The sequence below is a fragment of the Mustela nigripes genome, chromosome 2 (assembly GCF_022355385.1).
Source record: "Mustela nigripes isolate SB6536 chromosome 2, MUSNIG.SB6536, whole genome shotgun sequence".
Lineage (NCBI taxonomy): Eukaryota > Metazoa > Chordata > Mammalia > Carnivora > Mustelidae > Mustela > Mustela nigripes.
Genome location: NC_081558.1, coordinates 109867589 through 109933520, shown reverse-complemented (window position 1 = coordinate 109933520; position 65932 = coordinate 109867589). Strand labels below are relative to the sequence as shown.

Genomic DNA, 65932 nt, shown 5'->3' with positions numbered 1-65932 from the left:
GAGTGGGAGCCCTCTAAGCAGAGACCAATATAATTCATCTTTCTGTGCAACAGCCCTGTTTCCTTTCAAGAAAAAAATGTGCTTATGATCCAACCCAATGAACAGACTATCTCAGTTTTTTGTGATGGCACTGAGTTGTACCAGAAGCCACAAATTAGGAGCTCATAATGTAAGAATGTGTGCAGCTGTGGCCACATCACATACTGGCCATTTCATTATACATCGCTGCTGTCTTTTTAATCTAGATAGTATTTTTTAATAAAGGAAATTTTATTCATTTATAAAATAAATTACTATGCACCTGTATTGTGCAAACAAAATTAGCAAAAAGGAGAAGGATAAAATATCTAGTCTCCTCTCTAATTTGGAATATGGGTTGATAAATATTAATCAATACTTTTGAAAAATGTTCATTACTCAAATAATACAAGGGATGGCATTGTAGAGTCTGGAATTTGAAGGTAATAAAGAGTTGGGGGGGTGGGTAGTATCACTTGAAGGCTTTTGGAAACTGTACGTAACCCTTATCCCCACAGGTTTCAGTGCATGGTCTTGAGGGGGGATATATCCCCTCTACCCACTCTAGGCCCAGAGAAGAACCCCTGTCATTGGCAGCCATTGTTACTGATGGGAATGTGTTGTTCTATAGAGGTGTTTGAGGGCCCAAGAAGAAAAAAGGAAGTGAAATAAAAGTGAGTTAGTGTAATTATGTAGGATAATGGAACATAATAAAGAAAAAAAAAAAGTGACTTACTGGTTCCGGATAAGAAACAAATCCAGAGGAAATGCAAATTATGTCCCGTCTTCCCCCAGCTCTCCACAATTCAAAGATCCATGGAAGGTGCTCCAGGACAAATGCAGGGTTCCCAGGGAATCTTTTTCAAGGATGGTTAAGAAGGCCTCTCCATCCCCAGGATGCGGCACTTGGAGGCAGCCCGGCCCAGGCTCTACTCTTCAAGAGGAGGTGGACTCTGAATCCTGGGAGCGGTCACACGGTTGGAACAGCTCTCAGGACATACAGTGAAACTGCTTCTGGAAGTATTTCATGTCATGCTTTTATCAGTTGGCACCAATCAGAATAACTGCAGGCAGCCTAGATCCTTTTCCTGCTGGTATTCAAGGATCCAAATTCTATGGGCCATGCTGTAGATACCCCGAAGTCTGTATTCAAGGCAACCATATCTACTGTCACTTTTTTCAGAACCTTATTATCCTAGGCAAAATTTTCATGAAGAATTGTCACACTATGTAAGGGAAGTACATAAACAAAAAAGAGTGCTCCCTGCTAGGGGAAAAAAAAAAAAAAAAAAAGAGGATGGGAGTCAACTAAGTGAGTTAGTGGTTAGGAAGGAAGAATACAGAATTCTCTGCTGAAAAGAGACAGTAGAAGTCGAAGGGTCTGGAGAGACTTTCAGTAGATAAAGCCTATGCTGAATTCTGTCCAAGAGGTTGAAGGCCTCCATCAGAGTTCCTTAGCTATTCTCAGGGAACCTGCTGGTTTCTGGTGAGCTGAGGCGCAACACACACACACACACACACACACACACACACACGTAAATAACTAGAGCTCCTCTCTGGGATAATTCCAGGCATCATGACAGAGTGATGAGGAAGCCTGGGGAAGCTTATGTCAGCTGTTAAAGCTTCCCTTCTAAAATGACATTCGTCACTTTTCCTCACATTCCATTGACCAAAGCAAGTGACACAGTCAAGCCTGCAATGGCACAGGGAAATATATCTTGCCAAAGGTGAGGTGGTAGGGGTTGCTTTATGGAGTGGCCCTGAATATTATGAACAACAATAAAATCCATCACAGGACCCTCCTGAATAATGGGCACCCTCCTAAAACAAGGGAGCTGAACTGGTTCTATGGTGCAGGGTAGTTACAGATATGACATATAATTTTTAAAGACCAAGAAAGCGATTGTCACCATGTCAAGATAGTAATTGTCTCTGTGCAGATGGGGAAAGGTGACTCTAATAGGGGATTATTATATATTGGGGATGGGAGGGTTTCTAGGGGGCTGGCAAAGATTTTTCTGACCTTGGTGTGTGCTATGCAGGTTTTCTGTGCATTATTATCCCTCAAATTGTATGTTTATGTTTTATTACTCCCCTGTATATGTGACCCATGTCACAATATAAAGAAAATGGACACTACCTCTGCCTTTCCCCTTTCCTCAGATTGTCCCAAAGTATCAGCGTCTAACAATGGCCCTTCTGAACATTTTCATGAAGATGGTCATAGATCATAAAATTGAAAGAGGCCTAGAGAAACCATCATGTCCTTACCCTGAGAGAGGTTTTAGGTAGATGAGCAAAGGAAGGTCAAAGAAAGAAATTATGAGACAGAGTATCTTGTAATAGTAAGCTCTTGGTAAATGTCCCAGGATCTCGAATGCACTTCTCAAGCCCCTGCCGCAATATCAGTACATTCCCTCCAGAAGACTGTCTTATTCATCTTGTGTGTTTTCTCCAGTGAGTATCAAAACCTGAAACTCATAGTAGGTGCTAAGTAAAATCACAGTTTAAAAAAAAAAAGATTTTATTTATTTATTTGACAGAGAGAGAGATCACAAATAGGCAGAGAGGCGGGCCAGGCAGGGGGTAGGGGAAGCAGGCTCCTGCTGAGCAGAGAGCCCAGCATGGAGCTCAGTCCCAGGACCCAGATATCATGACCTGAGCCAAAGGCAGAGGCTTAACCCACTGAGCCACCCAGGTGCCCCTAAAATCTTGTTTAATGAGTGAGTAGAGGCAAGACTTTGCTGTCTGTATCCTTTACATTGGAGGCTGAATGTGAATTCTAAAAACATAAGAACCATATAATAAGTCTCCACAGACCCAATAACACATAGGCATTGTAATTTCATTCAGTCCATAGCAGCAAAGATTTGTTTAATATTCACGACATGCTAACATGAACGTTAGTGCAGAGAGGGACACATTAACACATGATCTGTCCATGAAGGTTCCCCTCAAATTCTGGGACTGATGGGGAATTCCAGCACTTCTAGCTTCTTGGAATTCGGTTTACAGTCATAAGTCTAGTGTAGGATATCATGTTTTCTGTCACTATAATCTCGACATAATGCCAGTTATAAAAAAGAGGGGAGAAACCCTAAATCTACCCAAACTTACCCTCAAAGAGGGTATCTAATTTTTAAATAGACGTCTTACTTCCCTCAGACATATCAGACATATTGGGCACCCTTTTAAGAAATATCAGAAACCATAATCTGTATGCTGGGGCTGGAGATCAGTCATGTGCTGGGGGTGACGTTATTCATAAACCACTTAAGGAGATGAGCTTGAAAAGATATATTTCATTAAGTTGTAAGTTCATACTGATATTTTCCAATGGGGTTTTAACATTGTTGCAAAAGCATTTTTATCCCAACTATAATTTCAGCTTTTTCTTCTTATAAAATGATGCTATAAGTTACTTAAATTAATATAAATAATTGTTTTGTCTGTCAGCTAAGAGTTCATTAGCACTGGATACTACCATTAGCACTGACTGTAAAAGCACTAAATGATTAATAATTAGATTAGATCATTAATTTTTTGTATGCCCCACTGATTATATACGCTCAAATCACTTTATTTCAAGTGAGGAGTAATGCATTATTTACACGTTGGTGATTTAATCACTTCTATGACACATTGCGTGCTCTGGTTTTATTTATTCATTCAACATTCAATAACTATTGAGTACGTACATGCTAGGTCTCCATCCTTTTCTAGGTGCTGGGGATAACACGGTGCAAAAAAGACAGAAATCCCTTCCTTCATGGTGCTACATTCTATGGAGAGAGATAAACAATAAAATAATACTGTGGTAGTTGCTAATAGGACAGAATTTTTTAAAAAGTCAACAGGAGAGGGAGATGGAGAGTGTATGGATGGAGGGATGAGAGAGGATTACAGTTTAGACAGTGTGGGAGGGAAAGGTCTCAAAGGACTGCCATATTTGAGAAAAGCACGAAAGAGATAAGCAAGGGCGTCCTACCAGTGGGCAAACGCACTCCAGGTGGGGCAGACAGCAAGTGCCAAGTCCCTGTGCTTATTTCCTGAAGCCACTGAACAAATTTACCACAGATTTCACGGCTTAAAATAACAGAAATGTATTGTCTCACAGTTTGAGAGGCCAGAAGTCTAAAATCAGTATCACTGGGCCAGAGCCTAAGTGCAGAGCCACATTCCTTCCGGAAGCCCGAGAGAAGACTTACTCCTTAGCTTGTGGCCTTATCACTCTGGTCTTCGAGGTCAGCATCCTGGAATCTCTCTCTGGTCTGTCTTCACATTGCGTTCTCTTTGTGTCATAAAATTTCTCTCTGCCTCCCTCTTATATATGTAATTGTATTTAACCATTCCCTACCAATCATCCAGAAAAATCTCCCTGTCTCAAGATTCTTACTGTAATCACATCTGTAAAGACCATTTTGCTATGTAAAGTAACATCCACAGGTTTCAAGGATAGGATGTGACTGTCTTCGGGGGCCATGTCTCAGCCTCTCACAGTGACTCAGTGGGAGCGCCCCTGTGTGTCCAGGGGACACACGGCCGCCAGCGCGGCCCAGTGGCTTGCTCATAAGCCAGTGTAGGAGTTGGAGAGACGGACCATAGAACATCAGGCAAGAGCCGGCTGGCACACGGCCTGCTCGGTCTTCACAGGAGCTGGCAAGAAGACTTGGAGAAGCAGAGTAACAGGACAGAACTTAGATTTGAGTAGAATCACCCATACCCACTCTAGGAGTGGACTGCAGGGGACAAGCAAAGATGCAGGGGAAGAAATTAGGATACTCTTTCAATATAAGAGAAGACAGATTGACAGCCATGGGGACAGAGTGGTGGGGTTGGACTCTGGTGAGAGGGCCAGATTCTGTACATATTGTAACAGGGTGTACCAAAGATTGAATTTGGAGTATGTGAGAGAGACGAAAGGGTCAAGGACGACCTGGGCACCTGAAGGGCTATCACGGAGGGAGGAAGAAGGAGGAACAGCTTTGTGGGGAGATCAGGGGCACAGTTTGGAAGATGCTAAAATCTGAGAAAACCAAGCTGTTATGTCAAGTTGATATTCACATGTAGTTTGTTTAATTTATTGTACTATAAAGGCTTCAGAATTTTAACTTGTAATCCTTACCTGGCAAATGCTTCCGGTTACTGATTTTTTCGTTGGTCACAGCATTCCGTTACTGAGGGGAAGGAAAGATGCTCAGAAAATGTAGTGTTTCCCCTGGTGATGTACGAGGGCCTTGCCCATTCCTTGTCTGTAATGGCAAACACACACTGACACGTTCAAGGTTTATCTATGGGAGTCCTCGCTGCCTAAACCCTACCTGGTTCTCACGGTCTAGAATGGACATAGACCTTCTAGCATTGCTGTTGAGAATCTTGCAAGTGTAGCACCCAGAGCTCTTGGCTTCAAATGTGGGGCAAACTACCAACATTATAGGCCGAAGAAAAGGTAAGACAAAGACATGTGCTCTCGAAAGATGCCTTTTGGAATGTATCCGACTCGACCCCACATTTATGAAATCCTTTCTCATCTTGCCTTCATTTTAAAGATTTTACATTTATCTTTCCGCTTTTATGGCACTACCAAGGGTTTCCTCTGAGTGCACAATGTATTTGGATAAACACGTGCACCACACATATTTAAAAGAGGTTTCCAGAAGAAATACTGCATGAATAAAGGCTTGAAGAACCAGCCATTGCAGTTAAACAGAGGAGGGGAGTAAATGTATTATAAGCAGCAGGAATGGTCAGCAAAGAATTCAAGAATAAAGTAATCTAGAATCATTCTGGACACTCTGAATCATCTAGTACATGGCCATCACAGAGAGGAGTGATACAGGTTGAGGCCTGAGAGGTGTGTGGGGCTGGGATTGTGAAGGACTTTTCAAAAACATTTTATTATTTTTATTTTTTCTAGATATAATTGCTCTCCATTACTGTCGAAGTGTAGGTGTACAGCATGACACTTTGACTTGCGCATAGTGTGAAATGATTACCTCTGTAAGTTGAGTCAGCATCCATCATCTCATACAGATACGATAAAAAGAGAAAGCAAAAAAAGAAAAGGAAATTTATTTTCCTTGTAATGAGAACCCTTAGGATTTACTCTCTTCACAACTTTCCTATGCATTATCCAGTAGGGTTAGCTGTAGTCACATGCTGTCCCTTCTACCCCTAGTGCTTATTTCTTTTCTGCCTGCAAGTTTGCACCTTTTGACCATTTTTCTCCTAGTCTCCTTCCCCCTCCCCCTGCCTCTGGTAATCACACATCTGATCCCTTTTTCTGTAAGTCTGTTTTTCTGTCTCTGTTGGGAACTTTTTTATTTTTTTTTTAAGATCCACATATAAGTGAGATTATATAATATTTGTTTTTGTCTGGCTTATTTCACTTAGCATAATGCCCTCAACATCCCTCCATGTTGTTGTAAATGGCAGGATTGCCTTACTTTTTTTTAATGGCTCAATAATATATTTACACGCCATAACTTCCTTAGCCATTCATTTATTTGATGGACCCTTGGGTTTTTTCCATGTCTTAGCTATTGTAAATAATGTCACTATAAACACAGGAACGCAGGTATCTTTTCCAGTTAGTGTCTATGAAAGATCCTTAAACACCGGGTGAAGAGTTAAGATTTTGTCTTAGAGGAGATACAGAATGACAGAATTGTTTTAAGACTGAAGTATGTGATCATATTTGCCTATTGGTAATCGGGTATTCCAAGCCCTCGAGCTCTCTCTCCCTTTTCCCCATAAATTGGCTGGTGTTTCCAGTACTGTTCTCTGGACACTCTGGCTCTGGGTTCTGATCTACTTAGCTTCTTGCAAACCCCGACCCCCCTGCAGGAGGGTGGCAAGAAGCTTCACTCCATCAGACCATAGAGTGTTCTGTTATGCCCAGCCAACTGAGACCTACTGGATTAAGAGCTAAGTAAATGGAGAAATAAACAATCTATATTGCTTATACAAGAAAGCATTGAATACTCCAAATTTGAGTATTGCATGTCTTTAATGACCTCATTTTGTCAATGAAACTTCTACGACCATTTTCCTAGATGAAATTCCTATGAACAAGGAATGAGTAACTGTTATTTCTAAGGCAGCATTTGTCAAAGGGACACAGACCCTCTCAGGAAATAGCCATCAAATTGCCTTAAGTCTTCCACTTAGTTTTAAAAAGATGATACAGAGGCACAGGAAAATCTTTTTTTTTTTTTTCAAAGATTTTTTTTTTTTTAAATTTATTTATTTGACAGGGAGATAGAGACGGCACAGGTACACAGAGCAGCAGGCAGAGGGAGAGGGAGAAGCAGACTCCCTGCTGAGCATGGACCCTGACAGGACTCAATCCTAGGACTCTGGGATCATGACCTGAGCTGAAGGCAGACACTTAATGACTGAGCCACGCAGGTGCCCCAGCACAGGAAAATCTTAATGCGGATTCATGCTGGTAGGCAGGGGAAAGAGGGAGTTTAAAAAGAACATAACAAATAATATACTCAAGAGTACATTCTATGATACAGTAGAAACTGCCGGTGCCAGATGTATAATAGTTACTTAATCTGTCTCACTCCTTTCAAAGGCAATTAAGCAAAATCCAAGAGGGTTAAGAAACTCTAAGATTCAGTCCAGAATGGTTTCAGTGTCCAACGGGACCTACTGATGGAAACTGGTCAGAGTACGACACCAAGCTCACAGGTAGCTGCTATTTCCACATGGGAGCCCAGGTCATTCTTCCAAGAGACTGTATGATGCAAGAAGTAGCAGAAACTGCAACGCACTTCTGGAGGCCGCAGGAACTGGGCGAGGAAACGGCAGATTATTTCCTCATCTTAAAAATTCATTGGGAAGAAAATCCTAATAAAATTTTATTATAGTTAAAATGAATAGTGATAGAACACTGACTTTGCTTCATGTGTATTTCTGAATATTTTACGTATACTCATGCATTTTGACACACAAGAACCCTATGAGGTCGGGAAACGAAGCACAGAAAGGCTAAGTCATTTACTGGTGGTTGCATTGTTACTAAGTGACAGTTCTAGGATTTGAACCCAAACAACATACCTCACTGACTGGATGCATTTATCCACTGAGCTTTTCCCTGGATCCAGTTTTAAAAGTAACAAACTCATTGTAAAATTTCAAGCAATACAAAAATATAGTAACAAAGAAGCAAAAATTCCACATGCTCTTTACCCCACCTCTCCCTGCCCTTGATTTTTGTGTCAAGTTATTATGGATAAAAAATTTAGAATTTAACTTGATTGCAGAATACATTTGATTAAGAATGGATCCTAATGTTTCAGTGTCTATAATTTGTAAGACATAGCATCGGTGTCTTTCAAGGGTGGTACATGCTGATTTATGAGACAAAGAGCCTTTCGGCAAGTCTGTGTTAGTACTGGGCGCCCAGCTGAGGCCAGCAGCACACCTCCCCAGCTGCCTCCCATCAGAGTTCACCTATGTGACTGCAAGGCAGCAATCCTTCTGGGGCACCTGAGTGGTTCAGTCGTTAAGCGTCTGCCTTCAGCTCAGGTTATGATCCCAGAGTCCTGGATTTGAGCCCTGGGTCCTGGGATCTGAGCCTTGGGTCCTGGGAGCCAGCCCCGGTCCTGAGATGGAGTCCCAAATCAGCCTGCTTTTCCCTCTCGCACTCCCCCCGCTTGTGTTCCCTCTCTCGCTATCTCTCTCTGTGTCAAATAAATAAACTTAAAAAAAAAAAAAAAAAGAAGAAGAAGAAGAAGAAGCAAAAAGCGATCCTTCATCAAAAGAAGGAGGAAAGGGGTGCCTGGTTTTCTCAGTGGGTTAAGCCTCTGCCTTCAGCTCAGGTCATGATCTCAGGGTCCTGGGATCGAGTCCCGAAGCAGGCTCTCTGCTCAGCGGGGAGCCTGCTTCCCCCCTCTCTCTCTGCCTGCCTCTGCCTACTTGTGATCTCTCTCTGTGTCAAATAAATAAGTAAAATCTTTAAAAAAAAAAAAAAAAAGGAGGAAACTGTTAAAAGTTGAAAAAGCAAGGAATTTGTGGTGTGAGGTCATGTTTTGGTAACCCATGATCCTCTCTAAATGTGACTCCAGTAAAAACCAGAAGGCCTTCGCAAATATTTCTGAGTTTCTGACTCAGGATTTAGGAAAATCGAGGCAGTACCCACCATCGGGACTATTTTTAAAAGGTGTCCATTACCAAACAGTCACTGACTCCACGAATGCAGTGTCAGGTGAGGCTCTGAGGCTATTGGGATGACCGGAAAACATGGCCTGCCTCCTGGACTCGGTCCAGGCCTCTCCTTTGTTTACAGTCTTGAAGCAATCACACCTTCACCTCATGGCCTCCTGTCCATGAATGCTTGCTCCCTTGCTGAGAAAACTTCTGTCTTCTTCTTCTCTGACCCACAAGTTGTTTAGAGGTAGAAGTTTAAAAATTTACAGACAAAAGAAATTTTTTAAGCCCCCATTTTATCATTGGTTTTTCCCTTAATTGCATTGTCTTGAGAGAATGTGGTCTATATGGTCGCAATCGTTTGACACTTTCTGAGGCTTCTGTTGAATTACACTTTTCTGTGTTTAGTTTTTAAAAATTTAGATTGAATCCATTTAGAAAGGGAGCATACTCTTATAAATAAAGGCTAATAGAGCAAGATATGGAATTTAATCTCAGCTCTGCCAGTTATAGTCTGAATAAAATTAGGTGACTATCTCAGACTCCACATCTGAAAGTAGGGGTATTGATAGAAATCATGGCAGTGGGTTTTTGAGGGGATCAATGAACTCATAATTGTATTGGGCTTGAAACAATTCCCAGCCCATAGTGAATGTTCAATACATGTTATTTACTATTATTATGTCATTATTTTGCTATTATTATATTCCATGTATATAACATTCTTTTTTTTATTAAAGAGTTCTTATTTGTTTTAGAGAGAGAGAGAGAAAGAGTGCATGAGCCAGGGGAAGGACAGAGGGAGAGAGCGAAAGGAAGTAGACTCCCCATTTAGTGGGGAGCCCTATGCAGAGCTCAATCTTAGGAACCCAAGATCATGACCAGAGCTGAAACCAAAAGTAGAATGCTTACCAGCTGAGTCAGCCAGGCACCCCCCTATGTATGTATAATGTTTTGTTGTTGTTGTTGTTTGCCAAGGTGTGTTCTCCAGCATTTCTCTTTATTTGTTTATTTATTTATACTAGTTTCAGAGGTAAATGTAGCGATTCATCAGTTGCATTTAAGACCCGGTGCTCATTACATCACATGCCCTCCCTTAACACCCATGACTCAGTAACCCCATCCCCCCACCCACCTCTCCTCCAGCAACCCTCAGTCTGCTTCGTGGAGTTCAGGGTCTCTTCTGGTTTGCCTCGCTCTCAATTTTCATCTTATTTTATTTTGCCTTCCCTTCCCCATGCTCATCTGTTTTGTTTCTTAAATTCCACATATGAGTGAAATCATATGGTATTTGTCTTTCTTGGACTGACTTAGAACATTCTTAAATGACAAAATTATACAGATGAAGAACAGTGGTTGCCAGGGGGTAGGGCTGAAGGGAGAGGTAGGGCTGAAGGGACTGTGAAGGAGTAACATGCATCTGTGATCTACACATGAGATAAAATCACACACACACACACACACACACACACACACATGTGCGCACGCGCGCACACACATGCACAGGAGGACATGCAAAAATGGTGAAATCTGAATAAGATCAGTAGATTGTAGCAACTATGTTGACTTCCTGGCTTTGATGCTGTGCTGCGGTTACCTAAGATATTACCATGGAGGGAAACAGGGACTTCTCTGTACTATTTTTGTAACTTCCTGTGAATCTATAATTTTTTAAACATAAATTTTAAAAGACTTCCTGGAACATTGTGAATGTTAAAGAAATGTTATTTAGCATTATTATTTTTGTCGTAACAGTTTTTCAAGTTTTTGTGCATTTAACATACATTAATTTTGAAATAAAATAGTTTTATTTTTAACATAAAGATTTGCAAGTTACAAATGTTAAATATATAGGAACTCGGAGTCCCTTGTGAGCTGTTAGGTAGGCTGGAGTTTGTGATAACTAGTGTTTCATCCTAAGCACCTTCTGAACTGTGAAAACGTTGGGAGGCATGCTGGAAGCCCCAGATCCTGGGTCTGTGAATGTTGATCCAGTGGATGCAGAAAACACTGGAAACAACAGATGAGAAAAGGCGGTTCTCCAGAAATTATTGCCCTCTGTGGTCTCCATGAGTGATTTCTACTCCCAGGACACCCCTATCAAGAGCAATCTCTGTCTCCCTGTTAGTTAGGCTGGAAATGTCAGGGTCATGGTTTCTAGAAGGGACCTTAGAGATTCTCCTGTGCAGTCTTCTCATGTATAGTCAGAAACTGAGGACCCAGGGGAAGCAGCTCTCTGACCAAGCCAAGTGACCTTCAGTCAAGGTCAGAGCTGCTGGCCCAGGCCAGCAGGGCTTGGATGATGTCCCTCCCCGTCAAGTACCCAGGGTCACTGAATATGATCGAGAGAGGAAAGGTCCAGGGGGCAATCCCAGGTCCTCAGCATGGAAGGGGAGAAGCAATATGCTCAGGGTGCAGCCAGTCCACACCTGGTACCAGGCATCCAGAGCTCAGGGCAACACTGTGATGCAGATATGGAGCTGCGTGACATGCCCTGGGGGCTTCCTCTCTAACATTCAGATTTGGGGATTTTGACCCAAAGAGAATTCTAGCTCTGAAATTCTTTTTTTTTTTTTTTTAAGATTTTTATTTATTTATTTGAGAGAGTGAGTGTGCTTGCACTAGTGGGGGAGAAGCAGAGGGAGAGGGAGCATGGAGCTGGACATGAGGCTCCATCTCCAGACCTCCAGATCATGACCGCGGCTGATGGCAGACGTTTAGCTGAGCCACCCAGGTGCCCTTCCAGTTCTGAAATTCTGAACTCTCTCCTTAAACTGTGCTGTGTAGTTGGAAAAGCCATGCACTGGGGTGCATGAAGAAAGGGGCCCCTTTTTGTAAATTCAACAGCCGACACACAGAGGTAGCCCCTGTGCTAGCTGAGGGCCTCTCTGCAAGTTGGAGGGTAAGAGCTGCATCCACAACTTTGTCACTTACTAACCCCCCGTGTGTTCTTAGGCTGTCTGCTCTGAATCTTTTCTTCCTTCATGGTCAAGGTTGTGGTGAGGATTAAGAGAGCTCTTGGCAATGACAGCCCCCCGAGATTCCTAACGTTCAGTTCTATTTATTGCTACTGTCATCTCATAAGCCCCTTCTCCCTCTCCAGTGTTCTATTAGGGATCACTTGCTTTTGCCTGAGAATGGAGACCTGAACTCTTTTTTTTCCCCAGGACAGCTGCAAACCTGAAACAAAGCAATGACTTTCAGAGTGGAAATTCACACACCCAAGTAGATCTCTGAAGGAGAGATTTGGGGGCTACAGGACCACAAATCACATCTTAGAGGCCACCAGCCGATCCCATGGGATGGTTTCGCTGAGCTGAAGAAGGGACTAACAGAAAGTGAGCAGGCACAAAGGCCCAGGAAGGCAACTAGAAGACATAGCACTAACACCATAGACACCTTCCCACTTCCCTGGAACCAGTAAGCAGGGCATGAGCCTTCCCTGCGGTATACCCTGCCACCTTGTGGCTGTTTGCTACACTGCCTCAAACGTGTATGTCCCGAAAGAGCAATCAGACCAACTGGAACCCTAATCACCCCTCACTCTCTAGCTCCATCCCTATGACGGTTCCGGCTGAGGAAATTCCTGGATGGCTGCTCCTGAAGGGGTTCCCGGGATGGAGTGATGAGAGAGTAGGAGAAAAAGGACATGCTAAATAGAGGGCATGGTGTATACACAGACTCAGCCTGGATTGTCAGGGAGGTGATGCATTTCTCCACATGACTGGAAGACAGGGGACCCAGGTGAGACACAGTTGTACTATCAGGAAATGATGTGTGTGAAACCCCAAGTCAGGGTGGGCTGGGAAAAAGATGGACAGAAGCCACCCCTGGAATGCAGCTCAGTTCGGGGATACAGGAACTGTCTGGCTCTATACAAAATGGCCCCAGACTTGTGTGACCATGTCCTTCTTTCTTGAGGGTCATAGCAGACCCCTCCTCCTGACATCTTCCCATGACCCAAACGAGTTTCTAAATGGGATGGGACCTCAGAGCATCTCGAGCTTGAAAGGGGACCTTAGGGTCACTTAGCCCAATCCTTTCCCCACATCATTGCTGTCAACTGGTTCTCTATCTTCTGGGAACTCACCTCAGCAGTGAGTTCAGGAGCCCACTCAAAGCCCCTTTCATTCTTACACATCCGTTCAGAAATCCTTTCTTTCACCCAGTGGAGTTCTGCATTTTTATAATTCCCAGCGATGGGTCCAAGTTGTGTTCCTCTAGGGTCATACCAAGGAAGTGATAAGAAATATGAAGCTATTTGAAGAAGGCAATCATTTAGAGGCTGCACTAAGGTTTCTGGTAATAGAAAATCATGGCAGCATAAGGCAGGGGTTTTAGTGGAAAGAACACTGGCTTAGGTATTTGGGGAGCTGGGTCCTCCCCCTCATAATGTCTTTGCTTAATGTCGCTTGGCTTTCTTCTATGCATGATGAAAGGACTGGATTAGATTAGAGATTCCCAACCCTGGCTGTACATGAGTGTAACAGGGGGAGCAGTCAGCAGAACACTTAAATGCTCCTTATGGCGAGAGCTGCTGGATTAGACTCTTAGTCTCCAGTTCTTGTTAAGGGGCTTTTATCAAACCTGTAATAGTCTGGGATACACATTCTTGGCAATTCCTATTCCATAGGGACCTATGTGAAACCAGATTTTTCTTCCTTATGCTTAACCAAAGTGTGGTTACTGAGCACAATTATTGTGTCCCCTAATGTTTTTCTGATGTGAGACCCGCCAATGATATGACAAGCATGGTTGGGTGGAAGAGAAGTGGAGAAGCATTCCCTGACCTCAGCCAAGTGACCTGGTCTTTTTGCATCTCATCCTCCTCACCTGTAAGAGGTCACCCGAGCCCCACTCCATGGGCTGTGGTGGAGGTAACTGAAATTATGGGGGCAAAGCCCAATGCCTGGCCTTGAGAACATCCTCCAAATCTCGGTTCCCTATGCCTTTGGCAGCAGGGAGAACGTGAAGAGGGAAGGTGAGGATGGTGTCACTTCTGAGAGCGTCTCACTATCCCCTCTCCTACCAACAGTCCCCCATCATGGGTTGAATTGTGTCCCCTCAAAATTCATATGTTGAAATTCTAACCCCAAGAACCTCAGAATGTGACCTGATCTGGAAATAGGGTGGTTGCTGATGTAATTAGTTAAGATGAGGTTCTTAGAGTGGGCTCTACACCAGTTTGATCGATGTCCACATAAAAATGGGAAGATGAGACACAGGGACATACACGCAGGGAGCATGTGAGGGTGAAGGCAGAGACCAAGGTGATGCTTCTACCGGCAAAGGAGTGCCAAGGATTGCCAGAAAACTGCTGGGAGCTGGGGAAAAGACTGGAATAAGCTCTCAGAAGAAACCAATCCTGACAACACCTTGATCTGAAACTTCCATCCTCCCGATCTGTGAAACAATAGCATTCTGTTGTCTGGGCCACACAGTTTATGTGACAGCAGCTGTAAGAAACTGAGCCAACTTCAGAGGCGGCTCTAGGGTGGCAAAAAGGAGGACAGCTCTTTCTAGACAGGAGGCACGGCAGTCCCACAGGAAGGAGGGGGGCGTGTGAAAGCCCTGAGAATGTTCCTGTTGGATTCCAGCTTAGCAAGCTGTCTGCCTCGTTCAAGGAACAACTTGACATTCTGAGCCTCACCCTGCTCAGGACTGTCACTCATTAGCCATAATGTTGTATTCCTGGGTTTCTTTGTGATGTTACCTCCACAATTTGACCACACACTCCTTGAATGCTGGGATGATGCTATAAAGCAAAGTGAGAGTCACGGGCCCTCGTTGATAAAAATTCTTGGTGTGGGGCACCTGCATGGCTCAATCAGTTAAGTGTCTACCTTCAGCTTAGGTCATGGTCCCGGGGTCCTGAGATTGAGCCCAGAGTGGGGATCCTGCTTCTCCCTCTCCCTCTGCTACTCCCCCTGCTTGTGTTCCCTCTTTCTAATAAAATCTTAAAAAAAAAAAAATTCTTGGTGTGACCTTAGGGACGTCCCTTCTCCCTTCTGTACCTAGTGTCTTCATCCGAGAGATAGGTGCATACTCTTTAAGACCCCATCTAGTAGTCATATTCTGTGATTCTGACCCTTAGCATCCTTATTATTTAACCAACCTGTTTGCTTGGGATGCAAAAGGAAGGGGGACTCGGGAAAGGCATCTTGAGATGTGCTGACAAGCCATTTAACCCTTTTGGGGTTAAAAGTGTCAGACTCATTTAATGAGAGGGCTGGACCCCAAGGGCTCAGGGGTCAGTATGTACTGCAGTGGCTCCCAGCCCCACTGGGTCCCCTTCCTAGGCTCTAGGGCTTCCCACTTCAACACCCACCTCTCTATAAATCCTCTACCTTAGTGATTGCCGATGCTTCCTCCTTATACTGCGCGTGCCTGACCTCATGCCCGTGGCGGGCTAGGCTCCAGAATTCCTGTTAGAAGCTGCCTGTGGCTGCTTCGGGGTCTTGGAAAAACAATGCTACCTTTCCATGGGGCTATAGTATTTTGAGTAGCTCACTTGTTTACCTCTGAGGGATCACAGCATGCCTCAGCCTCCACTAAGAAGAAACCTGGACCTGATATAAGAGTCTCTAAGGATCCTCCTAATGGCAGATAGTCCAGAGGCTGGAGCAGCTGGGTAAATCATGCTCTTCCGGTTGCAGGAAACAGGGACTCACACAGACCAGTTCAAGTGATGGCGGTGGTCTAGCAGTGAAGGCAGGGACCCGATTGTAAAGTGCTTATAAGAGGGTTGGAATCTTTTAGAAATCGAAGACTGGACACTCAAGGACGAGCTTCATAGAACTAGGTACTAGAAGGTCACTCTACTTCCAAGCTTCCCCTGGGGACCTCACTCCAGGGCTCTGCGGCTAATGTGACCCCACTGCTCTCCAGGGATTCACTTCTGTCAGCATCTCTCTGCTTCTCTTCCCCGTTAGTGTTCTCCGAAGCATGCTTCTGGTAGAACATGAGGCAGCAAAAGTGAAGACGCGTGAGTGGACGTTTTTATTGTGAAAGCACTTAGTACTTTGTTTATTTTTACATTTATATTCCCCAAATTTATATTTGGGGAAAATGCACACCTAAGAAGTATGTCAATTTAAAGGAAATCAGTACATAAATAGTCAGGGTGGGATGCTATAGCAAAATCATGAAGGTGGGTCACACATGACCAAAGTCTGAGAAACCCTGGAGTGGCTATCCTTGGATCCAGTGTCTACCCTCAGACAAATCAGCATTCAGGGAAGTAGGGTTGCCTCATGTGCGATATGGCTGCTCAAGTTCTGGCTCTTCTCCAGAGGCTGAGGACAGAGCAGTATCTTTGGGAAAATTCTGTGGGCAGGGGCAGCTTGAGGTGTTACTATGGACCTCTAGGTTGAGTTGTAGTTCTGGGGGCCACTGTCCGGGAGTGTCTGACATGGGTGTGTGATTTCCAGCCTTCTGTGACTTTACTCTGAGGGGAGGTTGTGAGAATTGAATGTGATCATTGATACAAAGGTGCTTTGAAAATCAAAGTAAGGAGTCAGTAGGCAACCTCCCTCTGCTCTCCCGCCTCAGTCTCTTCATGGGGCAGTAACAGATTTGAGCTGACAGAGGGAGCTTCCAGCTTCTTCGTAGTTCTGCTTGGTTTGGTTCTATGTGCCCTGCCTCTCCCAGTTTAGCCCCCAACCACCAACGTGGTGTCCAGAAACTTTTCCTCTAAAATGCCAACAATATAGAGGAGAAGATCACAAGCCCCCTGTTCTCTAAGTTACGTATTTGTAAAACATGGCATTCATGCTCTGCTTTTTAAATAAAAATTCCATATTCCCTTGGCCTCGCTTATCTCTTTAGAGATGTTTGCTTTTTTACTTAGATTGTCAATTGGCTCCAGTTTCTCTTTGATCTTCCATTTTGTTTGAACGCCCTAGGCCCACCGTCTCTCTATTAAACAGTAATGACACATAAACGAATTCATTTGGAGGCCCTCTGGGAGTGGAGGGGCCCTGGGGCAGCCTCCCTCAGGCCTGTGAATTGTCATTTCTGAAGCCTTCTGTTTTGTAAGTTCTTTTGCCAAGTTTCTATGGGAGCGAGGAGATCAGTTTCTCCCTTTTCAAAGAGCAGGGTGAGCTGAGGCCTCGAGCTGGCAAGTCCTCTAAAGTCATTTTTCAAAGGAAACCTGAACCAAAAGGCCATGTGGCTGGCAAAGGGTGGTGTGACTTTGTGAGGCTCTCTCTGGGGCTTTGGGTGCTCAGCCCCCACAGACCTCTTAGCACGTGCCCGGAGCCTGTTGCAAAGGCTCTGCCAGGGGCCACCTCTGTCCAACCACTGGCCAGAGGGCCCAGGGAGGGGCTCTGCTCCACAGCCCCACCCCACGGCCACCCAGGAACCAAGAGAGGGCGAGTGCAGAATTTCTCCTCTGGGCCGGGGGCCAGGACCATGCTTGTCCTCATTGCTTTTAGGTCTCATCAATCAAACTTGCTCCTTGGGGCTTTTTGAGGTGAAACAAAGCTGGATGCCAAAGCAAACTAGGGTTAACTAATGTCTGAATCATGGACTCATAAATTATCTAGTTAATCTAATCCTCTCATGCACAGGTTGGGAAAGGGACACAAAGGGGAAATGGTTGTCCCAAGTCACGGAGGAGGAAAGGACTGCTTTCCACCAGAGTTCTCTGGACCAAGGGCACTTCTCCAGGGACGGAGGTTTGCGTGGCTGGACATGAGTCTATATGTACCTGTCAGTCATCAATCACACAGCAGGTACCGGAGACACTCCAAAGGCACCAAGGCTGAGAAATGTATGACAGGGCCAGACCTGTTCATATTGTCCCCTGAACCCTAGCAGAGAGAAAAGAACTTTTATGAAGCCGGGAGGCAAGAGGCGCTTTCACAGAACGGGCAAATTCTCCAAGACAAAAAGATGCCTATACCTTTCATGTCAGAAGGGCTAAAAGGGAAATCACAAAAGCTTAGCCTAGAGCTTTGAGCAAAAGACAGAAGCGAGAACCAGCCAGAAAGAGAGGTGAGAGGTGGTCCATCCGATATCCCCCGCCGGAGCTCCTCCTGACCAGAGTCTGAAGCCTACAGCCTGTCCTGGTCTGGGAGCCAACAGTGGGTCCCTGCCCAGCTTCCAGGAACCAGCCCCAGTCTCAGCCTGCCCGAGACCCCAGCAGCCAGCAGCCACTCTTCTCCACCAGCCCGTCCCGCTAGGTTCAGAGCAGAGGAAAACAGACCTATTCAAGTCCTGATCCCCACAAAAGGAAATACCTCTGGAACGAGCCCACTTGACTTTTCAACATTTTATTCTTGTATTTGTACAGCTATATTTTACAACGCGGTAATGCAGTTTAGACACAGCCAAACCCTGTCTCCGGAATAGTTCTAACACAAGCATGACGCAGAATGTGATGAGACAAACATTCCCAAGGAGAGCTTAGTGAGCGACAATTTCAAGTCCCTGTGTCTGCCTACACTTCAGAAGGGATGGCGCGCTCGTCCATCACTGAAAACTTCCATGAAAAAAGGCACCGTAGGACACGTTGTACAGGTATATACAAACCGAAAACTAGAACAAAACTACACATTTTTCCTTCGGCAGCTTTTTTTGTTCTTTTTGTGTTTTTTTTTTTTTTAATACACACTTTGTAAATTGTAAACCTTCACTTGCAAAAAAATACAAATACACTGAGGCATTTTAGACAAAATATTTTCTTACTTATACAGATGCAATACTTAAAATATTCTCTTAAGTGCTCTTTCTCAATAAAGATTCTCAGATCCGTGTCTGCCTGCAGATACAAAATCGAGCCTTTAACGCAGTTTTATATTTTTAATATATCTTTTTTAGGTTTATATATATTTATTTTATATATATATATATTTATATATTTACAGCTCTGCCATATATTCCTTCACCTTTGGTTAAAAAAATTAAAGCCCTCTCTGATAACATACCGAAGTCTCTTCTTTTAAAAGAAAGCACATTTACATACAAAAGAAACATCTGTCCCCGCAAAACATATACATTCCTCATTTTGCAGACCAAGTCAAGTCAAAACTTTTGCCTACTCCCCCACTTTGATATATAAAATGGTTTTGCTTTTTGCTGACATGGTTTGCCTTACACATAGGAGAAGAAGCAATATTATTTTCTTAATGTTTTATGGCAGTAGGGGAAGGGAAGCTGCCTTGGCCCCCCAACCCCACGCCCCTCCCCCCACCCCCACCCCAGCTATGATTTGCACTAGTGGATGAAAGAGGCACTACGTCATGGGATGAAAGTCGTAAAGTGTTACAGTATCCTTTGGGTAGATTCTGAGAAGGGACTCGAATGGAAAGCATCAACACTCCATGCTTCAGCAGGCTTTGGGGAGCTCCGGGGGCAGGTCGGTGGCAGACACGCGGTACTGCACCTTGGTGTTGGTGATGGCGCCATGCTTTTGGCGCAAGTGAAGACGCAGCTGGCTTTTGTGACGGAAATGCAGGTTGCACTTCTCACACTGAAGGAAAACCAGAGGCAAACTGTTAGCTGTCACCAGCCCCAGGGATGTGTCATTGCCCGAAGACCCAGAGAAGGAGATTCTCCCTCAGAGAGATCTGGGCAGCTCATCCCTCTGGGAGGCCAGGTTGAGAATTCTGGCTTCAGCTAAGCGATAAGGAAGCGTTGTGCAAATGCCCCTTCCCTCTTTTCCAAAGTGGGGAACTGTTGCTCCTGCTTTTCCCTAGCCAAGTGCCTCATTTCGCTCCATGGGCCCTGGCTTCCCCTTCAGTAAAGGACTGAGTCGACACGCTCTGAAGGTCACTCTTCACTGGACACGGGTGCATCTAAACTTCCAGCAAATACTCATTGTAGTCTTACCGTGTGCCAGGACTATCCTGACACTTGAGCGAATTTTTTATCTGAACACAACTCCATGGAGAAGGTACTATTATCAGGCTCATTTATAGCTGAGGAAATAAGGGTATCACGAGAATTTTTTTAAAATTTAAAAAATTAAAAATCAAAAAAATTTAAGAATTTTTTAAAAAATTTTTTATAAAAAGAGGAGAACTAATTTGCCCAAGAACAAACGGCAAGAGAGAAAACATTCACTCAGGGACTGTTAAATAAGTGGATAAAAATACCTCCATTTGCAGGTTCCCATCTGTGACACAGGTTAACCATTCATTGGTTCATTCTTGTGTCCATCACTACCTACAGTGAGGCCATACACCCACCCAAGTCAATGTCATCGATCATAGTGGTTTCCACGCTGGTAAACCACAGGACTCTCTTTTCAAGTTCAACAGAAACTCAAAAGGTAAAAGAGGCGGTGGGGTTGACTGAAAGAGCACAGTCTGGACACTGTTCATTCACCTAAGGCATCTTCATCCTTCTATAGAGAAAGAAAACTGCGGTCCCCTGAGAGAGGGTCATAGCTTGCCTATGGCCCTAAAAAGGGTCCTTTTCAGAGTTAGAATAAGAAGCAGATACCCCAGCTGCCCACCAGTATCTCTCCCCTCTGTAGCAGAGATCGGCAAACTGTTTTTAACTGGGAAAGAGCTGGACAGTGAATATATCACAATGACCACTTTGCCCCTGTGGTAGGAAAGTCCTCAGGGATAATATGTAAGCAAATGAGCATGGCTGTGTCCCAATAAAACTTTGCTTAAGGTTTTAATTTTATGTAATTTGCACATGTTACAAAATGTTATTTCTCCATCTTATAGCCACTTAAAAATATTAAAACCATTCTTAGCTTATGAAATGTTCAAAAATTAGTCTGCAAGCCACATCTGGCTGAAACCCTCCTCCTGAACACTCGGATTCCAATGGCCCACTCATGGCACCCTGTCGTGTAGCTGGTCACCTGCTCCTTCTTATAATGGCCTTTTCCCTGTCTTTTTTTTTCCTTATATTACCACACTTTTCTGCGTCTGCTCCCACTCTCATGGCTGCCCCTTCCCAAACACCTAGGTCCTCTTAAGGAGACATCTCGCCCGGCACAGTGGCATACTGTGAGAACACTTAGTGTGGAATGAATGGATGACTCCAGAATCGATGTATCTATAGTCCAGATCTCTTTCCTAGGGCCCAGATCACCTGGCCCAATACCCCCACTTTAGAGATGAGCAAACTGAGACATAGCCAATGTCCAGCAGCGTGTCTGACAACCAGTCCTAAAACAGGTCTTACGACCATTAGTTCAGTGGTCATCCCCCACTGTGTGCTTGAGATTGGAGCAAACAGTTCTGCTGCCCGCCTCTCCCCCACCAGCCCTCCCCCAACCCTGCCCCGCCGGGCCAGGTGACAGCCACAAGAGGCTCACATACATGGTAAGGTTTCTCTCCTGTATGGATTCGCAGGTGGCTCTTCAGAGTCTGAAGGTGCCGGAAACGGGTGCCACAGATTTCACAGGGATAGGGCTTCTCTCCAGTGTGGATAAGCACGTGGGCACGGAGGTGGGCCACCTGAATGGAAGAGCGAAGCATGAGAGGCTCTGTTGGGGTGGGTTGTGGGCCCCCTTCCCTCACCGCCCCCTGGAGTTCCTCATCAGCACATGGAGGCCGAGGGGTCTCTTCCCTGTGGCCCTGCTCACTTGTACAAATCTGGCTCCACACGTTTCGCATTTGTAGGGCTTCTCTCCAGAGTGAATTCGAGTATGGGTTTTCAGGTTGGCTGGCCGGTTGAACTGGGCTCCACAAATGTTACAACGATAGGGTTTCTCACCTATTCCCGAAAGAAAGGGAACAAAGGAAGCCATATTTGTTGGAGGTCTCCACAGTCCCGGGTCCCTGGATCTCAAAGCCACCTGCCCTTCCGGGGCCATCTCAGCTTTCTCTCCTTCGGAAGATGTCTGATAGAGGATGCAGGGGCCTGCCAGTTCCCCGCCCTCGCCAAACACACCCATACCACCAGAGACTGCAGGTGGCCAGGGTCAAGGAGCAGGCTGGGGCAGAGGGGACACAACACTGGGGGTGGGACAGGGAAGCAGGGAGGGAGGTTCCAGGAGGCCTTTGAAACAGCTATGTCATTAGGATGATCTAACTGCAGACTTGGATAAGTCACTCTCCTTCTCTGGACCTCAGTTTCCCTTTTTGGAATCTGAGGGGTGAATTTAGATGACATAGTAAGGCTCTTCTAGCTCTTCCTTGGATTAGACTGATTCAGTAATCAAGCCATTCACCAGGAAGATACAATCAGGATGCTCTAGTTTCTCTTTTAGAACAACACATGCTTTTCCACTTTGTGGCAACAACAGCTGGATTCCATTTGCAAGAAGGTTGGGCCTGAGTCACAGTAGATGCTCAGGCTGGAGAAGCCAATAGAAAGCCTGAGCCTGCCTTCGTGGAAAGTTTCTGGGATAATGGACACATTTAAAATACCAAGAGAGAGTCAACTTTGGCCAACAATCGGGTCATTAGAAGCTACCCGGTAAAGAAAGGAATGTGAGTTGATAAGGAGCGAGCCCTGAGAGGAAATCAAGAGGCTTTTAATTTTCTTCTGAGGTTACAAAAATCCAATCTGCTTCACCTTCCTGGTTCTTGCTGCTTCACATGTGTGCTGGGATTAACCCTTCTGCCCCAGCAATGGTAGAGAAGCAGGACAGAGCGTCTCCAAGAAAAGACAAAGAATAGAGGGAGTGGTTGGGTTGCGAAGCTAAACACAACAAGGTTAGGCCCACATCCAGACCGAACAGGGCTTGCTCCCGGCCTCAGCCCCCACCGGGGATCAAGGCTCCATGCTGATTTCTCTAGGGTCCTCCCCCCATCCCACCTGCAGGAACCCTGGCCAGCTGTGGCGGGGCGCGGTAGGGCCATACCCGTATGGACGGTCTTGTGGCTGGCGAGGTTGCCCTTGTAGCGGAACGAGGCCTGGCAGCGGTCACACTTGTAGGGTTTGTCACTGTGGGTCTGCAGTGTGTGTCTCTTGAGTGAGGCCTCCTCAGAGAAGCGGCAGTCACACTCATTGCAAAAGAAGGCCCCGTTCTCTGTTGGAGGTGTGGGGGGATGCCACCGTTAGAATGCGGAAGGGAGGTAGGGCTCCAAGGCCACTCCCCTCTGCAGCTGCCTTCAGCACCACATGGAACCCCCAAGCTCCACCCACCCGATATTCAGGGTCTGTAGGCATTTTATCTTTCTGAGCATTTAGAGTCTCCATCATGGAGGAGAAAAGAGACAGAGTTGAATACTGAGGTGCAGAGGGGAAACTCAGACCAACAGCTACCCAGGCGGCCTATGCCAGCTTCAGGGAAGCTCAGCAGGGCTCCTCCTTCTTGAGAGAGCCCTGAGAACGGACTTTTCTTCTCGGTTCACTGTTTTATTTACATCAATACACAGGAGCCCTCAAGCAAGATCCTGAGCCTTGCTAAGCCTATCTCCATCTCCGTCTTCAAATCAGGATAGTCAACCCCCAGTTTGCACACCCAGAGGAGCATATTGTAGGACACAAAGCGTTCTAGGAATGTGAGCTAGAAAATCCAACAGTAGGTGGAGGCCATTAAAGGAGGAAGTAAACAGATTCACCCTGTGCCTCTCTGCATTCCACGTCCCCCAAACACTTCTATGAGACTGGGAGAGCCAACAAGAACGGAAGTAGAAATGGCCCAGAGGGAAGAGACTAGAGGCAGAGAAAAGGCAAATAGCCAGGGGGACAGACGGGGACAGTCCCTGCTCTCCAACTACATGTCTACAACCCTGTGCCAAATCTCACAGTATAAGTAACTGATTTTTCCCTTCTATGAGAACGTTTTGAAAATGACAAGTCATGGTGGCTCACCCCTGATTAGGAAAGACTGGGCTATCCTACTGCAGCCAGAGGGAAAAGATGGCCTTTTTTATCTAATAAAAACTGGGGATGCCAGTCACAAAGTGTCCAAAACTTCAATTTAATCATTCAGTCCAGCTGACCTAATTCAGCTACCATTAGCTGAGCACCTACTCCATGTTAGAAACTCTCTCGGACCTAAGGGAGATGCGGGAACAAGTAAGGCTGGCTGCTGGTCCTTACAGAAGGCAGGGGGAGCCAACACGGGTCAGTCCGAGCAGCTAGGTCCTGAGCAACTAAGAAAGCTCTGGGAGTTAGAGCCAGTTCCACAGACCACCTTGGCTGGAATGCCACGGAAAAGGCTGTTTGGTCTTTCTCTGTTACCCCAGATTAACTCCAATACCTCTTTCCTTGTTCAGGTCAACCTGGTTCAAGAGGTCAAGCGTGGGGTGACAGGCTGGTGATTCTATGTGCCAGTGACCTTCTGGTCGGGGACTTCTCCCAATCAGGGACAACAGCGTAAGTGAAATAGAAATGCAAACCCCTGGGAGCAGAGGCAGGGGCCTTGCTTATCTCTGGGAAGGGACTCACCACAGCTGGAATCCGAATACTCAGATTGGGTCTCTCCTATCTCCTCGGGAAACGTGGGGCCGGCGGTATGGAGGCACATCTCTGCATGCTGGGGGGACTGAGAGCCGCAGGACGTGCACTTGGGAGGGTGCAAGTAGAGCGGGGAGTGGCTCTCACTGCTGCTGCGGGGGGAGCCTGTCAGGGACCTGTGGGCAGGAGGAAAGAGAGCGTCAGCAGCTGGAGAGGGTAAAGCACTCCGCCTGGTCCGAAGGCTGCCCCCACCTTCCTGGGCTCAGGGGAACCCAGAGGCCAGAGCTGGGCTTGCTCCCTCTGGATCTGAGGCCACAGAGTTATCCTTAAGCCCACTTCCAAACAGTATATGCCCTGAGATCACTGGTGGGGTCGAACCAGACCAAAACCCCAACCCAGGTCAATGTCTTCCCCTCGGTACTGCAGTCTGTTGGTCCACTCAGTCCAAAGTGAGTACGAGCTCACCCTGCCACCCTAAGACCAAAGAAGCTGCCCTTGGGGTTCCTGGAACGTTCTTCTACCACAGCTGGGAGTTCTCTCTCTTGCTACGACAAAGTACACCAAAGCTTACTATGCTTCCTTACTGAGGTCAATTCCATCAATGGGTGCTTACTCCACACCCCTACTGTACCCAGTATTCAGACAAGAACAGAACATGGCCCCTGCATCCGTCAGAAGAAGTGGCCCCCGTGGAAGCCCCTGACTCCAGGCCCAGACTGCCTTTGAAAGCACCTGTTGACAATGTTATTGAGCCGGCTGGCCTGAGGGATGGTGGAGTCCTCCCCACCAGCGCTGAGCTTGGTTGGGGACTGGAGGTCAAGGCTCTCGGGCTCCATCGGTGGCTGGCAGGCTGGTGGGGCCGTGTAGGCTCGAGGGGAGAGGCGGCCCAGCTCGGCCTGCTCAGGCCCCTCCGGTTTGGCATTCTGGTTGAGGCTGTTGAGCACGATGAACTTGTATTTCTTCCAGTTGCAGGCTTTGGGGTCGGTGGGGCTCTTGGCTGGAGGCGAACCAGAGGTCTGGAGGATGCAGGCATTCTTGCTACTGCAGGACTCCGTGGGCGAGTTGGGCTGGCAGTCGGACTTCTGGGGGCTCTGTGGACTGACCAGACCCTTGCGGTTCAGGGGCGCGCTAGGGGGCTCGAAATGCAGGGCGATCTCATCCTCTGAGGAGGGCCTCTCTTCCTCCTTGCCAGCCTTGTCACAGGGGAAGTATGGGGCACTCCGGGCCGAGGGGGCAGCAGGCTTGGGGCCTTCGGCCACACCGTAGTGCATGTCACTGCGTGTCTCCTCTGGGGCCGCCTCCTTGGGGGAGTAGATGCTGCTGTGGCACACACCGGGAGAGATCTCCATGGCTGGACGGCTGTAGTCACCGGGGATAGGCCTGACGCTATCGCAGGGGTGGGCCCGCTCCTTAGGGAAGGGATTGGCCACCGGCATCCGGGCATCCCGCAGCTCTTCGTCAGAGAAGAGGAAGCTACTGACAGGGAGGTGACTGTAGACGGGATAAGAGGCCGGCGGGGTGGACAGGCCGCTGTACAGGCTGGGGGCGAAGGCTCTGCTTTCACACCCGGGGGCGTTCCTCAGCGGCAGGTTACTCTCCACCACCTCCCGACCCCGATAAGCCATGATATCCTGGGGCATCAGCATCCGGCTGTTCAGAAACTCTTCACGGGGAGGCTTGAGGGCAGGCACCATCTCTGCTTCACTGCAGGAGAAAACAGAGAGGAGACACGGGCCTCCGAGTGAGAACTGGTGGACAGAGGACCTTCCGAGAGACTCGGGCGTACGTAGCCACATTTGTGCTTGGTCAGCCAGACATGAGGGCTGTGGCTTGGGAAGAGGGAAATTCTTGCAGTCACAAGGCTTTTATGCTAGAAATCTAACAAGCTGGGACACAGCGCGGGAGACTGGGCCCAGACAAGAGCAGCGAGTCAGCCACACAACATGTGCCCGCTTAGACCTATGATCCCATGTTTAAGCCACATTCTGTGTATATGTGCGTGAATCTGTCATTCTTCAGATATTAGACAATGTAAAGCTTTCAGAGCCCTTATTTCATCCATGCAAAATCCTGCAAGGGAAGAAAGGCATTACTGTCTTCACTTTACACCCATGGAAATGGAGGCTCAGGGAAGGAAGAAGTTACACAATGCATGTTCAGAGGGTCACCGACGAACCGGTGCCCAGTGGGAGAAAGGACTCACCCTGCAAGCTGCCTAGAGGCTTGGAGGCAGCTTTCTTTGGAGGACAGGCAGCAGCCAGACCTGCTTTCCAATCCCAGCTGCGCCACTTAGTGGCAACAGGACCTGGAGCAAGTTACTTAACTGCTCTAAGCACCAGGCCTGACCCAGAGAAAGTACTCGAAAATGACTGCGATGATGACCTCGCTACCATTATCACCCATAGGAGACAACAAGCTCTCGCTACACAGACTTGAAGGGACATTATGCGGGCGAAAAGTAGGTCAGCTCAACATGATCACAGTTAACAGAGCTAGAACCAATGAGTGAAGGTTAAGGGAGCCAGATTTCAACTCGCCATAAAGAGGAGCTTTCTAACAGTCTGAGGTAGACAGCAAGGCTCTGGGAACACTGGGTTCCTGGCTCCTGGAGGTGATCAAACAGAGGCTGGAAACACTTCTGTTTCAGAAGGGAGGGAATCATCTTAGAGCAGCTGAATCAAACACGCTAAAAAAGTCAAGTCCCGACTTTCTGCTCCACTTAGCAAAGCGTTTTGGTTTTTGGGCTCTCAGGTCCCCCTCCCCACCCTCTGCCTGCCTTAAACGATGGGCATGTCTGACCAGCCCTCAAAGAGGGGATCAGACCCAGTGAACTCAATTTAAGTCCATAAATGTCCTCTCTCGGAGGAGCAGGGCAACACGAAAGATGAGGAAAGCAGCGCACAGTCTGGAAGGGGAACTAAGGCGCATATGTAAATCATTAGAATAGAAGTCGAAAGAACTGAAACACACATGCAAATAGTTAAAATGGGAGGAAGCTCTAACGGACAGGCAGGCGGCTCAGGGATACAGAGGAAGAGCTGAGGGAGGAAGACTGGCAATCGTAAAAACATCCACAGAGGAGCCCGCTTCCAAGCTTGGCCTGGCAGGATGGGTGGGAGGAAAGGGCCCATCCAAGGAATGGAAGAAAGCAAGAGGGGATTGAATGCATAGGGCATATCTGGATAGCAGTGCAAGAATTAAGAAGGCAGAAGTGTGCAAAAGCTAGGGGAACTGTAGCCTGTGGCATATTGTAGAGGATACGTATGCATTACCAAGGATTTCAGGTGCCTTCCACTTCCAAGGGCTCTGCCCTCAGCAGCACCTCACCTGGCTTTGATGAACTTCCGGCAAGTGTCCACAACATGCTCCATCTGCAGATACATGGCCGTGGCCATGACGGCCATGATGTTGCCCTCCCGCAGGTTGAGGCGGGAAGTGTACATGAAGTCCAAGAGAATACAGAACCCCTCAGGGTTGATCTCGGGATCCAGGTTGATCACACTCAGGTTACATTTGAGCTGGTCCGTGAAGATGCTATAAAACAGGCCACTGTAACACAAACACACGTGTCACAAGAACGGAGGAGACTGGCGGTCAATTACAGTCAGTGTCAAGGCTTGTCTCCTCTCCCCTGGGCCTCGCTCCAGAATTTCCACGGCCATTAATAATAACTGCCATTTACAGACGGCTTACTAAACGCCAAAGAGTCATTAAGCACTTTACATACATTATCCTGTGTTCCTCACAACCTTGCAAGGTAGACATTACCATTCTTCCCCTCTACACATGGGGGAACCCAGATCAGAAGGCAAATGATGTACTAAAAGTCACAGAAGCTATTTTCCTTATCATCTTAACTGCATGGATTACCAGAGTGAAATGTGCACTCATTTGCAGTAACCATTTTTAGTCTATAACTTTGAGATAAGCATTTCTCTTCCTATTCCAACACACAATCCTTATTTTTAAAATGCTATTGTCTGTTTTTAGAAACAACTTGGGTATCGACGACAAATAAATAAAATGGTGCCTATGTCTACAGTCTACTGATTTTCTGCAAGTCTGGAGACCTTCTCAAGGTCAATATTCCTGGGAGACAAAAGTTAATCCTCAGGCTGTACCTCCAGGGACCTTGTTGTCTGGTAGAGGAAAGAGGGCTCAATTACAAGTCAGGATTCAGGCTGGCCTCTCAATTCTGCTTGTTCTGAATGGGTTGCCAGAAGTGAGCCTGGCTTTAACCAGTAAGGAGCTGTGCAACCTTAGGTGAGATACTTAACCTCTCTGAACCCTGGTTTCTTTCCCTGCAAAGCAGGAACAACAGCGTCCATCCGACAGGGTCGTGCATGCCTGGCCCAGAGGAAGCACTAGGTTAGCATCTTCTATTACTTTTACATCTCCATAAACCTCTGTTCTTGCCACTGTTAAAACACAGGTGTTTGCTGTAGATGTTGGGTAAGCTCTCTCCTGGCAAAACTGATCCCCGACTTTACATCAGCTCACCTATCTGTACCTTCGTTTTATTGTCTGTAAAAGGGAAGTAATTATGCCTCTGTAACACGGAAGGCTACTGCAGAGATCCAGGGAGATGAGGTAATATGAACCAGCTCCAAAAACTCGAAATACTCGACCAATAGGAAGAATCGGCTGGCTCTTTCTCCCTAACTCTCTCTCACACACACATAGCCTGAAACACCCGTGGAAAGAGAGCCACGGGATAAAATACATGTGGTTCAGAATCAAAGGACAAAAGACTTCAAATTCCTTTGCTTCAAATACTGTAAAACCCCCTTTCACATCTCCTTTCTTCACTGGTTGACTGAAGTTATTCTCTGTGTTTGTCCCAAACACATCCTTTCTTGAGACAGTATACCATTTCTGCTCCCTCTCTTCCCACAGAACAAAACTCTTCTCTACCATGTGTTCATTCACTCGCTTCCTGGGAGCCTACTCCTCCAGGCCACACGCTGGCAGTCTGGAGACAAACGCGACGTAATCCCAAACACAGCAAAAGGCCCACACGACCTGCCTGGCCGCCTGCCCACACCACCGCTGCCCTCTTATACGTCCATCTTTCCTCTCCCCCCCCTTACCTGCAGGCCATGAGGACTGTCTTATGGGCTCTGAACTGCTCACGGCTCACCACGATGACAACATCAGTCAAGATGTCACGGCTACGGAGGCGATTAAGGTTGAGGAGAACGTCACTGGCATGGCGGGTGAACTGGATACAGCTGTCAGCCGGGGAGGCCATTTTGTCTTCACCTGGAAAGAAAGGGGTCAAAATCTCATGAGTTCTCCAGAACCCGATTCCTGCTTACCGGGGACGGGTGGGGGGGGGGGGGGGGGAGGTGAAGACAGACAGCGCAGCCTGCTAACACATGGGCTGCACACCGAGGTGCTTGTGCTTGGTCTTGGACCAATTTGTGGGCCCATCCCTGTGCATTACTGTTCACATCTGTAAGATGGGAAAAAAAAAATCTTTCTCTAACAAGTTGGACTAGAAAGCCCTTTTGGGGACAGCAGTAGTGAATGAATATCTGTAGAGTGCTTTTCCCACATACCAAATACTCTGCCAAGCACGGAGAAGCAGTGAGTGTGTGACAGGGAGAGAAACCACGATTTAAAGGTTAGCCCGCCAGCTTTATCTTTTGCTAGCTGCGTGACTTGGGGCAGACTGTTCACTGTTTCTGGGCTTTGGTTTCCCTAAATGGGAGAAGTACTACCTATGTGGTTGTAAAATTTAGAGATCTGTGCCTGGTCCCTAGTAGGTTCTCAAAAATCGCAGTTATTCTCGTCAGGATCTCATTTCATTATCCCAGTCACCATCTGTTCTTCCTCCTTTAGGCTCTCGCATTGTCTGAATGTACTCCAAGCTCCTAGCACACTGCTGGTGCATAGTAGGTGACTACATTGGCTCTGAACTCCAAAATGAGTGAGGGAAGGAATGATCGTACAACAGTTAAGATAGTCTTACACAGGGGTAAATGGGTGAGGGAAAGGGAATCGGCTATCCTTTATCTCCACTAACGAAAAGTGACCAACTTCACGGCAACACATGTATCAGCAAAGTCAAAAGAAACAGTTTGTCCACAAAAGTTTAAAGCATATAATTAGATTTACTTACCCAACGCCTTGATTCACAGTCCAAAATTTTGCTTAAAATCTGCAAGGAAGGGAAAAAAGCAAACAGAAATTGATTCCATGAATGTTAGATTGTCCACTATGGTCTTATTTTAGGACACACGTACTTAGTTTTACTTTGATAGCTGCAGCCTGCCAGCTGGAGCGGTTTTACCACAAGCTAGCAAACATTTTTCCAGCTCTACTCTTACGGAAACAACAGGCACCCGAAGCTATGCGATAACCATATTTTTGCCCTGAGCACTGGGAACACAACTGCATACACTAATCATATGTACATATACACATAGAGTTCCTTTGTCAAAGTAGAAGATGTATGCCGTCCAAAGGCCACTTGTGTTCATGGGACAGAAAAATATAAGAAAAGTGGTTCTTTCAGTAGTAATGAGAATGATCCTTTGGGGGCCCAAGAACTCTGAAAAATTTCCAAAACCTGCTAAAATATTATCTTTAGAGTTTAAAAATGATTTCTCAAGGTCTATTGGAGTCAATACACTTATCCCTATTTCACTGGTGATGAAACGGAAGCTCAGCGATTTAAGTGGCTTGGGTAGGACAAAAAGTCAGTAATTCCTGACTGTCTGATCTTTTAAGACTAAATACAGGATCTGCAGAATACACCCAGAGATGGCGTGACTATGCTTTCCTTGAGTCTTTGTCTTAAAGTTTCCTCTTCTTTCCCTCTGGGGTTGAAGACCAGATATAGGGCTACACACTTCCAAGCTTGTGCTCCCCCTACTGGTAAAAGAGTTAGCTGCGTGCTTTAGCTAAGAACTGGCCCAGTAGCACTCATGACATATGTACTTGTTCCAAATTGGTTTCTCTAAAGCATAATGATTTTAAAGCACAGGTGTAAGACTCTCACTTATGATCACATGTGGGTTACAAAACAAAACAGTATCTGAATCCTCTTCCACTCCCCCCATCCTTTTTTTTTTCCCCCTAAGCATAGCCCTTAAGAGCTATTTTCCGGGTAAAGGGGCCTGAGGCCAGGGAGGTCACGTTGGGCCACATAGATGGTTAGTGGCCTGGCCCAAGGTGTTCTGGCTCAAATTCCTGTCCCTTCTCCAAATCAGCCTACGTGCTGTAGAACATGCAAGACAGCACCCTAATGTGGGTGAATCTCATTTTTAAGTTCCTTCCCCCACACAAACACTTTGCCCCCATTCCAGGCTGCTGAATCTTACCAAAGGAGCTCTCTAAAATGAGAGGTTTCCTTGAGTCTGTAACCAAACATTCTGACATTTCTCTGTGGTCCCAAGTGCCAGTCACTCAATCCCATCGGCTTCAAGGTTAGTGTGTGCATGTGAGTGAGTGAGGATGAGGGAAGGGAATGGGGGAAGGGAGAGGACAGGAAGAGATGAAAGAACCTATTTCCTCCTCTCCCATCCTAACTCAAGATGGGCAAAGAGAGATACATTAGATCGGTCCTAACCAAAGTTCAGTGATTGTTGCCGTTGAAAAAGAAGGCTAAAGACACACTTGAGTTTCATTTATAAACCATCTCCTCCTCCCCCATGAAAGACGTCCCTGAACACTTCTGAAACACCTAAAGCTGTCCTTTAGCCAGCTTCAACCACCAGCTTGCTTGTGAATTCCCAGTCACAGACTTTGGAATCACTGGAAGCCCAGATTTGCAATTTCACCTTGGCAAGTGGCAAAATGACTCACTCCATATGTAGATTGAAACAAACAAACAAACAAAACATTCGCCATTCCCAGGGGTCTACTTGTCAGCCTGGCCCTGGGGATGGGCCATCTCCATCCTCTGCCTCTGCCCAGCTTGGTCAAAAACAAGTGCACACACACTGAGGCCCACATCCCTATTAAATCCACTCTTTCTTCCACCAGCTCTAGCTTAGGATGCCTCACAGCTAGTGAACCTGTGTTATGGTGGATGTGGGAAGCTGTGTCTCCCTCCGGATGCTCCAAGTGTGGAAGCACCTAGCAGCCGCTTTTCTTCTTACCGGCCACCTGGCCCTTTCCCATCTGTTACTGTATGGGATCCTTGTAACAGCCCTGATTAACTGAAAAGGTCACTGAGGCTCCACCCGACAAGCCTCGTCCAATACTGGAAGCTAATCTTCTGCAAAGTCCTGGACAAACTCTGTGGCCTAGCTCCAGCCATCCCACTGATGCTACACGCAATACTCGTAACACAAAACAACTGCCAAGAGAGCAGGGCTGTCGAAGAGAAAACTGAACTGCAAGGACCCGGACTGAACTCTCTGGACCCCAGTCCTGCCCCCAGCCGCAGTGACCACCAAGCCAGACCTCAACTTTGTCTTTCCACCCACACACTTTCTCTCTTCTGCCTTTTCAAACTCTCTGGACTTGCAATTTGGCACCTTGAGGAGAAGGCAGATTTTTTTTTTTTTTAAAGAAGTTGGAGAATAAAGAAAGAGGGACCCTTTCCTTTAAAAAAAAAAAAATTAAAAAGAAAGGAAAAAGGGCAGAGAGAGAAGACAGCAGAAGGGGAAGACGGAGAGACAAGAGAGGAGGTGAGAGAAGGACAAGAGGCGAGGTTAAGAGCGAGAGCGAGAGGGAGCCACTACCAAAGGCTTCATCCATTCTTTCCCCAGTCCCCGGCTTCTCCACTCTGCGGCCACTAAGCAGCCCTTTCCTGGCGCGCGCACACAGGGACACAAACCCGAATCCTGCGCTCCGCCGCAAGCCCGGGCTACATTGCCCACCCCGACCTTACCGTACCTGCCCGCCAGGGACCGCCCACCCCCGGGCGTTCTGCGGGCACCGCTGCCCATCTGCCGCGAAGACCCCCGCGGGCGCGTCGGAGGCCCCGTGGTGAGATCGTGTCAGCCCTTAATTTGGTTACATTCAAATAAAACGTTTCGTGCACTTTGGTAGCTAACATTGTGTGTGCTTTTTTTTTTTTTTTTCCTTTTTTTTTTCCTGTTACGCCGTCAAGGCAGGGGGTAGTGAGGGGAATGGCACAGCCCTCTCATTCCCGGAATGTAGTCGATCTCAGCTCAACGGATTTCACAGAACACTGCCTATCGCCGGCTCCAACGAGAAGTAACTTTCCAGGAAGCTGCCGGCCCCCGACGGCCGCCAGGATCGCCGCCTGCGCCGCCAGGGCCGCCGGGGATTCACCCGGGGAGGGGGGGCCGCCCCGGGAGGCTCGCGGGGAATAGGCGCACTTTCCTCTAAATCCCTCGCCCGCGCCCTCCAGGACTCTGAGTTCACCCGGTCCAGCCCTTCCTCATAAGTTTTATAAATGGGGAAAGTCGCACAAGTTAGTAGCAGAGTCAGTCTAGAACCCAGGAATTCGAGTCCAATCGGAGATTTTATAACTTCAAATTGCCCAATTCTGGCCTTTGTTTGCCCGGTGCGTCATTTATTTATTTTTGCTTTTTGCTTGCCTCCGCCCCCTTTAAGAGGATGGTTACGCCAGGCATCAAGGTCAAAGAGGTGGGAGTCCATAGGACTGAGGGTCTCCATCCTGCGCGCGCCAGACGACTTGTAGGAAAACCAAACAGAAAGCCCCTTCCGCCTACGTTGGCAAATAGGGGAACCCTGCTAGGCTCGGTTTCCGCCCAAGTCTTTAGAATAGGAGCTGCAAGGCCGAACCTTGCCAGATTTCGGGATTTCGGAATCGGATTTCTCCGAAACCGTAGAGACGCGGTTAGGATTCCGCAGAGACCGGGGCACTGACCCCAGCGCGCGCAAGAGAGCCCTCCAAGGTTGGCTTGCGTTCTCTTGGGCCTTCCTCAGAATTATAAACCCTGGGCGAGTTCTCCTGATTGATCCTAGTAGTGGGCTCCGAGAGGGCTTTTTCGGGGCTGGGGTTTCGAAAGACGCAGTACGTAAGGCCGCAGTCCAGTCCTAAAACTGGCGGGTGGCGTCACACTGCGCCGCGCTTCACATCAGCAGCGGAGGCGGGGTCAGGGCGGTTGGTAAAGACTGGGCCTCCTCCGCCTCATAAAGCCCTACCTTGAAACTTTCTTATCCCTTCGCCCGGTGGAATTAAGGGGAAAGCGAAGGTTGAAATTTAATATGGAATGGAGTGAGTATCTAGGAAGGGAAGTGAAAATTAAGTACATGCGCTTATTGGAAATTAGGATTCCCGTGGTTCCGGGAGCTCAAACCTAATCATGTCCTACCGCTGCTAAACACTAGAGAGAGCCCTCCATCAAGGCTTGAAACCGACAACCCCCATGTAGCTCCGCCTCTCCTTCCCATTGACCTACTTTAGACACTGTCTCCAGATTTGGAGAATGCCTCTCGCACCACCACCACCACCCCGCCCCTTCTCTAATCCCGCCGGCCCCTGGATTATTGGTAATCTAATAACTCCAATAACTCGCCGAGAAATCCGAAGGAGAATCTTGAAGCGCAAAGCACTGTTCAGGGGCAGGATCTAGGAATTTTGATAAGGCTGGAGCTGCCCTAGTGAAACCAGCATCAGGGCTCCTGCAGGAGCGCTCCCGTTCTGCGCAGCGGCTCAGCTAACTAGCCGCTCCAGTTTAGCCGCGGTGGTCCAGCAGTAGGGGGTGGGGTTAAACCGCGCCTCTGTTTTTGCTTTAAGAGTGAAACACTCTTCGCTCTCTTGACCGGGAGAGGGGCGGGAGGGCCGAGGAGACGACAATAAATGAAAGCGAATTTGATAACACGGTAGGCTCGGCAGTCGCTTTGGGTGACCGAGGTGTTCGGGGACATTATGTCCTGACTTTATTTCTATCACGTTTCCTGCCAACAGAGCTCTTTCAAGCCTGCAAGCTTCTAGGAAATGCAATAAAATAGAGGGATGTGTTTTATCATCAAGATCTGAAGAGGAGCTGCTGAAGGGACGCTCCCCATGCGCCCAGCTCGCGACAGCCTTCCAGAAAGAGCCGGCAGACAATGCCAGCAAACCGCGTCCCCGAGCAAAGATATCTCGGCTATCCAGGCTGGACTGGGCTCAGCCTTTGCAAAAAGGCTGCCGGGGGAGGGGAGCGGCATGATGTCCCCAAGCAAACAATGCCTTTAAAAATCCGATCTGGACAAAAGTCAGCCAAGGTCTTTATTCACGTTAATGAAGATGGAAGGCACTAACTGTCCTTGGAAAGCGATGAGTCAAACTTGACCGCTCTTCAAACACATCCCCAGATTCGTTTCCAACCCGAACAGAGGCGCGTTTCTCCAACGCGGCCTCCGATTGCTCCCGCTGTGGGAGAGGCTGAACTCGATTCCCTCAGAGCAGGGCGGTGGAGACGGCATCTCCCGCGAGTGGGCGCGCCGGCGGCCGTCGCTAGGGGTCGCCGGTACTCCTACGCGCCTTTGCCACCTTAAGTTTTGAACTCCGAGAAAATAAAACTTTGCTTGATAAGCAGCTATTGTGGCCCAAATTCTATTAGGACTACACCCTGCCTGTCCACATGAACGCCCCATCCCCGACACACACACACACACACACACACACACACACACACACGATCTCTGCCCAAGCCACTAAGCAGTCTGGAAGAAAGGGGAAGATGGTGATTCAGAATCCAAATGCGAGCCTCGGGTGCAGCAAGGTGTATCTCTGCAAGTGTAGGGACTGGGACTTAGTCACCCACTAACACAGGCACACTCCTCAAGATCTGGGACCCCCCCCCCCCCACCCCTGAGCACTGCGGTAGGCTTCCCTTATCTGTCACTGAAAATCTTATGCTGTACTTTCTAAAACTCCTCCAAGACATCTGGGGTACTGTTTCCAGCTATGATGACCTGAGACATTAAAGTCATGGGTCTCTCTTACTGCTGCTCCTTTCTCTTAGATACTTCAAAGGAGCAGAGATAAACTTGCCTTTGACTTTAAGTCACTGACTTGGAATTCAGAAGGTAAAACTCTGGTCCCGGTTAGGGTTCTAACTCACCAGCAACAGGCGCCCCGCCCCTCATGAGGCCGCTTGTTTTCTCAACTGTCCGAGAGTTTTATGTCCTAGAGCCTCCATGCGTCTCTCCACTACCCACTTCACCCAGGGAGACGCCACAGCGACAGAAAGCGTGTTCAAAACGGGTTATCTTATTATCTTACTCTCTTAGTGGAGGCAGATTCCACTCGCTGAGCGACGGTAGGCCGGGCAAACATATGAAGACTTCCGAATTGTCATCTACCTTTCCAAAATGTTGGAGGTCAGATGTCATCTTCATTGGATGTTGCCCTCTTCTGTCAGTCCTAGCACCTGGTAGGGATACTTGGAGACCTGAAGGTGACAGAGTCGGTCCGCCGCCCTAGGCGGGGGGGACTCCGCTACGATTTACCACTAGGTGGCAGACTCGGTCCGTTCGAAAATCACCGCGCAGCCACAGCCTTCCACAACCGACTGCCCCCCACCCCCACTTTTTTTTTTTTTTCTTTAATCTGTTAGCGGGAGGAGGTTGCTTCTATAAGCAACGCTGCAAAGCATTTAATTTAGTGGATGTAATTCCGTTCTTCCCGATGCTCACTCCTCTAGCAACCAACCACAACGCGGTCTCTGGAGCTGCGTTCACGTATTATACGTTGGTTTTTCCAGTCCCAAAGGCTGAATGTATTAGAAGGGAAGGAAAGGGTGCGCTTGTCTTCAAAAAGCAGAACGGAACTCGAAGGTATTAGGCGAGCTTCTTGCCAAACACTGGTCCAACAGCAAAGAAAGTCGGGAATAAACTCCTGATCCCCATGGAGAAGAGGGGTCCTGGAGGCTAGGGCAGGGTTCTACCCAAGCTTACAGCGCTCAGTAAAGGCGGGGGGTGGGGGGGTGGGAGGGGGTGAGTTTGGTCTTTTGGCGGGGCTGCTGCTCACAGACCCGGAGGCGGGGAGGACTGGGAAGAGCCATTCCTGGCTTCCAACGGGGCGAAGAGAAAGGGGCCGGCTTCGCCACAACACAGCACCCTCGTTCGGATCACTGCGGCGGCATTCCCACTTGTTGCGCAGTGCAGAAAGCCGGCACGCGCCACAGTACTTCGACTCCCAGAAGGCTCCAAAGCCAGCTACAGACCAGCTTACATTGCCCTTCGCCATCCACAAACCTCCGTCCCCAACCCAGCTGCCATAGACGCGACCATCACCGCCGGCAAAACTACAGGACTTCCAATCACTGGTTGGTTTTTACACCAAGACATTCTTCCTTATCTCAGTGTCAGAATGGCAACAGAATTCAGGTGCTCTGAGAAGTCAAGTCCAAGGGGGAAGGAGGCTACCTCCATCTGGAGAACTCACGTACTTAAAGCCTACTAGGCAGCCCCCCCCCCCCCCCGCCCCGCGCGCGCGCGCGCGCACACACACACACACACACACACACACATAACCACACACACAGGAACTTCTTTGCCTCTTAGGACACTATCCTAGCTGGAAAGCAACACTTTTCCACCCCATTTGAGAAATCAACTACAAAGTCCTGTTTTAAAAGTTGGCTTTATCTCCCCTTTCTAAAGAAAAAAAAAAATTCCTCCTAAGGTCATTTCACAATGTTTTTCAAATATTTGACTTTTGCAAACAGAGAGTTTCACCCACCAAGGGGTGGCGCTGCCGCACTACCTCCTCTGAATCTCTTCAAGTTTTTCACAATAAAGTGGGTTGTGAGTGTGGCTACCGGGCAGGGGAGAGAGAGGGAAGGAAGGGTTTTGACATCTAGTCCTGGCTACCATTTACTCAACCAATAACTGGAACTCTTTAAGGCTCAGGAAACGACAGCTTAAGAGTTAGAGTCCCATCCCTGTCCAGCAAACCCAGAATAAACTGGAGAATCTTTTCAAGAAAGCATGGGGTAAAACCCTGCACAAGTGAGCGCAGAAGAAAAGGCCAACTGGAGAATTCCCACTTCTGGCTTCCTTCTCTTCAGGCTCCCCAGTTTACCAACAGCTTCTGGCCTTACCAACAGCAGACCCTTAAGATAAGCCAATGCTTGGGCCTGAAGTATTGGAAAGTCTTCCAAATAGGATATTGGAAACTTCTATTTATAAGTGGGGGGAGGAGGAAATATTTCCCATCTACAGGTTTCTATTTCAGCCTGAGGACCCAACTGGAGTCATTTTAGCAAGGGAATGCCCATCTCCTGGCGCCCTTCCTTCCATTTCCTTCTGCCCCAGAGACAATATTCTTTCTCCTTAACCAAAAAAAAAAGGTATATATTTTAAAGCAAGAATGTGATTTCACCTCATTCCTTTGAGCTCATGTTTGCTACCTCCAGGAATAGCGTGTGGACTAGGGCCAGATGAACTTCAACTTGGGCTGAAGATTTACGAGGTTCTGTTCCAGTGCCAAAGGCTCTTGGTAGTAAATAGTGAGCAAAATAGATACCTGTCTCCTGACAGATCTTGCCGGCCCCCCTCTTATTTTTTTAAGTTATTTATTAAAACCACACACACCTTGCAAAGAAAAAGGGAAACTGGCAGTCTCTGTAGAGGAAGCCAGTGGCATCGCTCAGAGCCACAAACTGTATTTCTAAACAGCCTTTTCCCTGGTTCCCTCTGTCCTGCCCCAGTTTTTTTGGCTTTTTTTTTTTTTTTTTTTTTTGAAAAGAAAAAAAAAAAAAAATTTTTTGATTATTTTTTTTTAAAAAAAAAAAAAAAAAAGTAAAGAGCCATAACATTTTCCTCCTGGAAACTATAAACTGAATGGAAAAAAAAAAAATCCACAGAAGATTAAATCAGTTTCCTGTGGCTGCTGGTGGTGGGGGGATAGATGACCAGCTCTCTCTCTCTGTGATGGACAGGGACCCAGTAACAGCTCTGTACTTTCCGTACCCTATTTGGGGTTCTTCTCCAGGTTCAGTTGCTGGACCCCTACCACCAACTCTTAACCACTGCAAAAAGGGGCACCCCATTAAAGGGGTATTTTCATTCTTTTTTTTTTTTTTTTAATCTATTGGGTTGTGTTTTTGTTTTCCGTGGAGTAGCTTCGAAACTCATTATTGTAACACTAGATCCATTTTTCTCCAGAGTTCCAATAACACGGCATCATAAAGGCAATGCAATCCACAGTTCTCAAGACACTGACCACGGTCACTACCTCTCGCAGCAGGGTGGCCCCTAGCTCCCGCTGCCCAAGAGCGAAGCCCATTTCCGAGGATCCAACTCCCCACCCGCTCCCGCCCCGGGCCGCCGCCGCCGCCGCCTTCCCCCATTCTTACTCCCTCGAGGAGAGCCACAGGTTGCAAATCCAACCAACCTCGCAAAACGTTTTTGCAAAATCACTCACAAAGATCTCCCTTTCTCGCCCGCGCCCCCTCCTCCCTTGCCGGGTCCCTCATCCAGGGCTACAGCGTGCCCTTCTCTCCTCCCGGGTCTTGCACGTAGGAACGCGGGCTGGGGCTGTTTGTTTTTCCCCTCGCCCCTAGCAAGGACCTCGGGAACCTGAAGCCTGACGTCGTCTACTCTCCGGTCTGCAGTTGTCTTTTTACAAAGCTCGCACCATGGGAAAAAATAAAACAAAATTAGGAGAGGCGGGGGAACAGCCATTGGGAGCTAACACCGAGTCACGCAGCGCCCAAAACACAAACACCGCGACCGCCAGAAATCCCGCCACCTTCCCGCTCGGCTGGGCCGTCCTGTGAAGGTTCCCAGAGTCCCCGCACGCTAAACCGCACCGCAGGTGCAAACGCGCACCCCTTTGCCACCCACCCCCCAAATCCCTGTCCCGCCACCAGTCTCTCCCCTCAGGATGAGGAGAGGGAGCGCGCGGGGGTTCCCGACTCCCTCGACTGCAACCAAGAAAGAATAATTTTCAAAGTATTCAACATCCCCGCCCCCAGGCAAGCTAAACCTCCCCCAAACACAGGGTAAGGGGACACCAAAGGGGTCCACCAAAGGGGACACCAGAACACTCAGATCTCGTTAGGAAGACCGCGGATCTAAAAGGAAATAGTAGAAACGATACTTCAACTGGGCTTAAGGGGGGGGGGGGGTTTGAAAAACAAAACCGGAGGAGTTCGCTTGCATTTTTCCTCCCAAATCTCGGCTCGGAGGCAGGGAATCTAGAGGAGCGAGGCCGGTGGAAGGGAGCCAGCGGGGCGAGCGAGCGGGCAGCCTCCCTCCTCGCCTCCCGGAGTCACCGAGAAGGACGGGAGAGGAGAAGGAAGGAGAGGCGAGGGAAAGGAGGAGGGAGGGAGGGAAGAGGAGGCAGGAGCGAGGGAGCGAGGAAGGCAGTTTGCAAGCGAGAAAAGAGGGAAAAAACACAGCCGCCCGAATCCAGCGAGATCACAAGCCGTACGCAAGCAGCAGCAGAAAGAGCGAGAGCGCGAGCGCGCGTCCTCTCCGTCGTCTGGGGCCAGACAGCCCCCAGACTTGCCCGGAGCACCCCCCAAACACTGTCTCGTCCTCTCGGCTCCGGCCGCCCCCTAATTCCCCTCCTTCCTCTCCTCCACCTCCTTTTCCAAAACCAAAACAACACAAGGGAGGGTGGCAAAAGCCTCCCCAAACCGGCCGATTCACTCAAAGACAACAAGAATAAAATAACAAATATATAAAAATCTATATCCTAGAGTGGGAGAGACGTGGGACTAATCTTCGGCATTTATTTTAACACCTGACAGCTAGAATAAATAAATATATACATTTATATCAATAGATACACATAGGAAACTTGGAGCCAAAGCATTTGGCAAGAGCGGAAAAAAAAAGAATTAAAAGGTAAAATAATGATCATGAGCAGCGGCGGCGGCAGCGGCACCAGCGGCACCAGCGGCGGCGGCGGCAGCAGCAGCAGCGGCAGCAGCAACAGCAATAATCACCTGGTGTCCGGCCTTTCCTAGAAACTTCTTGCATCACCACTTCTAAGAACCCCAGTTCTAAGAATCAACAGAGCTCAATTCTCGGAATTTGAGCTGCGGACTTTACCACTGCTACGAGGCAGGGGAGGACTCGGTGTCAGCTCTCCGGGACTTTTGCCTCTCTTAGCCCATGGAAAGCCCTCAAAGCCACAATATTTTTCCAGTTCCCGGAAGATTTCGAGGTCCTCAGCTGCGGAGCGTCTCGGATTCGGAGGTTCCGGTTCGAGGCTCGAGGGGCCAGACGGCGTCCCTCCCTCCCGGGGCCCCGCACGATGGTACAGTCTGCTCCGCCAGCGTCACGTGGGCACCCCCTCTGTGACGTCGGCGTCTTCGCTGTAGCAAAGCTCGGCCTCTGGAATTCTGAGAACTAATTTGCTATTCGGTGACATAAGAGGGGGAGTGCGCTTTGCTTTCCCGGGGTCTGGGGCTAATTCCTCCTCTCTTACCCATAAACTCAGCTACTCGAGCTAAATACACAAAAGGGAGAGAGAGGTTCGACCCGTTGGAAAAAGTCTGTTATATATAGTAGCTTTAGAGGCGAGTAAGAGAAAAAAACAATAAACACCACAGCTCTTTCCAGCTAGAATATTAGGCACCACGAGAAAAATATTTGCCAAGCAGTTTTCGGTGGGTTCATTTGCTTTATTTTATTTGGGACGTCTTTCGGTTTTGTTTTGTTGGTTTTTTTTCCTTGTTGATGTGGTGGCTTGGGATTTTTTTTTCTTTTTTTGGTGGTTGTATTTTGATGATTTTCGGATTTTTTTCTTCTGATTTTTGCCTTTTGCAAGTTTGTGGTGTTACGTAAATACTAGGATCCCGCGTCGGTTGGATTTTGTTTTGTGTGTGTGTGCTTTCCCCCCCCCCACTCTCTAATCGCTCAAGCGCTTTAAAGAAGATGTGTTATTTTAATATTGAGACTATTGAGAGCGGCTTCAATTTTTGATCGCATATAACAATCCCAACCCCCACTTTTTTGGGGGGGAGGGGTGCAATTTTCTTTTTCCCTTGGACTTTTTTTTTTTATTGAGAGGAGGCTCTCCTGCACTTGAGGGACATGTTCAAAGGATTTGTTTTGGTTTGGTTTGTTTCTTTCCAGGACAGCAAGTGGTGGGTTTACTCTTTCTGTTATTGTTGACTGTTAGGACATTTCTTGTTGAAAGAAACGTGTGTGTATTTGGGTATGTGTACGCGTGTGTTCTACCGAATTAGGTGAACCAAATACATGTTTGTGTTTTGCTTTTTCTTAAGATCTCGATCCCCCGCGCTCCCCCCACCCCCCGGCTCGTTTCAAGGTCGTTGTAAAAAAATCTCTTCTGTCTGTGTTTAAGAGATCAGCCGGAGGGAATTCTAAAGGCCTGCCGTGCCAGTATCACAGATACTGCGTGTGTTTAGAACAGCCTGTGCTACAACTACAGCGCGCGGCACGCAGCACAGGCTCCTTAGCTCCGGAGCTCACTTGGGAGGAGGAGGAGGAGAAGTGGGGGGAACTCTTTCTTTTCTTTCTTTCTTCCTTCTTTCCTTTCTTTTTAAAGGCAAATGCAGTGCGGAATCATTTCACTGTGGGCCTTGGTTTGTTTATTCAGAACTGCCAGTTTCCCTATTTAAATGTTGGTTGGGGTTTTTTCCCCTCCTACTCATCCCCGAATGAGGGAGACTCTTGTTTCTTTTATGTCTCTCTCTTAAAAAAAGGGTGTGAGGGGAAAATAATATTTCAGATTCCTCAAGAATTAACCCAAAATGTTTGGACCAGAAGCAGCTTTCAAAGGTCATGCTGTTCTGAGCCTTGGCTTTGAGAGTCCTTCAGGCGACTCATTAAATTACAGATGAGTTCTTAAAGGTTCCACAAAATTTCTGCACTTGTTAATTTCCAAAAAAGATATGTCCCAAAATACTCTACCTCTCCCAACCTCAAATTTGGGTTTAAAATGGAGAGGTGAGCAGAGCTACGAAAGATTATGGGCTGTTTCTTGGGATATCTGGGATCTCTTTCCCTGGAAAAGTCCGTAAGAAGTTCAGATCTGTTGCTGAAAATGTTATTGTCAGTGCACCCCTCCCGCCGCCACCACCTTTAAAAGGCAGTGTAGGGAATTTTAGATCCAGAAGAGGTCCAAAGGGGTTGATTATTTTCCGCAAGTTCTGGAGCTTAGAAAATATGCCTAAGTGTCTGTTCCTATGAAATCTGAATATTTTAATACTTATTGACAGATGGATTACTGCAGCCTCTGCAGAAAAGCCTGTCTTGTAAAGGATTTTTGAAAAATATACATAGGCCTAATCCTGTCACTGTTGTTGAAATGAACATTTTACCCCCAAAGACACATGATATTGTCAAGTGCAGATTCATTCTGCCAGAAGGCGGACTATCTGCTTTTTTATTGTCTCCTTCCCCTCCCTTTTCAGAGTTTTAAATGAATTCCACTGGATTCAAAACGATACCCCGATTTTGCCAAAGCGATTTTCTCTGTGCATTTACATGTGTGATATTTTTTCTGTCTTTGAGAGTAGGAAGAACTTCAAGGTTTCTCAGGTGTATCTGTATAGGGTTTGGAATGTGAAATATATGGCTCTGCTCTGTTATTGATCCTATGATGGAGTTACTTTTATGATTTTTAGTCACTTTTCTAATCAAAGTTGCCACCGTGCCTCATTGGTCTCTTGCCATCGCCCCCCACCACCCCAACCTTAAACACGGTTTGTCCCTCCTGCGTTCTCTTTGCCACTCCAATCTTAGCCCCGTGGGGGCGCTGCAGAGCAGAGGGAAATCTGCTCCCACTGGCAGTAGAACTAGCCAGAATGGGGGCTGGGAAGGAATTCACCCTTCTTGCACCTCAGACCTTTTTAATTCTTTGCAGGCAGCCCTTGGAAGGAAAACCCACCAGGTCTAGTTTATAGATAATTAACCCCACCACCACGGAACTCAAACCTTCTCAACACATTATTTCTGGAACCAAGTGCCAAAGTCCCACATTTCTATGATGGTGGTTTTTTGGTTTTGTTTTTTTAACCAAATCAGTGTTTACATTGAAAGAAATTGATCAGAAGGGCACTGTTAAAAGGAAAAAAAATTGAAAATATTCGAAAGATAGAGACTTTAGGTAGATCCCTTTCTCTCTACCGAATGAACAGTGAGGAAAATTGTGCACCCGTCTCTCAATCTCCTTTCAAATCCTGGGAACATAACTGTCGGATTTTATATCAGTTGAATTTCTTCCACATTGTCCTCCTTTCTCTCATTCTTGATCTCTCCCCATCAGTAGCCAGTTGGCATCACTGTGTGGGCTCCTTTACTCCAGCAGTGCTATGTTACAGGATTAAAGAAAGGATTGACTTGAATATATTCAAATTCTTTTAAATCAACCTTAAGAAGCTCTAAAGAGTGATTCTGTGTCTGGGGTCTTATGAGTGATTTCTGCAGACTCAGAGGGACCATGTATCACCCAGTCCTGTTATTTAATGATCACTGGCTAGTAATACTCAGAACAGAGGACCAGGCCATTCCCTTTGCCCAGTGGACTGGGCATAGTACTAGGTTCCTGAACGCAGCTGCTGGGTAAATATAAGCTTTGTTACAAATAAAATAGCCTGGTCCTAATACTACATCTATTTAAGGAAAGGGACAGATTTTGCATCCAGTTCCCCACAATTCAGTCATAGATGAAAAGGAAGCTGTCCTTGGAATAAATACTGTCTTGTCCTCTTTTCAAGGGGGCTCCAAACAGGAAGTCGGTTTCACCTGTCAGGAACTTCTGGTACTTTGGTATATCTTTCAACTATCACATCTCAGAATTATAGATTTTAGAATGGGAAAGAACCTTGTAATCAATTATACAACTCCCCCCCTGTGTGTGTGAGCATGTATGACCCCAGGCATGTGTGACCCCAGGACACACCTGAAAATGGGTCCTCGTTTGATGGTCCTGCGTCATTTCACAGAATGAGGGTGATCTGACAGCCTGGCTTTAGAGGAGGGTGTCCTGTTTTTCTGGCAGAATTGGGGAAAGCGAGGCTGCTTTGGCTTCCTAGTTAACTGTAAATTGGTCTTCAAAACGAACTCCTGGTCATGATGCTACTATTGAGTTTTGATGGACATTTGGGTTTGGTTATGTTTGTCACCTAAGCTGTGGTACTCGACACTACTTCTGTTGGGTGTGGGTGGTGCTGTCCACCTGCTGCAGAAAATTTTACCTATTCCTTTTCTCTCAAATGCTTCATTTACAGTTATTGTAGACACGCTCCCTATATTATCCTTGGAGAAAGGAGATTTCTTGGTATATTTTACAGAAATTGAGCAGAAAGTTTCGAGACAATAAAAGAAAAAAACAGAAGATGATTTCCAGCTACTACCTTCTGAAAAAGAAGTGTCAACGTTTAATTTTGATCCATATGCTGCCTGCTTTCAGCCTGTTTTATTCTGAGACTTTTTTTTTTCTTTAGAAACCTTTTCTAGCCTAGCTCAGACTTTCCCCCCAAAACACTGATTTTCCACACTTTTCTCACTTTTTAAAAATGGAAATAAATATCAGGAGCTTAAAATAGAGAAGTGGGGGGGGGCGTGCCTAATCATTTGTTTATTGCATTGGATCACTGTTTTGAATAGCAGGGTTTTCACTTCCTATGAAACTCTAGCATGAAGAAAAGCAGCAGCTGGACCAGGAAGGGATGAAGAGAGGAAAGCACTTGAGTGTTTGTAAACTCTGGGTAGCTGGCCCACCCTCCCTGCGGCTGCCTGCCTGTACTTAGCTGTCTTTACTACCTAAGGCTAGAAGTGGAAAAACTTGATTTGCGTGTTGTGCCTGCATTTTTTCCCCCTTCTTCTCCACACCGCCCTCTGTACACCTGACCCTGAAGAAGCCTATCTGAAGCCAGCTCGCTGGCAGGCAGAGCTGGAGAGCGGAAGAATGTGCGGAGGGAGGGAGCGCTTCGGTACTTTTCCATTCACATCTCCACAGTGGCTTTTCTTGTTTATTTCACCCTCCACCCGCAGAAACCTTTCAGCTGCCTGAAATTCGAGTCATTACACCGCTCCCTGAGGTCAGACTACAGATGCTCGGTGCATGTTTCCTACATGTCCGTGTCTATGTAACATAGGTACATACAGAAACCCACACACATGCACACAAACACGAAACTCCACAGGGGCATGGTGTGAGGTAGGAAGAAAAAAAAAAACAAACCTGGATTTGTTGCCAAAAAAACCTTGGCTTCTAATTACAGTCCTGCCTGTAACTCCCTTATGGAGAGCAAAACCACTTGTCAGGACTCAGTTTCCTCAGCCTTGCAAAGAAATAACTCCGATGATTTGCACGACGTGTCTCTGTTCTAAATTCTATACCTTTATATCCAAATACATATTTATATAACTTTAAGATGGGGGGGCAATGGAAAGGAGCTGTATCATATGTGTACCTGGCATGGGGGAAGGGGTTAAAATTTAAACTTCTAAGTAAAGAAGGCAGTCCCAGAATCCTCACCTCTATCAATTTTTAACCAATTGTAGACCAAAGTCTGGGGTTTTGCTGAGTGGGTCCAAAAACCAATTGAAGATTTTTGATGTTGAGTTGGAAGAGACAGGTTCTAAGACCTTGTACCTTTGCTCTCCAGCATTCATAATCAGTTGTGACAGTTCCCAAGTGTCTTTTCAGCACTATCGTTCTTTTTTTTTTTTTTTTTGCCTTCTGTTTGTTTTTGGAAACTGTCCCAGTCAATGATAGGAAAGAGATGACACTTGTAAACTGGGCAGTCTTTAAACCACTGGGCCCCATGTGGATATGAAAAATATGTCCTAACATTCATACACACACAAAGGAAGGAAAGAAAAAAAAAAAAAAACCTAGAGAGAGATTCCTAGTAAGAAACTTAGAGGTAATTCAGCCATAACTGCCTTAAAAGTAATGATTTGAAGTTAGAGGAAATAACAGATGAGGAGTTTGCCCTTACCAAAAAAAAAAAAAAAACTAAAAACAAACAAACAAAAAACCATTGATCTTCCAGAACAAACTTGAAGACAATGAAAGAGATACTTCCAATCAGTATTTCCTATATTTTTTTGATCTCTGTTCTTTAAGACAAAGGTCTAAACTTCTCAGACCCAACTGTCTAGATGAAATAAGGTCTTTGTCAGACCTTGGCATCCTCAGGAAGTAATAAAACAGCCCTTAATCATTAGCAGTCACATCCTACCACCACCGTTTCTCCTTTGGCTTAGGCCCTCTGAAATATTGCTGTCCATGTACACGGAGACATGGAGTCAATTACACTCTCAGTATAGAACTCCTGAGTTATAATGTGCTAGAAGTGGGAGGGTCCTTAGCAAACATCCAATCCAATGTTAATGATAGTATGCAATTGGACACTGAGGCCCAGACAGAAGGCATTTCCACATCCACTGAATCGCTGGCAGAGCCAATCTAGAATTCTGATGCCCTGGTTCTATAATCATTGTGGTTTGTTGTTGTTTTCCATAGCTCATCATGGAAAGAGGATATAGGGTGTGCAACCCTGCAAAAGAGCCATTTGGTGTGGCCTTACATTCAGAGCAGGCCTCAGAGTTGGACTTCTGATATGTTCTCCACTGAGGTTCTGCTTCAGTTCTAGTGGTGCACAAGAAGACCTTCACATGTAAGTTTTGTGTGCGGATCCTGCTGCAGGACCCAGTGTAGGAGCCCTCCCAGTCTCTCATGGTGCCGAGATTTCATACTATTACTAAATCTAGAGTTGTCCTGAATCATGTGATTATATTGGAACCTGTGTATGTTGTTGTTTAAAATGTAAATTTTAAAATATATTTGGACTAGAAGCAATGAAGCCACAGTAGCAATGAACACACCTAATACCCAGATTGTACCATAAAATAAGGATTTGCTAAAAAAAAAAGGGGGGGGGGGAGGGGGAGAAAAAGACACCAAACAAGTACACAAAAGTCCATACATTGCTGGGGAATATTTCAGAGACACTGGCACCACCTGAAGAGCTTCCAAGGGGCAAAGCTGCAAAATTTGAGTGACAAGATAGAATAATATTAGATGATAACCTGAAGTATAAAATAAATGCCTACACATTTACACAGATATAAATAAATTATGGGAAAAATTAATAAATGGAAGAGAAGAGACAAATTTCCCATGCCGAAGAATTCCAAATAATTTATGTAGATGCTCTCCCCTGAAGGAAGGAGAGTATAATTCCCCTCTCCTTATGTGTGAGCTGGGCATAGTGACTTGCTTCCAAAGAGCATAGTATAATAAGGGGAGAGGGGGAGGTAATTTTATATGGAGAAACCAGACTAACACTACAGCGGCCAGGACATCAAGGTCAATATCAACAACGATAAACCATGAACAACCAACCAAACAAATAATGATAAACCATGTTGATTGTATGTACCTTTGATATAAGGTGGTGAAATGGGTCATAACCTCTGTGGTCTTCCCTATACCCCAGTCTGTTTATGAAAAAACATCAGACATATTGTAGTAGAGGGGCGTCGGACAAAATGCTTGACCAGTACTCCTCAAAACTGTCAAGGTCATCAAAAACAAGGAAATGCTGATAAGTTGCCATAGCCTAGAGTAGCCTAAGGAGACATGATAACTTCATGTAAAGTGGTACTTAATGGAAAAAGACAGAAGGTAAATCTAAACAAATCTGAATACATGATGGACTTTAGTTAATCATATTGTGTGAATATCAATTGTCACAAAAGTACCATACTAAGGTGAAATGTTAGTAATGGGGGAAACTGGGTACAGGATTGTTCTCTGTACTATCTTCACAGTTTTTATGTTACAAAACCACAAATATGTGTATGTGTGTGTGTATATATATATATGTGTGTGTGTGTGTGTGTATATATGTGTGTGTATGTGTATATACACATACACATATATATAACCCCTCTCTCTCTTTCTCTCCCCCCCCCCCCATACTAGAAGCCTCCAAAAAGTGCCCCAGGATTCTCTTGAAATCTGAGAGGTCCTGCCTGCAAAACAGAGTCCGGACAATGAGGGAACTTGCCTTTATTCTTTCAGTTGACTAAATTGAAAGCAGTATGGCTAATTTTTGTGTGTCATCATCTGGATGGAGAGCACTAGGGAGGCACCAAAGGCCAAATGTCGTTATGGTGGTCGATGACTCAAGCCACCTCCCTGATCTGCTTATTCAACATTTTCCTGTGGAGATTCTCTTGAAAACAAGGCCCTGAAGAATCTTTACCATCAGTCCAAATGGGGCATACAGAACTTCAGATTCATAACTGAGGTTGGGAGGAGCCCCAAGAGCTTCCCGGGATGTCTGCCATTTCATTGTACAGCTCTGATAGAACTGTTGATCTCATCAGAGTTGTAACTCTGGGTGTCAAGGGGAAATAACTGACTGGACCCATGACTCTGTGACTTTGTCTTCATCATCTGGATTTGACACTATAATCTAAACTCTCCTCAGCCTTCAGCCTATTAGTTCTGTAGTTGAAAGGTCCAGAGAGACAAATGGTTTGCAAAGACAACCCCCAAAATTAGTGGTAGAGTTGATTCCCATCAACAAGTCCACCCTGAATCACTTATTTTGCAGCTGTATCCACTCTGGAAAGCTGAAAGCTGCTATTACATTGATGTACATTACTTCAGTAATGCCTCATTAATTTCTAACCAGTTGTCAGTTACCAATGGTGTCTAGTTCCCATGCACTACTTGAGTTTTAAGTGTCTCTTCCTTTTTTTCCTATCTTTTCCCACATCTATCAACCTCTCTGCTAAGTGGCTATAAAATCTTTGGACCAATACTTATGTCCACTGTGGAGGCTGACATTTAAATAATTCTTGGTGAAATTCAGTGAGATTGAATCCTGTCGTACTATATTTTGGTTAGCATGACTCTTTCAGTGATCCATTGGGTCACATGTCTCAAGAATCAAAGTTCAGCCCTTTGAATTAGTAATTCTACTTCTAGGAACCCATCTTTGAGGTGCATACAACATACAGGAAAAAACTCAAACATATAGGGTCAAAGTCGTTATATGAATATAGGTATCTAAGTGTTATATCTAACAACAACAAATACGCACAGCCTCCATGTCCCATTGTGACTGACTTGAGAGAAAAGGTGTTGGGTGGAGAATGATGAAGTGTAATCTAATTTTTAAAAATTGGAATTGGAAGATACTTATGGTAATAAATAAAGTGAAAAGTAGGATATATATATATATATGGCATATTATAACTATGTTTAAAAATACTCTTCATAGAAAATAAATGGGATATAAACAAGAATACACAATAAACAAATAGTTTGGTTGTCTTAGGGTAGTAGGATTTTGAATGCTTTTCTCCTCCCTTATTTTTTTATCTTCTAAATTATGTAATGTTTATATATTAGTTTGATATCCATCTTCTTCCTATCTATCTATCTCCCTATCTCACAACCACACCTATGACACTGAAAAGCCCTAAGTGAATTCTTTTAAATGCAATTAGTTGCTTAATTCACAGGTCTTCAATGTTTGGCCTAAAGTTAATGCTGTCCACATCTTTAGGACCTATAGCAAAAGTGAGAACAGAGCATTCACTCTTAGAGAAGACCTTTCACTCTGGGAGACACTTGTCTCCGCAACAACAAACAGCACCCATGCGGAGCACGTTAACCTAAATGAGATGAGGTGATCTGTAAATCTCTTATCTATCCCTGCCCCCTGGGTCTTAGTGTGCTTCTCCTGTTTGCTGGTGTTTCAGAGCATCAGCAAATGTCAAGAGGTTTTCTTGTTACTTTGGTGTCTCTCTGAGGCCACCCCCAGAGTTTTCCTGGTGGACAAACTGCCTTTTGGAGTTCTCTGGGGGCTACTGGCCATTTATTTTTGATTTTTATAACAGGTTTGACTAGTGAATGCTAAAGCAAAACATTTTTTTTTTCCTTCGGAGAATCACAATCTATTAGGAACTTTGGGAAGTATATTATTATTTGAATCACTGATTTTTGGTAAAGGGCATGGGGGTAGACATCAGAATCAAGGGGGTGAGGGTGAGGACCATGCTTCTCAGAAGCCCCACTCCCCTGAAACTAATGTCCTTCTTCACACTACTCACCCCATTTGCGCAAGTTCACTGACCGTCTCTTGTGAAGGAGACACTGCATTAGATGCTCGGAAACCAATATGAATATGATCTGATACTCCAGGGGGCACAGAACCTACTGAATCATCAGAAACTCAGAAAAGTACTAAAACTTGCTTTAGGTCATACAAAAGATAGTCCCCAAGCCGGGACAGGGCCCCAAGTATGTCCTGACTCTGAACCAAACAAAACTCTGTGGCTTCTTCTCAGATGCTGTGTCCTACCTCCCACTCTGCCATCAGTGTGGGCATTCATATCCCCCACTTCGGCAGTTCTTTTCTCTGAATTTTTCACCCCATATTGGTTAGAACAGAAATAACCCAGACATCTCAGTGTACCCAATACCCAACGTGGGAAGATCCCCATGAGCCTGGGCACATACAGAGCCTTGGCTATCTTCACCACCACGATCAATAGCTAGGTTCAGTCTGCAGGCCAGAGCTTTGCCTGGACCTGATTTTTGTATCTTCTTGAAACTGACAGGCTCCACCATGAATGGTCATATCATCCAGCATCATCCTCTCCCAGAGCACACAGCCTCCAGTAACATCTGCAGCCTGGATGTCAGAACCCAACAGCATCCCTAGCAGGAACTGCACACCTAATACACCTTGATGCCTGCTTCACTCTAAGCCCAAGTTCGCTCTGGCCATCCCAGATCTTTGTGTGATAAATGGGTAGATGATCTCTCCAGCTGCCAGCCCTGCATCCAGACCACTTTCCATAGCACTGTCGTCACCAAGACCCAGCCCAACCAGGGTTGGGCCTATCTGCCAGTGGTTGTAACCGTTTCCTCTTTGTGGCCAGGCAAGGATGGATTGGATATAATGATACACGCATAACACCACCAGACAAGATTGCAGCAGTCTTACCATTAGTTAGCCCAGCAGCATTCAATGAGGAAACTTCAGGGTACCAAGAATAACCTTACTCCCTGGAGACACTGGCACTACAATGCTAGCCAAATATTCAAAAGAAAGTGGGGACAGAAAAAGATAACTTCTGATAGTAATAAAAGCCATACTTGATGATGACAGATTAAGAAAAATTGGTGGTGGTGATGGCAAATCGAGAAATCAAGTGCTTAAGTCCCTCCAAGTTTTCCCAGTCTTGCCTCCTACAACCATTTTCTACACCAGACTCCGAGGACCCATGCACTTACCTCATCCCACACCCCTGCCTCGATCTCTGCCTTTCTTCAATAGGGTAGGTGCTCCTCAAGGGTAAGAGTATTTCATTTTTGTTTTCCGACACTTGTGCCCAACACATTGCTCACTTAAGAAATGCTGGTTAAGTTCGAGTTAGGTAGAACTGAAAGAGAATCTGATGCGAAGTCTAATGATCTGGGTTCCAGTTAAAGTTCCATAACTGACTAACTTCTGTGGGTCTCGGTTTCTTGTTCTCTAAACTGGTAATTTCTGTTAAAGGACTACCTTACAGGGTTCTCGTGAGAATTAAGGACAATGGGGTGGGGGAAAGTACTTTGGATGTTACAGTGCACAGGTCAAAGTAGTTGCTGAATGTTGAATGAATGGACAAACTAATGAGTGAACTATCATAGTTAAGTAAAGCCTTCAGGTTATTCCCTAACAGATTCTGTGACTCAGATTATGTCTGGGGAACAGTGATTTAAAGTGTTCTGCCTTGACTTTGTAACCATCCTTAAATATATTCATTTCACTTCCCAAAATATTTTAACCTTTTAAGTTCAGGAAGACATAAATTAACTGCTAAGGATTCATACTGATCCAAAAAGAATAAAAAAGATCATCAGAAAGTCTTTTTGTTCTTGAAATGCAGAATTGGAAACGAACCTTTTCCCAGTAGTGGGAACTGAAATCCAGTACTAGATCCTCCTTTTCAGTACCTTCTTCCTCTTTCTTACTCCTCCTTCTACCTTAGCCCCTCCTTATTCCTCCCCTGCACCCAAATGGAAAAAATCATTTGTTTCGAGTTAACTTCAATCTTAGCAAAAGATATAATCAAAGTCCAAATGAATCAGGGCTGTTTTCTAGCATCAACAAGGTGGATTTCTATACATTTTTCAAGCAATTGAGTTGATGGGTGAGTTACTACAACAAGATGGTTGATAACTTTCTACCAAAGGCTTGACCTGAGTGACAGGGGGAGCCCTGGGCCAGTGACATCCTCCTAAGAGAATCCCTGCATCTAGCCCTCCCATCTCCATAACAAATGCAGAGTGGATCCATAAATGATGAGGTGAATATCAAAAGGGATTTGTAGCAAGTTGTTCTTGTTAGGGAAGAGAGAAAATAGGAGCACAGGTGCTGGAGAGAAGTAAGGCCTTCATTCTAATAACTGCACGAAGCAATAATTCAGCAGATGAAGCAACAGACCTTTGTTAAAGTCAGAACTATTCAAAAGCCCATATCCTGGTTCCTGCAGTCTATAACAATAGGGACCTACATGGAACGAAATACCCAGTGGACTTAGTAGAAATAGGTGCTCAAGGATCTCAAGAGAGGGCCAGGGGCAGCGGGTGGTAGTGGCAAGAGGAAACTTCTAGAATTGGGAGCCTGTCTGCCCATACTTGCCAGTTTTGCCAGCACCAAGCCCTTGATCAACAGCTCATTTATTTTTGGATTCCTAGAGGTGGGAAGAGGAGAATACTGGATGTATATGGCATTAAAAAAAAACTCCAACGTGGGTGAGCTGGGACGATGTCCAAGCTGTGCAAGGGCAGCCACCTCCCCCATACGATTCCTTTTTTTTCCCTTTCCACCCCTCCTGTTCCCAACACCTCGCACCCAACCATACCTGTAGAAGCAACATTCCTGCACAAAACTAAATGTGTCTGGGGAGGGGAGGGAGGCAAAGCAAAGAAACATAACACCAAAATACTTCTCATCTCAACTCCCCAAACTGGAAAGTTTTAGTAAGAAAATGGAAGAGTGCTGGAAGGTTCTAGAACTAAAAAGTTTGAAGAAACAGAACATAGTCAGATATATTTCATTATTTTATCACCCATTTGGCTGGACCTTTTTAGGATGGGATAAGCATTGTTGATATTTTCAGGTCTGATCAATATGCAACCACAAAAATTACAAATTCAGTACCTACTGTGTGCTAAGCACTGGGCTAGACTTTGCATATACAAAGAACATTGACAAACTTGTCCCCGGAGGAGCCCATAGTCTAGTCAAGGAAACAAACATCACACAAGTAAATCTGCACAAAAATATTTACTATAAAATATGATAACTGAAATGCAGGAAATATGTATGGTACCATGAGGTGGGGGAAGGACATCATTTGCGCAGGGTACAAGCCTCTCTATTAAAGTAGGCTTTAAGCTGAAAAAGAAGGCCAAGAGTGAAGGGTAAAGTGTACTGGGCAGAGTGAACAGAGGTCAAACAGCCCTCTAAATCTCCAGCATGGTCAGAGACCTGAAAGATGCCAGCATGGCATAAACAGAGAGACTGGTAGAAGATGGATTTGGAGGGAGAAACAGGAGCTAAACCACAGGGGACTTTGTAGACCATGGGTAGGAATTGGGAGTTTATTCTAAGTATATTGAGAAATCACTTCAGTTTTTTAGGCTAGGTGATGACATGATCTGATTTATATTTTGAGAAAAGCATCCCTACTATCACGTGGAAGTTGCATTAGAAAGGGGTGAGAGTAGATTCTTTAAGAGCTACAGTAGGAGTTGTGGTGAGAGAGGAAGGGAGATGGCAGTGTAGGTGGAGAGGTGGGCAAAGTTTGAGGTATATGTTGAGGGTAGAATTGACAAGATTGAAAGAAAGGTTGGATTGATCAAGAGTCGGGGTAAGGAAGAGAAGGGTTACTAAGAACAAATCCCAAGCTTCTGGTTTGGGCAGTTGGGTGGGTGTTTCCATTTCCTGAGTTGAAACACTGCAAAGTAAAAGTTTCTGCATGGCAGTTGTTGGGAATCAAGAATTTGGTTTTGAACATCGTATGTCTGAGGTGTCTCTGATGTCAAGGTAGGGAGCTGGATATGCAAGATCTGAACCCAAAAGATAGGTCTGGTTTGAAGATACAAATTTGGGATTCGTCAAAATAGACATAGTATTTAAAGCTGGGAGAAAGGATTGGTTTTCATATCAGGCCAGGCATGAAAAATAGAATAAAAAGCCAGTAAAGGTGGAATGACCCTTAGAGATACTCCAGTCCAAACTCACTTCTGATCCCATAGCAAATAGGAAGTTAAAGAAATAAAGCTATTGGTGGAAGTAGAGTTAGTGATAGATTAATTCTTCCTTCGGGATTAGCACTTTTGTTGGTTTATTTTACATTGCTTTGTCAACATTTGACATCAAAATGGTTGAGACTAAGAAATCTGTATAGCTCTATTGGTATGACTCATGGTGTCACCTCCTCTACCTTATAGTCTCACCTGCCACATGTGATCCACCCACGCTCATTACTAATTTGCTCCCCTCTTCCTTTAGCCAACATAAAACCTTTTTTTTAAAAATAGATTTTATTTATTTGAGAGAGAGAGAGAGAGACAGTGAGAGAGAGCATGAGAGGGGAGAAGGTCAGACGAAGAAGCAGACACCCTATGGAGCTGGGAGCCCCATGTGGGATGCGGGGATCATGAACTAAGCCGAAGGAAGCTGCCCAACCAAATGAGCCACCCAGGCACCCAACATAGAACCTTTTCTCCTGGTTCCCTACTTACTGAAAAAGAAGGTGCCGCCATTCCAGTGGACATACCTGTGCAATTTAATATCGAGGAAGTCTAAGGTTTAGAGCAGTGACAAGGGGCTGAAGGGATGTCCCTGTGAAGCTCCATCCTACGCAGCTTGGTGCCCACAGCCCCTGTGATTATTTAGCAGCTGGACTTTCTCTCCTCTTGAATATGAGTGCCTGAATTTCAAGAGTTACTTTTCTTCTCCTTGGTATCCTAATTCAGCCCTGGCTCCTAGGATGAGTGACTTACCCATTTAATACATGTTTTCAATGAGAGGGACCCAATCCATGGAAGCCTTTCGTTAGACTCAACCTACCTTTAGTAATCTTTCCATCCTTCCGAAGAAATACATTTACTAAGCACATACTATGTGTGTTAAAAGGTTGCAGTCATGTTTAGCCTTTAAAATACAGTTATATGGGCATTGTTATTAGCTCTTATCCAGTATATTTAGGTGTACATTTGCATACCTTTCATCAATTCAGTAAATATTTAATGCACATTGACCGTATGTACAGAGGTGCAAGAGGAAACCTCTGTCACTCAGGGCTTTAAGACCAGTGCAGGAGAGCAATATCGACAAACACACAATGATAAGGGCTATCACTAAACAGCAACCGGTTTATTTTGATTGACCATGGGAACATGATTGCTTCAAACCAAGAGATCTAGGAAAGTTTCTCGGAGGGGTAGAACTTGAACATCATAATAAAATAATGTAGGGGTGCCTAGGTGGCTCAGTCAGTTAAACATCTGACTCTTGAATTCAGCTCATGTCATGATGTCAGGGTTGTGGGATTGAAGTCTGTGTTAGATTCCATGTTCAGTGGGGCATCTCCTTGAGATTCTCTCCCTCTGCCCCTCCCCTTGTTCTCTATCTCTCTAAAGAAAATAGATAAATTTAAAAAAAAAAAACAAGAAAACAGAAGAATGTAAGATAATGAAAGTATTCTTGACATAAACATCAAAAGTATAAGGATAGCTTTGAAATAATGAAAACTAGATATATATGGTCCTTAGTATGTACTGTTTTAATACATTCATGTTCACTCTTGTGAACTTACTTAATTTAGCCCTGTAAAAGGGATGGTATTGTCATCCATACTTTACAGCCAGGAAGCTGAAGTACAGAAAGGTCAAGTAACTTACTTAAGATCGAGCAGCTAACAAGCAGCAGAGTTGGGATTTGAACCCTAGGGATTTAAGTCTTTGCCTTTAGCTGTGATGCTGTACTGCCTTACAAATGAAGGGCAAAACTTCCACACAGGTAAGGTTAGGAGTTACAGCGGGTTAAAGAGAAGGGGTATAGGGAAGGAGGATATTCCAGACAGAGAAGAGTTAAAAGAATGGCCCAGAGATGAGGTGTACATGTAACAGTACTTTATTTTGTCTAGGAAGCTGTCTAGTTTGCAGAGAACTTCTTCAGCCTTTCCTGAATGTGCTTCTCCTCATGACCCTGTGAAGCCAGGATTATTATTCTAATTAGAAAGAGGAGTAAACGGGGACTCAGACTGGGAAGGCACCAGCTGGGCTGATAGCTATAGCTTGAGGTTCAAAATCTGGTCATTTAGCTACAGATAAGTGCCTTTTCGTGGACTGAAGTATTAGCAAGTAAATACATCCATCACTCCTACCCTGAGCCAGGCCCTGTGCTAGCCTGTTCATATATGTTCTAATTTCATCCCCACAACAGCCCTGAGAGGTAAGTGTTGTTACATTTCAGTAGAGGAAACAGTTCAAGTCTGTCTCTACTTGACTTTTTTTTTTTTGAGAACAATTTCCTATGAGGCATGTTGGTTTTCAGTTTCATGGTTTGCCTGCTCTTTGGTCCTTGGGAACCCCTGAGGACAGAGTATTACCTGTGGGTTAACACATGCAGCTTTACTGAGAATGGAAAATCCCAATTAATCTCTTTGCCAAAATCTTCAGTCAGTCTTGCTTTTGGCCAACCTTTCCTGTGTGCTGAAAGTCAACATTTAAATATGAAACTCGGCTTTGGTTTCCAAAAATTTAATTGCATTATTAAGAATTAGTTGAAACTGGGCTTTGTGAATCTAGGAGGAGAAGGCTGGGAAGGAGACTGACCAGACACTGCAGGCTGGCCCACAGTGCATTGCAATCATGGAAGGGCTCAATGTAATCTGCAAATGACCTGGCTGATGGCACCATTTCCAGCTCAGTGCACACCTGCTGTGTAGGGCATAATTCTAGCCCCTTTGTGGGGAATATAAATCAGCCCCTTTGTGGCTTTACCAGAGATCCAATGACAAGTATGTTAAATACTAAAGACAGACAATCAGGCAAGAGCCAGTTAAAATTCACAGCCCAGGCCATAGACTTGGGCACTGAGGCTGGATTCTGGGACATCCTCCTCTTTTGTGCGTGTTCAGTCTGAGAACCAGGTATGGAAGACTCTGTGTTCAGTCCTCTTGCCTTCTGGGTTGGGTTAAGACTCTTAGGAGGGTCACGATCCTAGCCTAGAATGGCATCATTGAAAAGAGGCAACAAAAAAGAAAGATAAGATGACTTAAGCTTTCAGCACAAGAGGAAGGAGAATGGATGGAGTGAAAATTGGGACATTCCAACTTGATTTTCAAGGACGGGGTTATAATAAAGGGCTTTGTTTTGTAATGCTGTTGTCAACCCTTTAAAAAGAGTTTCTCTGCAAACTGGATGACAAACCAGAGGTTTAGTATGATTTCTCTCTGTGCCTCTTGCCTTGGTTTGCTCATTTGTACAAAGGGAAGGCTACTGCTACCACAAGGTATTCTTTTGAGGATTAAATGCCATGAAGCACAGTCAACGGCTCATTAATATAAAATGTGTAAAAAGTGGGCTGTTTGTTGTACTGTCCGGCTAGCCCAGCCATATGGTACAAAACAGAGCTAGACAGTTAGTATCATTGAACAGAACCTCTGGCAGATAGCTGAATGTGGTGGTGGCGGCGGGGGGGGCGGGGGGGGAAGAGATACTCAGAATTTCTATGAGCCAGCTGCTCTGCCGAGCACCTTACGACAAAACCTTATTTATTACTACTGGGAGACATAGGCAGGTGTCTTCATCTCCTAAGGCAAGGGCCAGAGGTTCTGAATGGGAATAACCTCCTGAGATCAAAGAGCTAATAAGTAGATGAGGGGGATTCAAATCCCACCTGAGTTAAATTCAAAGCCCATGCTCTTGTCCTTACACCATCCCACCACATGTTCTGCTTCCTTGTGAAGATCCATTTTTCAGGGTTTCCAGAGAACCAACAGAGAATGATGGTGATGGTGGCTAGGGAAGGGGATGTATATATATATATATATATATATATATATATATTCTTTTTTTAAAGATATGTCTATGAGTCACTGTGTAACCCTCCTTTTATGAAGTTCAATCTTGCAATCTAAAAAGGCTAAGTGCACAGGATGACCTAGTTCACTTTCATTCCTAACACTGGGATTGGTGCTTTACACCAAAGGGGCAATGGGTCCCCTTTGCCTCCAAATCCAAGTAATTTTTATCTACAAAAATCACTTATTTAAAATCCTGTGTATATTTTTCTTATGGCTTCCTGAGGCCAAGGCAAAGAGATATGCCTCCCATATCTTTTCACCAGCAGCCAGTAGGTGCTCAATAAACTTTCTGGCACATAAATGTTCAAAGCAAGTATACGGTCAGCATGTTATAGCCTTTTTGGGGGGGTTTGCTGAGGGTTCTTTTTGCATTTCTCCAACTTGTGGGCCCAGTATCAATTCATCTGTATACCCACCATTGACCCAAATAAATTTAAAAGCATAATTACCCAAACCAAACCTGTTACCATGTTATACATACATACAGAGAAACCTGCATATATTTGGTGAACATTGATTAAATCCCATTATGTGGCAGACAACAGATGAATTACTGCATAAGTGCCACCAGTTAAAATCTAGACTGAGAGAAATAAATCCACACTTATATGGTCAGTTGTTATATGCCTAAAACAGGAGGCAAGAACACACAATGGGAAAGAGTTTCTTCAACAAATGATACTGGGAAAACTGGACAGCTCCATGTAAAAGAATGAATCTGGACCACTTACTCATACCATAACCAAAAATAAACTCAATGGATTGAAGACCTAAATGTGAGAAGGAAACCATAAAACTCCTAGGGGAAAAAAAAAAAAAGAAAGAAAACATTGGCAGTAATTTCTTTGACATCAGCCTTAGCAATATTTTTCTAGATGTGTCCTCAGGCGGGGGAACAAAAGCAAAAATAAATGTTTGGGACTACAGCAAAATAAGAAGCCTTTGAACAGTGAAGGAAACCATCAAGAAAATAAAAGACAGTCTACTGAATGGGAGAAGATATTTGCAAATGATATATCTGATATGTGATTAATATCCAAAATATATAAAGAACTTAAACAACTCAACACCAAAAAACCAAATAATCCAATGAAATAATGAGCAGAGGAGCTGAATAGATATCTCCAAAGAAGACATACAAATGGCCACAGACACAAGAAAAGATGTTCAACACCACTCATCATCAGGGAAATGCAAATTAAAATTACAATGAAATCACACATATCAGAATGGCTAGAATCAAAAAGAAAAAAAGTACAGGCATTGGCAATGATGTGGAGAAAAAGTAACCCTCTCACACTGTTGGTGGGATGCAAATTGGTATAGCCTCTGTGGAAAACAGCATTGAGGTCCCCCCCCCAATTAGTAATCTAGTTAGGTGGATGGCTAGATAGATAATAGAATATTACTCAGCCATGAAAAGAATGAAATCTTGCCATTGGCAACATGAATGGATCCAGAGGATATGATAGTAAGTGAAATAAGTCAGTCAGAGAAAGACAAATGCCATATGAACTACCATATGATGCAATAATTCCACTATTATTTGCCCAAAGAAAATGAAAACACTAATTCAAAAAGATATAGGCATTTCTATGTTTATTGCAGCTTTATTTATGAGTCAAGATATGGAAGCAACCCAAGTAGCCACTGACAGATGAATGGATAAAGAAGATGTGATATATATGTATATATACACACAGTGGAATATTACTCAGCCATGAGAATGAAGGAGAGCTTGCCATCTGCAAGAACATAGATGGACCCAGATTGTACTATGCTAATGGAATAAGTCAGAGAAAATCAAATAACATATGATTTCACTTATATGTGAACTCCAAAATCAAAACAAATGAATAAGTAAACAAACAAAAAGCAGAAACAGATCTATTAATATGGAGAACAAACAGATGATTGCTGGAAGGGAGGGGGGTGGGGAGATGGGCAAAATAGGTACAGGGAAGTAGGAGGTACAGGGCTCCAGTTATTAAAATGAATAAAATAAGTCATAGGGATGAAAAGTACAGCATAAGGAATATAGTCAAAGCTACTATATTTGTATGTTGTATGGTGATAGCATTGTATGGTGACAAGTGGTAGCCACCCTTGTGGTGAGCATAGCATGACATGTAGACTTATCCAATCACTGTGTCTTAATACCTGAAACTAATGTAACATTACTATGTTATGTCAACTACATATGTCAATATATATGTCAACTATACTCCAATAAAATCTAGTCTGGGATGCTAGGCATGTCATTACTTATGTCATTGCTTTAAAAAAAATTCCGATGCTTAATAAGATCAGTGGGCATTGTTCTGCAGCAATATTAGTCTTCTGCTCTTATTGAAAGTTTAGCTCAAAATCCTGTTTTCTTCTAAATGGTTACCATGTACTGCCACGAGAAACCATTCACAGCACAAGACAGTGGCATAGAGAAGAGTTTGGATTCACACTTGGCACATGGACTTTCCTTTTCACTTTTTGAGTTATGTTTTATAGCTTAGGGTCTGTTATCTCTATGGGCCCTTGATGTTTTAGACTCATGTGTTATTTACTTGCCCAAATTTGGGCTACTGAGGCAGCTGCTCAATTCATTGCATCAAGTCTCTGAAAAGCTAGTTTAGGAAAAGAACAAACTCTTAAAACTGACTTCTTTGAACTGTGACACCAAATACTTGTGTGACCCTAGGAAAGTTAGTTAATTTCTCTGAACCTCAGCTTTCTTATCTCTAAAGAAAGTGGTAATAATACCCAACTCACAAATGTATGTAAGGACGAATGAAGACATAATCGCTAGTGCCTGGTGTACAGGGAACAAATAGCATCTCATTTGGACATGAGCCATGAGCTCAGGAAGGCACATCTTCCAATCCCTCCTCCCATGTCCCTCCCTTATTTGAAAACTCAGATGAAGTGTTTCTTGAATTAGTCACCAATTTGGAACTCCCTCTCCTCCTTTCCTTGTCACTGAGGTAGATAATCTATATGTGAGTCTGAGTGACTATTTCAGTGATACACTCGTGCATTTCACTAATCCCTACTACATGGTTCAGCTTTCAAAGTGTGAGGCACTTACCATCCTTTACCTCACTTGATCTTTACAACAGCCCCTCTCCCCACCATGAGAACACAAGTCAGTGTTGTTTTCCTTCTTTGACAGATAAGCAAGTAGAGATTTAGAGAGGTCAAGTGGCTAGTCCAAGGTCACACTTCTAGAGTTAGGTCTATGACTCTGAATTCCATCCATGAGCTTTCTATTATACCAAACAGCCATGAGATTTTTGCTACATACTTAAAGACAGACACTAGGTGCTCTGGAAAAAATAAAACCAGATAAGTACATGCTGATAAAGAACGAGTCAGTTAGTCTAGCCCTATCCATCCCATGGGGCCCAACTCAGCCTCTGCCCAGTATCTCTCTCTCCTGAGTACCCCTTTTGCAGCCCCTGGTCACTCAGATCCTCCTGTGATTCAGAGGGTCTCTCAAACTCAAGTTCTTCCATAAAGCCTTTGGCCAGCCACCCCACCCATTTCTTCAAGTAATATTTACTGAATGCCAGGAACTGTGCCCCCCTGTGCTTTGGACTTTCCTCTAAAACAGGAGGGGGAAACAGACAATACACTCAATAGTAAATATGTAATAGTTTTGATACTAATAAATGCTAGAAAGGGAGAAGGCAGGGAAAAGTGGCAGGGTGTGTGTTGGGCAAGGTGCAGTGTAAAATAGGGTGCTAGGGAAGGTGCCACTAGGTACGTCACACAAAAGACTGAGAAGAGATGAAGAAGAGAACTATTTGGATATCTAGGCTAAGAGGTACCAGGCAGAAGGAACTATGAGCACCAAAGCCCCAAGCCAGAGCATGCCTGTTGTTTAAGGAACAGCAAAGGGGCTATATACCTGGAGGCTGGTGGTGCCACTAGAACAGAGGGAAGGAGGGCAGAGCAGTGAAAGAGGAGGACAGAGAGGTAAGGACGGCACGTTATATAAATCCTATTGGGCACTGGAAGTACTTTCTATTCCCCTGGATTTGATGGAAACCATTGATGGCTTGGACAGAATCCAAAGTTTATTTTCACTCTGTGCAGACAGGCAAGGCTGCAGCATCAGGAGCATTCAGGGAGTTATTATAATAATCTTGGAGAGCTGATGGTGGCTTGGACTAGGAAATGTTGGGGAGTATTCTGCATAATTTTTAAGGCAGAGTCAATACTGTTCCTGATAGTTTGGATGTTGGTTGTGGAGGAACAGGAATCGAGCCTGGCTTCATTTTCTTTGGTCTGAGCAACTATAACAGATGGAATTTTTATTTACCCAAAAAGGGAAGACTGCAGGTGGAGCAGAATTGAAGGAGTTCGGGGCACATGAGGAACTCTAATTTTGATGGCTCAGTTAAAGCACCCAAATAGACAGTCAGAAAGTGGTGCCTTGGGCGCCTGAGGGGCTCAGTGGGTTAAGCCGCTGCCTTCGGCTCAGGTCATGATCTCAGGGTCCTGGGATCGAGGCCCGCATCGGGCTCTCTGCTCAGCAGGGAGCCTGCTTCTCTCTCTCTCTCTCTCTGCCTGCCTATATGCCTACTTGTGATCCCTCTCTGTCAAATAAATAAATAAATAAATAAATAAATAAATAAATAAATAAAAGAAAGTGGTGTCTAAGTGCGAGCTAGATTTCTGAGGCTGATGTCCCAGAGAGAAATCTAAGCTAGAGTCAGAAATCCAGGAATTGTCGGTGTTAAGATTTTATTACAACTATGAAACTAAATAAGATCCCCAGGGAAGTGAGCACAGGGCAAGAAGTTATCCAATAGCTGAGCCTTGGGACACTCCTCAGTTAGACGTTTGGGAGAGGAGAGGCACCTGCCAAGAAGAATGAGACATGGCCGAGGAAATAGGGAAAAAAAGCCTCCCAAATCCCTAATTGTCTTTTCTATGGGATCCTAACAAGATGTTGTCTATGCTCTTCAGGTCTGGGTTGAAGTTTCCTTGGTGAAAACAAATGAGAAGCATCTTTAGAGTCAGACTCCTATCAGTTCTCACTGAGAGCTCACCACAGAGCCTAGCATCTAGGAGCCCTTCAGTTAAAACTCAAGTGGTTGTCTTCCAACTGAATCATAAAATGACCAAGTACAAGAGACCCAAAGAATAGTCTGGCTTTGTGATTTCCCAACAGTCTTCTTTGGAGCAAGTCAAGGAGCTATTTTCACTCATTATTGAGAGAACTATTGAGAGCTGTAAAGCTGTGACCCTCCTTCCCTGGAAGGGCTAATACAACCTATACTCACAACCTCACCCCTTCTTTCTAAGAAATATTTGTGATTTTTTTCATCAGACCTTAAACATATCAGAAAGCTTCAAGTGCACGGCTCTAGTCAAGAGCATGCACAGGGCTGGGGGGCTGAGGAAAAATACATTGTACTCAGAGAACCTTGTACTCCTATTTCTGAGTAATAGGAGAAGAAAAGACACCATTGACCACATGCCTTTCTCTAAAGACCAACCAAAGGCTCCGTTCCTAGACAGGGTCATAGAGATCGTCTCGTCCAACCACCTCTTAGAAAGATGAGGAACTTGGGTCTAGAAAGGCTCCAGGATCTTTGTTCAAAATCATATACCAAGTGTGTTTGATCCAAGGCTAAAAACCAGGTCTCAACTCGAAACTTTCTGCTCAGATTCAGATTCAACTAAATTCTATGAGCATTTACTATATGCCTGGACACGTGCCAGGTGCTTTTAGATGTTGTCATTCTTTTTTTTTTTTTTTTTTTTTTAAAGATTTTATTTATTTATTTGACAGAGAGAGATCACAAGTAGACAGAGAGGCAGGCAGAGAGAGAGAGAGGGAAGCAGGCTCCTTGCTGAGCAGAGAGCCCGATGCGGGCCTCGATCCCAGGACCCTGAGATCATGACCTGAGCCGAAGGCAGCGGCTTAACCCACTGAGCCACCCAGGCGCCCAAGATGTTGTCATTCTTAATCCTCACCACAACCTTTAGGACCAATAGGATTATCTCCCTTTTATAGATGAGAACACTGATGCTCAGACAGAATAGTGACATAGCCACAGTTACATGGCTGGTATGTTAGAAGAGTAGATTTGGAGCCCAAGTCTGTTGGACTCCTAGTACAGTGTTCTTGCTCCAGCACACCTGATGCCTTCGTCTGCAGGGCTCATCTCACAAGGTCATGTATACCCACAGTCCAAGTGACTGCCCCAAGACCCTGCTCTCATACCAAGAGGTGAGGCACCTCCAGCTTGGTGTGTTAGTGAGTAACTTAAATTTGAGTTCAGAGCATGGACTCTGGAACCAAACTGTGTGTGTTTGAAGCAAGATTGTACCACTTACTAGCACTGCAACTTTGGGCCGTGTGGCTTCCCTAAGCCCCAGTTTCCTCATCTATAAAATGGAAACAAAGATATACTTACTCCCAGTGAGTTAG

At 45.4% G+C, this 65932-nt stretch overlaps 1 protein-coding gene and 1 long non-coding RNA gene across 4 annotated transcripts; one reads left to right on the top strand and one right to left on the bottom strand.

Moving 5' to 3' along the window:
* Positions 1-19034: 19034 nt before the first annotated feature.
* On the bottom strand, positions 19035-41408 carry BCL6 (BCL6 transcription repressor). Of its 3 annotated transcripts, none has more exons than XM_059391303.1 (10): positions 41340-41408; positions 30626-30664; positions 29592-29763; positions 27829-28050; positions 25234-26205; positions 24493-24677; positions 22958-23125; positions 21734-21864; positions 21468-21605; positions 19035-19654 (listed from the first exon to the last, which is right to left on the bottom strand). In XM_059391303.1, the coding sequence occupies exons 3-10, from the start codon at positions 29750-29752 to the stop codon at positions 19511-19513; spliced, it is 2121 nt and encodes a 706-aa protein (XP_059247286.1). In that variant the 5' UTR covers positions 29753-29763; positions 30626-30664; positions 41340-41408; the 3' UTR covers positions 19035-19510. The 3 variants fall into 3 exon arrangements, with proteins under 3 accessions (XP_059247286.1, XP_059247287.1, XP_059247288.1); XM_059391304.1 differs by lacking the exon at positions 41340-41408 and adding an exon at positions 36662-37201; XM_059391305.1 differs by lacking the exon at positions 41340-41408 and adding an exon at positions 31830-31854.
* Positions 41409-41766: 358 nt separating this feature from the next.
* Positions 41767-50575, top strand: LOC132010049 (uncharacterized). Its single transcript, XR_009402136.1, has 3 exons — positions 41767-42005; positions 47843-47996; positions 49307-50575. It is a non-coding gene; the product is annotated as an uncharacterized LOC132010049 (long non-coding RNA).
* The last annotated feature ends 15357 nt before the right edge of the window (positions 50576-65932 follow it).

What these genes read in the sequence shown, in the direction of transcription:
- BCL6 (XM_059391303.1), bottom strand. Translation starts at nt 29,752, where the DNA reads ATGGCCTCCCCGGCTGACAGCTGTATCCAGTTCACCCGCCATGCCAGT. An exon ending in ACAGTCCTCATGGCCTGCAG is followed by an intron (nt 28,051 to 29,591) that starts GTAAGGGGGGGG and finishes TTTGTGTTACAG; the next exon opens with TGGCCTGTTTTATAGCATCT. An exon ending in CAGGAGAGAAACCTTACCAT is followed by an intron (nt 19,655 to 21,467) that starts GTATGTGAGCCT and finishes GTTTTCCTTCAG; the next exon opens with TGTGAGAAGTGCAACCTGCA.